At 47.0% G+C, this 59,368-nt stretch overlaps 3 protein-coding genes and 1 non-coding gene across 5 annotated transcripts; 2 read left to right on the top strand and 2 right to left on the bottom strand.

The window, feature by feature from the left end:
* Positions 1 to 4,853: 4,853 nt before the first annotated feature.
* Positions 4,854 to 9,386, bottom strand: snap29 (synaptosome associated protein 29). Its single transcript, XM_007901810.2, has 5 exons — positions 9,096 to 9,386; positions 7,879 to 8,069; positions 6,975 to 7,060; positions 5,978 to 6,076; positions 4,854 to 5,834 (listed from the first exon to the last, which is right to left on the bottom strand). Exons 1-5 carry the CDS (start codon positions 9,342 to 9,344, stop codon positions 5,677 to 5,679), a joined length of 783 nt encoding a protein of 260 aa, XP_007900001.1. The 5' UTR covers positions 9,345 to 9,386; the 3' UTR covers positions 4,854 to 5,676.
* Positions 9,387 to 9,560: 174 nt separating this feature from the next.
* Positions 9,561 to 55,024, top strand: pi4kab (phosphatidylinositol 4-kinase, catalytic, alpha b). Its single transcript, XM_007901813.2, has 55 exons — positions 9,561 to 9,674; positions 11,544 to 11,660; positions 12,504 to 12,597; positions 13,028 to 13,116; positions 13,513 to 13,585; positions 14,003 to 14,265; positions 14,841 to 14,904; positions 15,042 to 15,190; positions 15,515 to 15,580; positions 15,991 to 16,087; positions 16,569 to 16,760; positions 17,301 to 17,401; positions 17,601 to 17,730; positions 18,232 to 18,364; positions 18,680 to 18,775; positions 19,042 to 19,225; positions 19,886 to 19,989; positions 20,280 to 20,448; positions 21,338 to 21,388; positions 28,830 to 28,938; positions 29,368 to 29,504; positions 29,947 to 30,080; positions 30,344 to 30,426; positions 30,529 to 30,599; positions 30,697 to 30,821; positions 31,617 to 31,698; positions 31,783 to 31,866; positions 32,439 to 32,528; positions 32,747 to 32,866; positions 33,941 to 34,033; positions 34,646 to 34,802; positions 35,298 to 35,425; positions 36,044 to 36,202; positions 36,773 to 36,924; positions 37,403 to 37,510; positions 37,842 to 37,969; positions 39,885 to 40,043; positions 40,522 to 40,601; positions 41,210 to 41,403; positions 41,737 to 41,827; positions 45,246 to 45,413; positions 46,106 to 46,159; positions 46,436 to 46,556; positions 47,195 to 47,324; positions 47,598 to 47,668; positions 47,884 to 47,956; positions 48,401 to 48,471; positions 49,029 to 49,135; positions 50,040 to 50,144; positions 50,643 to 50,768; positions 51,005 to 51,125; positions 52,246 to 52,405; positions 53,679 to 53,768; positions 54,223 to 54,306; positions 54,617 to 55,024. The coding sequence occupies exons 1-55, from the start codon at positions 9,567 to 9,569 to the stop codon at positions 54,666 to 54,668; spliced, it is 6,297 nt and encodes a 2,098-aa protein (XP_007900004.1). The 5' UTR covers positions 9,561 to 9,566; the 3' UTR covers positions 54,669 to 55,024.
* serpind1 (serpin peptidase inhibitor, clade D (heparin cofactor), member 1) lies at positions 22,648 to 26,993 on the bottom strand. Of its 2 annotated transcripts, none has more exons than XM_007901812.2 (5): positions 26,909 to 26,988; positions 25,180 to 26,120; positions 24,033 to 24,306; positions 23,702 to 23,849; positions 22,648 to 23,121 (listed from the first exon to the last, which is right to left on the bottom strand). In XM_007901812.2, the coding sequence occupies exons 2-5, from the start codon at positions 26,054 to 26,056 to the stop codon at positions 22,930 to 22,932; spliced, it is 1,491 nt and encodes a 496-aa protein (XP_007900003.1). In that variant the 5' UTR covers positions 26,057 to 26,120; positions 26,909 to 26,988; the 3' UTR covers positions 22,648 to 22,929.
* On the top strand, positions 34,168 to 34,245 carry trnaa-ggc. The gene has a single exon. It is a non-coding gene; the product is annotated as a tRNA-Ala (tRNA).
* Positions 55,025 to 59,368: the final 4,344 nt, after the last annotated feature.

The raw sequence follows: 59,368 nt of genomic DNA, 5'->3' as shown, positions 1-59,368 counted from the left end.
TCCCCCACCCACCCAACTCCCACCCAATAGCAGAGTGTGAATCCTGTAGCTCAGTGGTTCGAGCACTCGCCTCGCAAGCAAGAGACCTGGGTTTGATTCCCGGGCGGGTCAGGGCAAAACCTTAGGCAAGTTTCCTTACTCCACACACGCCTCTGTTTACCAGCAGTAAGTAGGAACCCAGTTGTTAGTCGATTGGTGGATCACTTTCTGGGGATAATAATCCTCGATTGCCGCGTTTCACCCATAAAATACACAGTCAATTCACTTTACAGTATATCCTGTGAAGGGTTTGGAGACGTTTCAGTGACGTGCTAAGGCTCTGTGTCAAATGCCAGGATTATTATCATTATCATTACTATATTCTGTTAAGTGTGACTCAGAGGAGCTGGGAATGACAGCCAATGAACCATGTTGTCATGTTATTGGCAATGATGCAGTGTGTCTGACAAACCCAGAGCTGTTTCCTGCTCATCTCAATGAAACACGTTGTGGCCCAACACAACAGCTGGAGCCAGCTGTTCTCGCTGAGCACAAAGAGAGCTTCTTGTTCATTATGTGACCGGTCCATTGTGCCTGACTTACAGTGTAACCCACCAGCCCCAGTCCTTGTGTGTGTGTGTGTGTGTGCGTTTGCATACGTGAGTCTGCGAGAAAGAATGGGTGTGTGTATGTGTGCACATGCTTGGGACTGTGTGTTTGCGCATGCAAGTGTATGAGAAAGGGTATGTGTGCACATACACAGGTCTACATGTATGTATGCACATGTGCACAAGCGTGTGTATGTGCCAATATTCAAGAGAGTGCGCACGTTATGTTTTTTAGGGGGGAAGGATTATTACCCCTGAAAAGCAATTCACCAATCGACTAACAACTGAGTTCCTACATATGTTGGTGTATTTTGTGTGTGAACTGTTTCTGGGTGTGTGTAGCAAACTGGGGGAGTGAGCGATAACTTTTTGCTGGGGTGGGGGGAGGGAGGTGGGTGGGGAGCGGGAGGCGGATGGGGGTGTGCGAGGACGGGAGGGGGCTTTTCTCAGCCGTGACACTGACTTGCATCCACATCAAAGGGTCAGCATTCCACACACACCCTCCCCTCGGCCTTGTAAAACGAATGGCTTTAATGTGAGCGAGCTGTTAAACAATATAAGTGGCGCGTGTGTGTTTGGCATGCATCTGTGTTGTGTTTGTGTTTGCTAATCTGTTTGCTGGTATGTTGCGTGTCTGCATGTGTGTCGTGTGTCTTTTGTTTGCATTTGCACGTGTATTTGTTGAGTGTGCGACTGTTTTATGTGTGTGTGGCGTGTGTGGATCTGTTGTGTGTGCTTGTGTGCCTCTGTGAGCGTATGCAAGCAGGAGTGTTTGTATGCATGTCTATGTTTGTTCTATACGTGTGCGTGTGAATGTGTCCTCAAATCAGTGTATGTCTGAATTGCACGGGAGCCAGTTTGCAGTCAGCAATGTCCTACGAACAAGCCACGAGTGAGCGACCAATTTTGTATCTGAGGGATTGTCGGCCAGGTCACCAGGAGAGAGAAACTCCCTTCTCTTTTCGAATAGTGCCATGGCTTTCTGTTGAATATTTCCCCCTGTCCGAACTGGCCATGTTTTATTCCTCGCTTTCTCTAATCTATCCTCCTCTGGCAGCAGTTAGGAGCGCTCTGGGACGCTACCCTGCCCGAGGGACGCTATGTAAAAGCAAGTTGTTGTTGTAGGAATGCTGGAAAATGCTTTAAAAAGTTAAATGGCAATTAAGAAAGAGCCAATGAAACAGAAGCAGGAAGTATCAGAGGATCCTGGGAGCAGGCTGTGGGGTGTTGTGATTAGAGGAGAATAAAGGATTTATTTAATATAAACAGAATTGTGGATTGAGAATGGTTACGTGGCGTCAGAAGTAAAACGGAAACTGGATTGGAACAGACACGATTGAACACTGATGAGAAAGAGTTTGGGAGCAACAGAAATGGATGTTGCACCAAGGTATGTGCTGACGCCGAGACTGTTGAAGTTTGAAGGCAGAATAAGACACAATCGGCCAATGGTTTGAGTGAGATTTTCAAAATATTCGCGATAGTCTCAAATTTGGATGCAAATGCTGCAAATCTATTTGCTATATCGCTGTTTAAACCACTTGGCTGCCAACATTCCTGATACCGGCAGCGAAAAAGGTTACACTTCCCGGCATCTGCAAAAAATCTTTTAAAAACTTTTAAAAAGTACACAAAAAGAGCGCTTACTTTTCAAATACTTTACATCAGGGGGTTTGAATTATAAAAACTGTGTCTGACCAGCAGTGTGTTGTACTTGGGTGCTTTTTAAAGCTACGTTGTTAAGCTGTCAAGTGGCACTGATCTTCCTCCCGGAATTGAAACCGATCTTTGCCATTTCGACTCTTAGGCAATTAGTCGAAACTCTTTCATGTTAATGCAACAGAATGTGAGAGGTGGACATGTAACTTTTAAGTCATTTTGACTAACAATCGGGTTCCTACTTACTGCAAGGTAAACAGAGGTGTGTGGAGTAACAATACTTGCCTCGCCAGACTCAAGAACATCTACGAACAGAGTCTTTTGCTCTCTCTCTGTGTTTGTGGGGCTCTCAAAGGAGTTTTGTCAAGGTCTTGTCTTGCTGCGATTCAAAAACGCAGCCGTTTTTGTTTCAGCACAGATTCCCAGACACACACAGTAGCTTTTCAACAGCCCCGAACAAACCCTCCAGGGTATCCGACTCTGTGACCTCGCAACCACTAACCCTGACCCTAACTCCAGCAGGTTAATGGGGCAATAGGCAGGTGTAATGAGTTTTCCCGAATTCCCTTTGAAGATTCGGAAACAAAATTTGCTGCGATGACAAGACGGAATTTACTGGAAAGCGGAATCTTAAGGACAGATTTTTAAAAAATGTGTGTTTTTTTTTAAGAAAAAACCTCTGGAGGCAAGATGCCTACAATAAAAGCAGACGTTCCTTTTCCTCCAGTCACGGTCGATTCCTGTCGTTAAAATTGTCCGTCAGAGCTTATCCTTCATTTTGAGGGAGTAACTTCAAAATATGTGGAGTCCTGTATCACAATGGTTAGAGCACTTGCCTCGCAAGTGAGAGGGTCCGGGTTTGATTCCCGGGCTGGGCAAAACCTTAGGCAAGTTTCCTTACTTGACTTGAGCAGAGAGCCCAGAGTGAGCTACGTCCGGAGTGAGGCGAGGCCAGAGTGAGAAGGAATTGGGTGAGAGTGGGAATTAGGTGTAAGGTTGTAGTATATCTTCTAAACGACAATAATACAGGGATAAATAGAGTGAGAGGAATGACCTGGCAGGTGATGTGTGAGGAATGTGGTATGTGGGAGTTGATGGAGGGCATCCTGAGCCCGGGCGCCTTCATCTGCAGCAAATGTCTGCAACTGAGGAAGTTCCAGCTTAGAATAGCTGAGCTGGAGTCTCAGGTGGAGACACTGCGCAGCATTAAGAGATGGGGAGAGCTTCCGGGACAGTTTCATCCTGAAGCCACACACTCCCACGAGTCCCAGGGAACATTCCGTTGCCAGCCACGGACAGGACTGGGTGACGGTCAGATAGGCGTATAAGGGGACCCAAAAGAGAGGGGCAGAGGAACCCCAGGCTTTAACCTTGTCCAACAAGTATGAAAGTGCCACACAAAAGGCTATTGCACAAGGTTAAGACCCACAGGATTAATGGGAACATATTAGCATGGATTGAAGAGTGGCTAACGGGTAGAAAACAGAGAGTAGGGATAAACGGGTCAATCTCGAATTGGCAGGATGTGACTAGTGGAGTGCCACAAGAATCAATGCTTGGGCCTCAGCTATTAACAATTTACATCAATGATCCAGACAAGGACATTGAATGTAACGTATCTAAATTTGTGGATGGCACTAAACTCGGTGGGAGAGTAAGCTCTGAGGATGATGCAAAAAGATTGCAACGGGATAGATAGGCTCGGGGAGTGGGCGAGTAGGTGGCAGATGGAATTTAATATGGGAAGTGTGAAGTTATTCACCTGGGTAGAAAAAATAGAAAAACAGATTATTTTCTAGAGGGGGAGAGATTAGATAGTGTTAGTGTCCAGAGGGATTTGGGTGTCCTCGGACACCAGTCTCAAAAAGTTAGTTTGCAGGTGCAGCAGCAACTAAGAAGGTGAATGGCATGTTAGCGTTCATGGCAAAAGGTTTAGAGTGCAAGAGTAGGGAAGTCTTGCTGCAACTGTGCAGGGCCTTGGTGAGACCGCACTGAGAGCGTTGTGTGCAGTTTTGGTCCTTATTTAAAAAAGGACATACTTCCCCTGGAGGGCGTGCAGCGTAGATTCACTCGGTTAGTTCCTGGGATAAGGGGACTGACCTATGAGGATAGGCTGAATAAACTGGGGCTGTATTCTCTAGAGTACAGAAGAATTAGGGGAGATCTTATTGAAACATATAAGATTCTTAAAGGGCTGATAGACACTGAGGGTCTGTTTCCCCTGGAATTCACTACCCCAGAAGGCTGTAGATGTTCAGTCCTTGAACATCTTCAAGGCTGAGACTGATAGATTTTTAAAAAAAGAGGTTAGGGGATATGGGGATAGGGCAGGTAATTAGAGTTAGGTCTGAAGATCAGCCATGATCTTATCGAATGACGAGGCAGGTTCGAGGGGCCGAGTGGCCTACTCCTAATTCTTATGTTTTTACTCCAGAATACACTACAGGACTCCAGAATTCCACACAGCGGAGTATATACATAATACCCAAGTATTATTATTACTAATTAAGGGGGGATAATTCAAAGCAGCCTGCAATTGTTTAAACAACATATAAAAGGTCCATTTGCTCCACACCTGGATGTGTCTGATATGCATAACTATCCAAGGCGTCTGCAGTCAGTGTTTATTGGTGCTGGATTTATATATTAATTTCCATTTAAAAAAACACAGCTAGCTATCAAGTCACATTTGTTCGGTTCTTACACATTGAAGCCCCACAAGTTAGATCACATGACAGACTGGTCAGCATGACAGCCACTAAAATAGATGCACTGAATCAAAAACAGGCAATACCTCAAAGCTAAGACGTCTATACTGACATCAATACATTTCAGCACATTCACATCTGCTCTCCAATGAGGAATATTATTATTGGAGTTTGACATTACAACATCATTCATAAGAAATTGGTCTATTTTGGGTCCCTTTCAATCTACTTGCAGTGTTGCTTGGGAAAGAAATGGGATATATTCCCATGTTTTCAAAGGGCATAAATCAGACTGAGAAAGGGAACTTTTTCTCTCTGTGTTATATTAATTTTCTTTTTCATTAAGGAGTATTTTGATGTTACAGTAAACCTCACATAAGTCACATCAGTTGGGATAATACATTTAATATGACTTATGCAAAGTTGAATAGAATATAAACCCTTGAGCAGATATACAACTTAGGCAATTATACGATTTATACCTATCAGACGTGTGAGTTTTACTGTATACAAATCTGAATGAAATACAAGGCAGCTGGCACACTAAAGATGTAAGGGAACACATTCAGAAAAAGGTTTTGTGTTAAGAGAACGATTCAGCGAGTGTGCATTTGCTTGAGAGAATCCTGCCCGTGTTGACTTCCGCTGAGAAACTTTAACTTCTGAGACGAAGGTAGATTATCACAGGAAGAAGTCCCTTTATTGTTAAGGCGTGGCACTTTTTATAGTTTCCGGATCATCCTATCGGTGGCTGTGATCTTTGAGCTCATGTTGTCTGTGTTGGAGGTTAAATGGTTAATTGTCTCATCTTGTTCCTCGATCTCCGACTGCAGGCCCAAGGCCAGGCCTTTCAATCGGCCCAGACCAGAGGACATCTCATCTGCAAGCAGAGGGGGGGGGGGGGAGAAAAAGGCAAGTGGAACATTAATAAATAATAACACTTATCACGCACTGACGCTATGCTGGGATTACACGTGCAAAGTAAAGTCTGTTATGTACCAAGTAAACATGAACGCAGCTTACCTAGATTTTCATCTATTTTCTTGTGGTAAGTGCGGAGGTGCTGGTTCTTAGGGTACGTGTTGGTATCTGCAGGGGAGGCACTGCTACTCGCTCCAAAGCCTAAATCGAGAGAGATGAAAAACACATATCTAGCTCACATTCAGATAATTTTAATAATAATCCTTGCATTTAATACAGAGCCTTATCACATCTTTGAGGTCTCAAAACGCTTCACAGCATATACTGTAGAAGTGAATTGACTATAGATTTTGCAGGCCAAACGCACTAGCCAATTGTGCATGTCGGTGTCCCACAAACCGTTGTAGATTGAGTGACCAAATTATTATTTTATTTTGAAGGGATCAAACCTGGGTTCTCTCGCTTGCGAGACAGGTGCTCTAACCAATACGTTACAAGACTCCACACATTTTACAAGGTAAATGTCAAACATTCTACTGCTAAATACTGTCATAATAACCGAGTTAGTAACTGATCTCATCTGTCGGGCTCCCAGCTGATCCACTCCTTGTATACAGTAGGCAACTATCATCATCGTGTAGATTGGCATCACATTGGCAGTGTGCATCGCCACCTAACGTTGTAAATCCAAACTACACACTATAATAATCCTGGCATTTGATACAGTGCCTTATCCTGTCGTTGCTACGTCTCAAAGCGCTTCACTGGATATACAGTAGTGACTGTATTTCGTGAGTGAAATACTAAAGAGAAGAAAAAACATACTGCCAACAAAACAATCTAAAGCTTTATTATTAACCCTGTGCTGTCTAGTGTTACACACAGGACCACGTTCTTCTCTACATCACAAATAACCAGCTCATATAGTGTTTATGATGGTCTTATGTAATAATAATAATCCTTGCATTTGATACAGTGCTTTATCACGTCTTTGAGATGTTGGGATGTGGGCTGCACATATTCATTCTTTATTGCTTGTCGTTGCTTTATATAGCAACCCCCACACAGGGTAGCGTCTCATTATTAAGGAAACGAGTACCTGAAGTGTCTAGATTCTGCAGGTTGGGGTGCCTAGCCTGGTAGTTTGCTTCCTGCTCTTTGCTTACGTCCAAAGCTTGTGACAACCTATCAAGAAGGACAGAAACACAACACTTACAAACAATGCAAATTTAATAATATGATTATAGTTACACTAACTTATAATTATTGTTAATACAAATTTATATTTACAAAGCATCTTTACAAAGTTGAGGGAACATCTTAAAGTGCTCGCCACTGTTAATTTATTATTATCATCATCATTGTATTATTAAATGAAGAGGCTTTTTAATAGGTCCCAAAAAGCAATTTGAGACAAATGGCCAATTAACCAGAATGATTGTTGACCAGGACTGATTATCTACAATAATAATAATCCTTGCAACGAAAACAGAAGTGGTTGGGAACACTCAGCAGGTCAGGCAGCATCTATAGAGAAAGGAAAGTAAGTCAATGTTTCAGGTTCATGACCCTTTGTCAGAAATGGGGCATGTTGGAAGGGAGAGGCTTTTAAGGACTGACAGAGAAGGGGGAGGCATGCCCCAGTTTTCAGTCTTCACAGTGTTCCCAGTGACTTCTGTTTTTGTTTCAGATTTCCAGCATCTGCAGAATTTTGCATTTTGTTTATACAGAATAATCCTTGCATTTGATATAGCGCCTTATTACGTAATTGACACTTCTCGAAGCGCTTCACAGAATATACTGTAGTGAATTGAATTGACTGTATATTTTATGGGTGAAACGCAGTAGCCAATTGCGCACAGCAGTGTCACATAAACAGTCATGCATTGAGTGTACATACAAAAATCAGGGTCCTCACTAACCACTACTCTACAGGACTCCACACTCTCCCTCTCTGTGTGTGACAGGAAAGCATTCACTTCCCTTTCAGTGGCTGTACTCACTTGCTATTGGGTTTATAATCCGGGGTAGGAGATGGCGTGGGCTCCTCCTTCTTGAACTGGAAGTAGTTTTTAATGCCCCCGAAGATGCTCTTGATACTGTTGATGTGCTTTTGGCTGGTTTTCAGCTGATTGTCCATTCTATCAATCATCGTCTCTGTTCGCTTCAGTGCTTCCCCTTGTCGCATTAGTTCCTGTGTAGAAAATAAAGCTAGAATTTTTATTGGAATATACATGACAGCAAAACATGGCTCTGCCACGTAACCCGTGGAAAGACTAAAGTCTTCAATGCATGTTGTTGCTGTCTCTCTTTTTCAAGTCAGATCTGAAAATGACGTTCTCCCAGGCTAGTCGGTAAATAGAAAATCTCCAGTCCACCAAGAACAATCCCTCCATTCCATCCTTCAGTCCTTTCACTTCCCTCCCCACCTTGCCTGTTTCAAGGCACGGCTCAAGACCCTCCTTTCGACCCCGCCTTCGGTCACCCTCCTGATCCCAACCTTCCAACGTGAAAGGTGCTGTGCAAATGTCATCGGTTGTTGTTGTTGATAACAGTGAAACTCTCGTGCGCTCATGTGAAAACCCAACACGAGCAGAAAGCACCCGATTAACTCTTCGTTTGCACGAGACGTTAAACCCAGATCCCGAACAGGCAGACATTAAAGATCCCTTGTGGTGAACCGAAAAGAGGAGGGGGTCTATCTCTCCCGGTGTCCGGGCTCACAAACTACCCGATTAAAATCGGTGGCTCATTTCATGGCTGTTTATGGGATGTCACCGCTCGCAAATCGACTGTGGTGTTCACCCTCAAAACACACAGTCACTACGTTTTACAGTCAGTCCTGTCGAGCGGGAGGTTTGGATTAGATGTCGGCGCTGGGAATAAACCCCACCCTCAAAAACAAGCTGCCCTTCCCCCCCCCCCCCCCCCCGCCTCTCGCACCCCAAGAGGCTCCCCCCCACCTCACACACACAACCTCACCCCAAATCAGTCTCCCCCAAAACCCTCCCCACACACCCCCCTCACACCCCCCCCACACACACACACCCCCCCCCCCACACACACCCCCCCCCACACCCCCCCACACACCCTCCCCCACCACCCCCCACACACCCTCTCCCCCCCCCCCACACACCTCCCCCCACCACACACACACCCTCTCCCCCCCACACCCCTCCCCCCCCCACACCCCCTCTCCCCCCCGGGGCCGGGGACCCACCTCCGCGGTCTCGGTGCCGACTTTCTCGGACTCGTATATCAAGGCGACGCTCCTGTCGCTGCTCTGCACCGTGCGCTCCGCCCGCCTCAGCACCTCCTGCTGCAGGTAGCGCTGCCGGCCCGGGGCGCCAGGCTCCGGCTCCTCCTCCACCCCGTCCCCAGGCTCTCCCCGCCGCCAGGCCGCGCTCTCAGCCGCCGCCTCCTCCTCCACCTCGGCGAAGGGGTTGTAGTTGTTGGGGTAGGCGGCCATGTTGGGCTCCGGAGGGGGTCGTCCCCTCAGTCAGCTGACTCTCACGCACGGCGTCATCGCGTGACGTCGGCGTCACCGCGTCACGCCGGCGTCAGCCTCCGCCCCCGTCACGTGCCGCTCGCCCGCCCCCCCCGGGACTGCTGATTGGCTGCCTGGTGCTGGCTGCTGATTGGCCCGTGGGGGGCGCCGGCCGCTGATTGGCTGGACGGCTGCTGGTCCAAGATGGCGGACGTGGCGGCTCGGGGAGGCGGCGGCGGCGGCTTCTACCTGAGCACCGTGCTGAGCCTGGCCCGCTCCCTGGCCGCCCAGACACCCGCCTCTATTCACAAGGTCAGGCCTCTGTCCCTCCCTCCTCCCTCCCTCCCCGCCGCCCACAGGCCCGCACTGGGCAGCCAGGGGTTAACCTCCCGGGGGAGGGGCGCGAGGCCGGGCCGGATGCGGCCCGCGGGCAGCTGAGGGTCACCTGCCTCTCACCTCAGTCTCATCCTCCTCCCCTCAGCCCGTCTCCTCCCCCCCCCCCATCCTCTCCCCCCCATCCTCTCTCTCCCCCCCATCCTCTCTCTCCCCCATCCTCTCCCCCCCCATCCTCTCTCCCCCATCCTCTCTCCCCCCATCCTCTCCCCCCCATCCTCTCTCTCCCCCATCCTCTCTCTCCCCATCCTCTCCCCCCATCCTCTCTCTCCCCCCCATCCTCTCCCCCCATCCTCTCTCCCCCATCCTCTCTCTCCCCATCCTCTCTCCCCCCCATCCTCTCTCCCCCCCATCCTCTCTCCCCCCATCCTCTCTCTCCCCCATCCTCTCTCCCCCCCATCCTCTCTCCCCCCCATCCTCTCCCCCCCCATCCTCTCTCCCCCCATCCTCTCTCTCCCCCATCCTCTCTCCCCCCATCCTCTCTCCCCCCCATCCTCTCTCTCCCCCATCCTCTCTCTCCCCCATCCTCTCCCCCCCATCCTCTCTCTCCCCCCATCCTCTCTCTCCCCCATCCTCTCTCCCCCATCCTCTCCCCCCATCCTCTCTCCCCCCATCCTCTCTCCCCCATCCTCTCTCCCCCCATCCTCTCTCCCCCCATCCTCTCTCCCCCCCATCCTCTCTCCCCCATCCTCTCTCCCCCCATCCTCTCTCCCCCCATCCTCTCTCCCCCCCATCCTCTCCCCCCCATCCTCTCTCCCCCCATCCTCTCTCTCCCCCCATCCTCTCTCCCCCCCATCCTCTCTCTCCCCCCCATCCTCTCTCCCCCCCCATCCTCTCTCCCCCCCCATCCTCTCTCTCCCCCATTCTCTCTCTCCCCCATCCTCTCTCCCCCCCATCCTCTCTCTCCCCCCCATCCTCTCTCCCCCCCATCTTCTCTCTCCCCCCCATCCTCTCTCTCCCCCCATCCTCTCTCCCCCCCATCTTCTCTCTCCCCCCATCCTCTCCCCCCCCCATCCTCTCGCCCCCCATCCTCTCTTTCCCTCATCCTCTCTCTCCCTCATCCTCTCTCCCCCCATCCTCTCCCCCATCCTCTCTCTCCCTCATCCTCTCTCCCCCCATCCTCTCCCCCATCCTCTCTCTCCCTCATCCTCTCTCCCCCCCATCCTCTCTCCCCCCTATCCTCTCTCTCCCCTATCCTCTCTCTCCCTCATCCTCTCTCTCCCCCATCCTCTCCCCCATCCTCTCTCCCCCCTATCCTCTCTCTCCCCTATCCTCTCTCCCCCCCATCCTCTCTCCCCCCTATCCTCTCTCTCCCCTATCCTCTCTCTCCCTCATCCTCTCTCCCCCCCATCCTCTCTCTCCCCCATCCTCTCCTCACCCTCTCTTACCCTCCGTTGATCCTCTCTAACCCCCTCATGCTCTCTCATTCCCTCCCCCTCCCTCCTCACGGGCCCTCTCCCCCTGTCTCCCCCCTTGGCCTTCCTCGCACCGCGCCCGAGGAACGCAAGTGGCTTTCAAGCACAAAGTGGAATTAGATGAGATTGTTGTGAGTTTCTGAAAGGCAGCAGATGTTTGTCAGTGACTCTTATTCTTAAAAGGATGTGACAGCAGCGGCAGGTGACGGTGCCGTCCTGCAGGAGGTGTCTTTCAAAAGACATTTGGTGAAGGTTCCTCTGAAGACCATCAGGATAGTTGCTGGGTTACACATTCGGAATTGCAAAGGAAGTAAAATTGTATTTGAATTGTACTCTTCATGCAGACAAATTTTCGTCATTTCCTTCCTTACAGGTAGAAAAGTTGTTATGTATGTGCCCTGTGGATTTTCATGGCATTTTCCAGCTGGATGAAAGGCGCAGGAACGCTGTTATTGCTTTGGGCATTTTCTTGGTGGAGTCAGACCTTCAGGTATGACGATCTACAGCCTATATCGACTCCTCTCTTCTGACATTCACCTGTTTCTATCCACCAAATAGTTTTGCAACTGTTTAATATAAGTTCTTCACAGTTGAAAAACACAAAATTAGTTTTCCTTATTAAATGTTCTAAAAATGAAATCCTTGTTTGATATAGCGCTTTATCACATTGTTGAGAAATCTTAAAGAGCTTCACAGAATATATTGTAAATGGATGTGAATGGATTGACTGTTTATTTTGTGGACGGAACATGTTCATTTTTATAATAATGAGTAAATTATTTCCTATTAATTTTGCACCTGTCTGTGTATATATGTGTGTATAATAATAATAATCCTTACATTTGATATTGCGCCTTATTACGTCTTCCAGACGTCTAAAAGCGTTTCACAGAATTTACTGCAAAGTGAGTTGACTATATTTTGTGGGTGAAACGTGTATATACATAAAAAATAATCTTACATTTGGGAAAGCGCCTTTTACATCAGGTGGATGTCTCAAAGCGTTTCACAGGAGATATTGTATGCAAATCTATATATAATATATCTGCTATATATCTACCTGTGTTATGTATGGTAGTGGAACTAAAAACTAACTTATATGTTTATATAATATGCAAAAATAACATTGAAAAATATGAAATTGGACTAATGTTTTTAATGGATTTCTGACTGTCTATAGGACTCACTAACCTTAGCATATTAAAATAGATCCGGGACATGTAGTTACATTTTCAAAGAAAAATACAACACAATTTCCCTGCGACTAGAAAGAAATTACTCTAGCCTTCTTCATTTCCTGCTTTAACTGTGAGCCTCTCTTTTCCATCCCCAGCACAAAGACACATTGGTCCCTTATCTCCTGAGGCTCTTGAAAGGATTGCCAAAAGTCCAATGGATCGAAGACAGCTGTGGCAAGAAATGTCGTGGTACGTGCTCTCACCATCCGGTTCCTCTTATAATCACCAGCCCAGTTTGGTAATATCAAGTGTAAAGTGGAGTGATTGTGTATTTTGTGGGCGAAACGTGGCATCCAATTGCACACAGCAGTGTCCCACAAATAGTCATGGATTGAGTGATCAAATTATTTTTATAACCTGGTTGTTAGTCGATTTGCCGGGTTCTACTGCTAGGTAAACAGGTGTATGGAGTAACGAAACTCGTCCCGTACGGGAATCGAACCAGGACGTGCGAGGCGAGTGCTCTAACCACTACACTACAGGACTCCATTTAACCAGAAATCCTGCGAAGCATGATCAGATTCCTCCTGCCGTGAAAGATGCTGTATCAATTGCAAGGTTTATGGTAGTTATTATCATTGTGACTATTGACTGTCGTTGCTTTGTTTTGCTCTGGCAGAAAAGCTTCCTGTGGCTGAAAACTTCAGTTTCTCTCTGGTGACGTTGCTGTTTGACGTGGCGTTGAAGGACACCACGCTGCGGGTTCAGGTAACTCTGTCGTGTCGCGACCTGCGAAGAACAAAAGCCTTTCACCGTGCGAGTTGTGCGATCATTGCAGCCTTTTAGCCCAGCAGGTTGTACGATACCTTGCTTTGTGTGATAGAGGACAAACCAGTCAGTTAGATCACCATGTTCACATTGGGTGTGAATAACAGTGGACCATGCGTGTGGATAAACGCGTGCGTGAGGAAGGGTACATGTAATAGAGGTACACGGTACGTGTGAATAATGTTCTGCCTTTCTGTTCTGGCCTCTGTAGCTGTTGTGGGGGCGAACAACAGGTTTCACGGTGAATCTGTGCAGCGCTGCAGCGTTTACATTTTAATGGAGAACATCGAACATTGTCTTTAAAGCTGAAATATCTATCTTTGAATGGCTTCACAGATCCTGGTGACTATATTGGAAGTGATGGAGGTGCTGTTGGGGATATGTCTGGCACCTCAGACTCAGGATAAAGGTAGTTCTCTACTGCTCTGACTAACACCAGAGCTACAAGAATTGCATCACTTAAATACGTTTGAGCGACAGAGAGCAAATTTACATTTTATGGCACTTTATCACGTTAACTTCACAAAGCAACGGTATAATACAACCAGAACTGTTGAGAATGCACTTGGTAGAATTCCACAGCACAACAACCACTTGCGCTCTTCACGCGGGGCAGTATTGCGGATTATTTGACAGTGACGGAGCCTAATGCCGAGACGGGGGAGGGAGAAGGCCGGTTGAAGGTCCTCAGTCGTGATCTAAAAGAGGGGAAGGAGGAGGGGGCGAGGTGGTGGGATTGGGGGGGGAGAGAGTTCCAAAGCTTGGGGCGTAGTGACGTTAACAAGCTTAACACTGCACCAATACCCATGTTATGTATTGTTTGCAGAATACCTGTGCAGATACATAGTGCCGAGCTTGATCGGCACCAGCAGAGCTTTCGGCCGCTACAGCAATGCGGACGAATCCCTTCTCTCTAAGCTCTTCCCGAAGATGTCGCCACAGTCGCCCCGAGCTCCAGAGGAGATGGAGGGAATCCGCCGGCGTTCCTTCAACGATTTCCGCTCCATCCTGCCCAGCTCCCTGCTGGCCGTCTGCCAGTCCAGCGACAGCCTGCGGCGCAAAACCAGCAGCATCTCCAACGTCTCCCAGGTCCGTCCTCTTCGACCCTCTTCGACAGCGCCTTCTGTCACCCTCCTACCCCCACCCTCCCTGCCCTCCATCCCCTCCTGATCCCCAGCTCAGGTGCGGCAGGACGTCCTCCTGACACGTAAGGCGTTGCGTCAGTGTCATTTGTTGTTTTTGTCCCAGAACAGAGGCCGGGGTGTGGCTGCTGAGCCAGGCTGGCACAGTAACGGGAGGATGTCTCTCCCAGTGTCCAGGTTACATTAAAACTAAAAGCTCATTCACTTTGTGTGGGACATCGCTGTGTGTGAATCGGATGCTGCGTTCCTCCGTTCAGCGGGCTCTGGCCTGCTCCATGTCTCTCTCACGACCTACCATCGGTGGCCGGGCTTTCAGCCTCTCTGCCCCCACACTCTGGAACTCCATCCCGCTTTGGGATGTCCTCCCGACGTGAAAGGCGCGCTATAAATGTCATTTTGTTATTGTTGGGAAGCGCTTTGGGACATTTCAGCATGTTGAGGTGCTGTGTCAAACACAAGGACGAATGTCCTGAGCTCCACAGTTTGCAGTCCTGACATATTGTTATTCGCTTAACATTCCAGGCAAGTCCCGAGCGCTCTGTACTTCCTTCCTCCCCCGGAGCAGCCACGTTGCAGTATTTTGAAGGTGAGCCCGAGACTGCACAGTCACTACACTTTACAATATATCCTGTGAAGCACTTTGAGACGTCTCAACGACGTGCTAAGGCACTGTATCAAACGCAGGGGTTATTATTATTGATTGTGTTGTGATTCTTGCTGTAGGTGCGTACTTGCCTGATGGCAGTGCTCTGGATCCCCAGTATTACTTCTGCAACATTAGCTCCAGCTTCTCCGTGTCCCCTCTGTTCACCGGCTGCAGCAAGAAGGAGTTTGATATCCCCATGGACAGCCTCCGACAGCTACTGCACATGGTAGGAACTGATTCATTCTCTGGGAAACAGGGAGACAAACAGCAGAAAATCTTGTTTATCTCGCGTTTCGCCCACAAAATACACTGTCAATTCACTTTACAGTATATTCTGTGAAGCGCTTTGAGGCGCCTCGATGCCATGATAAGTTGCTATGTCAAATGCAAGGATTATTATTATTATTAAAATGCAAATACCTGTAGCGTCTGTACACTGAACGTTTTACAGTCACATTATTTTTCCTGTGACTGTGTGAGCCTTCCTGTGGAGTTCTGCTATTTTGCTTGAATCTTTTCATGGCTGAAGAGATCTTTCATCCGCCCTCAGGTCAAACGGATTGTGCCAGAGCCGGTTCTGAAAGCCTTGGATGAGGCCTTGCTGGAGGTTATAGAGGTAAGGAATTGGGGTGTTGATTAATTGTTTACAATTGTCAGGGTCAAAGCCACTGCAACACATGACACGAGGACATTCCTGCACTTTGTACGATTTAACAGCAGAGTGAGTTTTTGTGTCTTTTTTGATGTGCCACGTTTCACCCACAAAAAAAATACAGCCACTCCACTTTATAATATATTCTATGAAGCGCTTTGAGATGTCTCAGCGACATGATAAGGCGCTACAGTAAAACTCGTATAAATCGTATAATCACCTAAATTGTATATCTGCCCATGCAATAATTTCCTAATTATTAATAAGTTTCACACAATTCACTTTGCATCAGTCATATTAAATGTTTAGTCCCAACTGATACGACTTATGTAAGGATGTAAATGTAAGGATAATTATTATTATTATATTTTCAGACCAGCCCAGGGTTGGACCTGTATTACCAAAATTTCAGTGATCCTCTCTACGTGGTGGTGTTCAAAATGCTGAGGGACACTTTGTACTACATGAAAGGTAAGCTTCACCCGGAGCTGTATCCGGCAGCAATTTCATCTGAGCTGGCAATAAGGGGACGAGGAAAGCTCTTTGTATCATCGTACCATTCTCCCACAAAATACACAGTTAATCCACTTTACAGTATATTCTGTGAAGCGCTTTGAGATGTCTCGATGACGTGATAAGGCGCCGTATCAAATATAAGGATTATTATTCTTATTTACTCCCCGTGTGCGCTGCGCTCATCTGAGCAATGAATGGGGCTACCATTACGCAACGAGGCTTCGTGAAATCACCGGGGAGTATCAGATTCACAGTCACTACACGTTAAATCTCGTGGAACACACTCCTGGCCCGAAAGCCGCTCGCTTCACGGCCATTTGCGGGGATGTTGCTGTGTAAATCCTTGACTCTCCAGCGCCTTGGAATGCCTCTCTTACGTGAAAGGCGCTATACAAAGGTAACTGCCTGCGATTTAAACTCCCTCGTGCGCTCGCAGACCTGCAGTCCGGCTTCGTGAAGGAGGTGCACGACTTTGTACTGGAGCAGTTCAGCAGCAGCCAGTCTGAACTGCAGAAGATCTTACACGACATGGACCATTTCCAGAACGAGTTCAACCCTCTAAAGCTCCGCTGCCAAGCCAACGCTGCCTGTGTGGACCTGATGGTGTGGGCAGTGAAGGATGAGCAAGGTACACAACTTTTGGCTGGTCTGAGAAGTCGTGTGGCACCGACACAAATGGTCTTCTCTGCCGTAAATCCCTATGGCTCCGGCCTCCTGCTGGTCCCTGGCGTCCTCTGTTCCACTATCAGTGACCACACTTTCAGCCACTAGGCCCCGAAACTCTGGAACTGTCTCCTCTATTCCCCGCCTTGCCCCCTCTTTCCCCATCTTCAGGTCACGCCTAAAGACCTTCCTCTTCAACCGTGCCTACGGTCACCTCCCATCGGCTCAGCGTCGTGCTCCACCACTGTCTTAAGCGCTCTGGGACGCTCCCCTGTGTGAGGGAGCGCTGTGTAAACCAACTTCTTTTAGTTAATTAATCTCAACGAGGTGATGGGGCACAATATCAAATGCAAGGATTAATTTTATTATATAATTGCAGCTACAGCACATTCTGTGTAGACGGTGACTGAAATAATTTGAGATGTTACAAACGAGCAGTGAGGGTCAGTTAGTCTGCAAAGCGGGTGAATTCAGATGTTCTGACTGTCATATTATTCCTTTGAAGGCGCGGAGAATCTGTGTTCAAAGCTTTCGGAAAAGCTGCAGTCTAAGACATCCAGTAAAATCATTTTGTCCCACATGCCCTTGCTGATTTGCTGTTTGCAGGTAGGTCATGTTCGTTGCCTGTTTTCAAATTCAGTTCACTGTGTACGTCCTGTTCAATTGGCTGCCGCGTTTTGCCCATAAATTATACAGTCAATCCACCTTACAGTGTATCCTGCGAAGCGCTTTGAGACGTCTCAAAGACGTGATAAGGCGCTGTATCAAATGCGAGTATTATTATATTGTTATTGTGCTTGCTCAGGGTCTGGGGCGATTGTGTGAACGGTTTCCGGTTACGGTTCATTTGGTGACTGCGTCACTGAGAGATTTCCTGGTGGTGCCTTCCCCAGTGCTGGTCAAGCTGTACAAATACCACAGTCAATTCACTTCAGGTAAACACATGCTAACTCCTGCTTCAGCTGCAATCTCTCTTGCAAATTTATAAAATGTACAGTGATCCCTTTATAACTCAGCAGGCTCCAGCCTGCTCCATGTCTCCCTCCCGCCTTGCCTGTCCCACCATCGACGGTCAGGCTCTCTTCCCCCACCCTTTAGAACTCCATCCCACAGTCCCTCGCCTCCTTCAATGCCCTTCTCAAGACCTTCCTCTTCGAACGTGCCTTCGGTCACTCTCCTACTCCTACCCTCCCCGCCCTCCACCCCTCCTGATCCCAACCCCCAGCTCGGGTCCAAATCCCTGACTGTCCAGCACCTTGGCACGTCCTCCCAACGTGAAAGGCGCTGTGTAAATGTCATGTGTTGTTATTAGCGCCGTGTAAATAAAATCCTATTTAAAAACCTCCAACACCATTTGGCAAAAGAACCAGAGAGGAGATGAGGAGAATTGTTTTTTAAGGCACAGCATGTAATTATTCACTTTTCTTCTGTTAAAGGAGGTGGGAGTGACATTAAAATCAGTATAACTAACGAGCATTCAGAAGCTACAGTGAATATGCTGTTATCTAAGAAAAAGCAGCAGTCTATGTACGAGCAACTCCGAGACATTGCTATAGATAACATCTGCAGGTAAGCTGTTGTGGACTGTTTATTTGCACGACTGTTTCTGGGACACTGCTGTGCGCAATTGGCTGCTGCGTTGCACCCACAAAATATACAGTCAATTCACTTCACAGTATATTTGAGACGTCTCAAAGACGTGATAAGGCGCTGTATCAAATGTAAGGATTATTATTATTATGCAATGGCACTGAACCTTCTTGCTCGGATGAGGCTTGAATGCTGTCTGTGAGAGGGGTCTGCAACACTTTCTAGACTGTTGAGGTTATCTGTACGTTCGTTGCCCTTTGTGACACTAATGGCGTTGGTATTTTTGTTAACTAGGTGTCTAAAGGCAGGGTCAGCCGCAGACCCAGTGATCGTGGAAGCATTCTTAGCCAGCTTATCCAATCGACTCTACATCTCCCAAGAGAACGATAAGTGAGTAAGACAAAGTGCTGGTGTAACGAGCTGGTTACGGTCAGAACCGTGAGACGTGCCTCTTTCCTTTGTATCTTCCTTGCAATCTGGAAATGCTTGTGATTGCCTACCGTCTCCAGATTTAATCGACTGAACCTCCTTGCGTGGCGTTTGAGTCAGGAAGCCTTGTGTGAAAGCCTGGACGCTGTGTGTAGGTATAGTGACGTCTCCGTGGATGCACTTCTTCCGTTTGGAACTGAAACTCGTTTTGTCTTTCTCTCGCTCAGAGAGGCCCACCTGATCCCCGACCACACCATCCGTTCCCTGGGCCACATCGCCGTGGCACTGAGGGACACCCCGAAGGTGATGGAACCCATTCTTCAAATCCTGCAGCAGAAGTTCTGCCAGCCCCCCTCACAGCTCGATGTCCTGATCATCGATCAGCTGGGCTGCATGGTCATCACGGGAAACGTAAGGAGAAGCAATGATTTCCGCGGTAGTTTACATAACATAGTTTACATAGGAATTAAGTCGTCGGCGAGGCAGGTATAAAGTAAGGATCCTTTGTGGAGTCCTGTAGCGTAGTGGTTAAGGCGCTCACCTAGAATGCGAGAGGATTCGAGTTTGATTCCCAGGTGGGGCGAAGTCATTCAATCCACGACTGTTTGTGGGACACTGCTGTGTGTAATTTCATCCACAAAATACACAGTCAATCTATCTTACAGTATATTTCTGTGTAAAGCTTTGAGACGACTTAACGGTGTAATAAGGCGCTGTATCAAGTATTTGATATGATTATTATCACCAGCCACTCCTGATACTGAGACAAAAAACCCAGAACCACATCTTTTCCTCACCCGGTCGACTGCCCCATTCAACAACAACACTTGTACAGCGCCTTTCATGTCATTCAGCCAAAAGGGCCACACCTCTGCCATTGATGCCCTAATAGCCAGAGAGAGTCCTGTGGAGCCTAATGCTTCTGCACTGTCTTAAAGTGCTTTCTACATGCTGATGTGCAAACTTACGAGCTGCGGCAAAGGGAGGAGGGGTGAATTTAGTGAATGTTCCTCCCGAGAGACACATACTCGTGTTTCTGTCTCGCTCTGACCCCTTTTTATTATTTTTCAGCAATATATTTACCAGGAAGTGTGGAATCTCTTCCAACAAATCAGTGTGAAGGCGAGTTCCATCGTGTACTCGGCAACTAAAGACCACAAAGATCAGGGCTACAGGTGAGGTCTCTAACCTGTGCTGACACAGCGCCCTTCATGGGGGGATTAGCGTCTCGGAGCACTTCTTTATTTAAAATCTTTGTTAAAAAAAAATGAAAACGGCTTTGAAACATCTCAAAGACATTCTGAAGCTTTTAAACATATTTTAAAATTTTAAAGCTGATTTAAAAATATATTTGAGACGTCTCAATGACGCGATAAGGCGCTGTATCACATGCAAGGATTATTATTATTATTATTAGGGCAGTGGGTGGGTGAGTTTGACATGGCTGTGCTTGTCTGTGTTCCAGGCACTGTTCCCTGGCTGTCATCAATGCTCTGGCTAACATAGCCGCTAACCTGCAGGGGGAGCAGGTGGTGGATGAGCTGCTTGTCAATCTGCTGGAGCTTTTTGTCCAGTTGGGTTTGGAAGGAAAACGAGCGAGCGAGAGAGCCAGCGAGAAAGGTCCTGCCCTGAAGGTAAGCAGGAAGCCTCCCTCCCCTCAGCCCAATCCCTTTGATGGAGGAGCAAAGCTAAAGCTCACACATCCTGCCGTTTAGGCCAAGGGTCAAAACTAAATCTGACATGAGCGCACTCTTCTCTTTCAACAGGGCAAGAAATAACCTTTTATTCAAAGTTTAAACTTCGATCCCCAGGTTAATGAGTAAAGAAGTTTCATGGAACAAAGTTCATCCACGGTGTTGTGTCAATTTTTGTTAAATTTCAGGGCTTCGATTGCCGGAAAAGTCCAGGGAATGTTCTGTCTCTCAGGGCCAGGTGTTTTTTTGTTGTTCACTATGTCACTGTGATGCTGAAATAGAGACTAGTGTGGCTGTGTACAGTCACCCAGTGTCAGGAACCACTTCATTACATTAACATGAAACCCAGAGAGAAAGCAAGAGTGAGGGAAAAAAAAGGCATCTTTAATAAATTGTTTTAAGTTTTCACCCTCACTTTCCCTGCATTCACATCCTTAAGTTTTCCCCTCTAGCCTATCTATCCTACCTTTTGAAACGACTGAAGACGGAGGGTTTTGAAAATGGAAGAAGAGACGGGGAGAGGGAAGTGTGAGAGAGAGGGGTGTGTGAGAAAGTGAGTGGGAGATTATTAAAGCAATTCAGGGAAGAGTGATTTGTTGGAGAGTGGGGGCAGTGAGAGCGAGTGCGAGTGTGTGTGAGTGACTGGGGGGAGCATAAGTGTGAGAGTAAGGGGGGAGAGAAAGTGCGGGGGTCTGCAGATAAGAGTTAACTACTGGTGGCGACTGATCCCTTCACCCATTCCGGCCACCTGAACCGTGACAGGGTGTTCAGAGTAAAGAGCGTTCTTACATAAAATGTCACCATTGATATTAAAATTATTTTCTTTCAGGCTTCAAGCAGTGCAGGCAATTTAGGAGTTCTTATTCCAGTCATTGCTGTGGTAAGTATTTTTTTAATGACTCATCTGAGTTCTTCCGAGCTTTTGTTTTTGGTCAGCCGGATGTCTGACATGTGCGGAAACCCGTCACCGTTGCTTATGAGTCTCCTAACCAAGCTGAGAATTCCTGGCATCCCACCTACACATGGAAATCCCAGAGATAGATTATAGGAATGGAATGAGCTCTCTCTCTCTCTCTCCCCCGGAGATACACACCTGTTTATCTAATTCTGGAAAGTATTTATGGGCAGATTGGCAAGAGCCCTGAGCGTGTGTTGGGGGTAACTGCTGGAATCTAACCAGCTAAATCATATAGGGTGTGATTGATAGCACTGTCCGACAAGATTTCCTGCTGCTTCTCCAGCGAGGACCACCCTACCCATTAGGGCTTTGGTTTGCGGGGTTAACAGGAGCTGAGTGAGATGACTCCCTGCCCCCAGTGACTGGTCTGCCCTTCCAGGTCCTGCCGATGAGCTGGGCTGTCAGCAGTAGCTGTTGCATTAATCTATCGTCAACCTGTCATTCTGCCTGTTTGTAGTATGTTGTGACTTAATGGTTAGATATTTTAGGAAGAAAGTAAATATTTGATTCTACAACGTAACTGATTAACAAGAGTTGCCATGCTTTATATGTTTTGCCTGTCATTGACCTATTGTGGATAAAAGGTGCAGATGAATCAAACTCGCTACCATGTTTAATCGGGTCAAAACATGTCCCACAAGGAGAGAGGGATTTGATCTCAGGGAATGTATTCCTGGGCAAGGTGAACATGCGGTTCAGATTTAATGACTTTACACAAGAGTGATCAATATGTAGCCAGGGAGGTGGTCAAAGCAAATTGATGTCAGTGGATTCAAGAAGGAATTCAATAGCTAATTGGCGAAGCAATTGATTATTAATAATAATAATAATAGACCTTGTATTTGGTGTAGCGCCTTATCTTTTGAGATGTCTCAATGATGTGATCAGGTGCTCTATCAAATGTAAGTATTATTATCATCATTAAGTCAGAAGGGCGTCTCAAAGCGCTTCACAGGATTTACTGTGAAATGGAGTGACTGTGTATTCGTAGGCAAACCATTTGAGAGGTGAGAGAAAATGGGAGCAAGATGAGAGAGAAATAGAGAAGTGTTGCATTTTTTTTGTTAACCGACTAGAAGGCTAGACTAGTGATCTCTCCCATGTACGTGTCAGTGAAATCTAACCAGTGCGAGCGAAGCAAACTCACAGCCTTAAAAAATGATGACCATTTTACAAAGTGATGGTATAGTATTTGGCAGTCTTTATTCGTGGCTTTTTGTATTACATTGGCCCTGCCTGGAATGCAAGCCGATCTTAACTCTGAAATTATATCACGCTGGGAGGGTGGGGACTGTGACTTGCTCATTTGCTCCTTTGCCTTTTTTATTGTCTTCAAACTGGAACACAGGTTTAATATTTGGCTTAAAACTTATTGATAACTATACTTGAGAGTACGGTGAAGTAGAGTACAAGTGTTAGTGTTTTTTATACAATGCAATTTGCTGCACACACACAATCAGTGGTTAGCTGCTCTCAGGGTTCATCACACGACCCATAAAGAGCAAGCATTCTGTGCGATGTTCGTAGATGAGGAATAGGAAAGGTCTGTTGACCACAAAGTCGTTCTGTATGGAAAGGGGCATGAAGCTGGCCTTTGTCAACGAAGCTGCTGTCGTCCCTTCCTCGTTCACTGTGATCGATCCTTGGTGTTTGAGCTGAAAGAGTTAAAACTTGATGCTAGATAAATACTTTTGGGATTACTGCGCACTTTAGCGCATCGGGAGGATGGCGTGAAGGACGTCACAGGATTTTGCTGTGGTGTAGTGACTGTGTGTTTTGCAGGCGAATGTGGCAGCCAATTTGTGCTGAAGAAGTAATAATAACTTCCAAGATCCTCTCACTCGTGTTCAAATCCATTTTCACTCCCTAGCACCTCCCGACCTCTCCGACCTCCTCACTCCTCAATCCACCACCCGGCGCCTCCGCTGGACTGGCCCCGGCTCCTGCTCGTCCCTCACACCCTCCGCTCCACCACCAGAGGTCGCGCTTTCAGCCACTACGCCCCCAAACTCTGGAATGCTCCCCCTCAATGCCTCCCCATTGCCCCCCCCTCCCCTTTTTTCAAGTCCCGTCTGAAAACCTTCCTCTTCAACTGTGCTTATGGCCACCTCATCTCTCTCCCTCCCCCCCACTGTGAAGCGCTCTGTGACGCTACCCTGTGTGAAGGGAACTGTATAAGTGCAAGTTGTTGTCATAATAATCTTGGCATCTGATGTAGCATTAAATGAGTCTCACCAGGTTAATGATGAGATCCTCCTGGGTTGAAATCCTACTGAAGTCAGCTCCTGCTTGGAAAGGTAACGTCAATCCCATCCCTTTCAGGTAGGGCATCAGGTCGTACTGTTTTGCCAGGCTGAATTTGGGGAACACGACCTCTCTGGATCTGAAAGAAGGAAAACCATTGGCTTCAGGAACAACAACAACAACAACAAATGACGTTTACACAGGCAGTCAGGGATTTGGACTCGAGCAGGGGGTTGGGATCAGAAGGGATGGAGAGCAAGGAGGGTCGGGGGGGGTGGAGGGAAGAACGAGGAGCAGGCCTGGAGCCCGCCGTGGACGGTACCTGTTGGTCATTTTGCTCTGCCACTTCACCACCACCTCAGCCACCAGCCGTTTCTCCAGGCTCTTCATGCCAGAGAGCTTGTGAGGCAACACGACAAGCATGCTGCTGTTACCCACATAGGGCAGCTGCAGGATATCACACTCCAGCTCAGGATCCACGGCCGTCAGGAAGTTCCCCTTGGTGTGCATCATGGGCACTTTCACAGTCACCTTCTCACTCACCCGGAACACACGACGATACGTCTTTTCCACGGGAAATTTGTTTTCCCAGGTCCCTGTTGAACGACACCAGTTATCTGAGAGAGGTGTTTAAGCGCTGCAAGCTGCTCCCCGCGTGAAGCACACTGTACAAATGTTGTACCGATTGTGGCCCCCAGGAGCCTCGCAAGTTAGCAGCACCTTCCACCATCTTTCCAGTGCCTAGTGTAGGTGAAAACGTCCCAAAGCGCTTCCCAGGATGTAGTGTAAAGTGGAGTGACTGTGTTTTAACCAGGGTCTTCACACCCGAATTTGTTGAAAAAGGGAGTGCAGTTTGAATTTAGGTTTGCGCAATTCACAGTCAAAATGGAGTCCTGTGGTTTAGCGGTTAGAGCCCTCGCCTCGCAAGCGAGAGGACTCGAGTTCAATTCGGAGGCAGGGCGAAATGTTAAACAAGTTTCTTTCCTCCACGCACACACGTTTCTGTTTAACAGCAGTAAGTAGGAACCTGGTTGTTAGTCAATTGGCGGATCACTTTCCGGGCATAATAATCACTTTTTTAAAAAAATTATAATTTTGGTCAGTCAATCCACGACTGTTTGTGGGGACGCTGCTGTGCCCAATTGGCTGCCGCGTTTTGCTCACAAATATACAGTGAATTCACTTTACAGTATATTCTGTGAAGCGGTTTGAGATGTCTCGAAGACGTGATAAGGAGCTATATCAAATGCAAAGATTATTATTAAGGTGCAACTCTGACTTTCCTGCGCTTTGGGACATCCTCCCGACGTCGTCGTTGTTCTTTAGTGAATTAGAGTTAAAGTGAATTGTTAATGCACGATTGACAAAGCACATTTGTTCCACTGAACTGCACTGAAAATACATTGATCGAGGTGTTGCATATATAAAGGAAAGTGTGAGCCCTCTGAGCTCGTGGTCGAATGAATTACCTTTGAAGTAAAGGCAGTTCAGAATCATGAGGAGAGTGCGTGGGTCGATTGCCTGGATGGAGTCTCTGATCATCCCTTTGGTGAGTTTGAGTATCCGCTGGTTCAGTTTGGTGACCAAACCAGGGTCCGAGAAGTTGGACAGTTGTGCCTCAGCAAAATAATAGGTCTTCATGTTCTCGGTAAAGTTGCCCAGGAGGTTTGTGTCCTGCCGTACGAACAGCCCGTTGACCGAGTGCAGGGTGTAGCCGAACTTGTGCCGAAATAGCCGGTGCGTGAGACGGCGGAAGAGGTTGTGCACGGTTATCACGTCGTACTTGGTGCTGGCGTTCACAAATGCTCCGAAGCCCAGGGTGTGGAACAACTGCTGATGGGTGTGGCTCCCGGCCCCCAGCGAGATCATGGCCAAGGTGGTCGAGATGCCCACAGGAGCCAGCAGGATGTTGTCGTACTGATTGCTGCTATTACTGAGCCTCCTGTAAAGGTCAAACGCGAAGTCCGTGTTGACTGTGTTCAGGCGCTGGATTCGGGTCTTGCCGTGGAACAGCCCGAGCAGACGGGCCCTTTTGGTGGCGGGATCAGCCCGCTCAGCGACCGGGTCAAATTCCAGCTCGTCTTCGATCTCATCGATTTCGTCGATGTAGTCGTCGTCATCGTGATCCTCACCCAAGATCTGGTCCCAGTCCAGATAGTCTTCCTCTTCCTCCGAGATTAGATTGCGGGTTACGCTGCTGTCCAGGAACAAGTAGTCGCCAGACTCCAGTATCGTGTCTGGTTCATCCGTCACTCGCAAGTCAAAATGGCTGGCTAGGCTCTTAATGCCACACAACGTGGGCAATGGGACCAGGTGCAAACTCAGCAGCAGCAGCAAAGATCTCATGCTGCCAGGTGTTCAGTTGGAGCTAATACGTTGAAATATGATGCTGAAGGTCAAGTTGCATTGCCTGCAAAGGGGGAGAGTTTGTAAAGTAAGAGGTTAATCGTGAAAGCTGCCTCCTATGTTTCACTCACAAAACACACCGTCAAAGTCCCTCGACTTTATACATTACAATCAAGCGCTCCGAGACACATCCCCGCCTGAGGATTGCTATATACATGTTTGTAATTTACCAACAACAACTTGCATTTACACAGCACCCCTCACACAGGGGAGCGTCCCAGAGTGCTTGACTGTGGCAGAGCATGACGGCAAGCCAGGGGTAGTGGGGAGGTGACCGTGGGCACGGTCAAAGAGAAAGGTCTTCAGGCGTGACCTGAAGATGGGGAAGGAGGGGGCAAGGCAGAGGGTTCCAGAGTTTGGGGACGTAGTGGCTGAAAGTGCGGCCACCGATGGTGGAACGGAGGGCACGAGGGATAATTAGGGATCTTTACCAAACGTGTGAAGGAATAAGAGACCCAAGGAACGTGCTCAAGGCAACAAAAAATATCTGCAGTACATACTTGATTTGACTTGGTGGCGGAATGTAACTGGAATTTCACACTTTAAATTTGAATCATTTTCATACTCTTCACAAGTAATAATAACAAATGTGATCATCAAACCACGGCTGTTTGAGGGACCCTGCAGTGCTGAGTTTTGCCCACAATATACCGTCGCTAAACTTTACATTATATTCTGTGAAGCACTATGAGACGTCTCAACAACGTGATAAGGCGCTGTATCAAATGCAAGGATTATTATGATTACGCTTCTCAGTGGAACAATTTGTTAACCTTTTCATTCTTAAATTACCTGAAATAAATGATTGAGGTGATCTTACCTGCTGGCTCTGTGAGGAAGAGCTATGAGCTCTGGCTAATCTCAAACTGTTGAGTTTAGGAGGCTATGTTAACTACGCATTTAAAGATCTGCCCTCATGTCACTGAACATTGACCCGTGTGAGGCAAACAAAGCTAAACCAAACACTTTGCTTTGTATGTCACCATTGGCTCAAGCTCAACAGATCAATCTCTTTACCAATGGCTTCACTCCTGAGTGTCTAATGAACCTGGCTACTAGTTAAGTATGATCCTCGCCTGCTCTTTACATATTGTCTTAAACTGAAGCTCCAGTGCAGTGCGGGGGGGAAAGTGCTGCATTGTCGGAGACACCGTCCTTTGAATGAGACCTTAAACCGATCCCTCCATCTGCCTGTTCAGGTGGAGGTTGAGATACTGCAGTGCTATTCGAAAAGAGAACCCAAAGCTTTGCTACCAACCCCCACCCCACCCCCCTCCCACCCCCTTACACCGCTTTGGGACGTCCTCCCAACGTGAAAGGCGCTGCACAAATGTAATTGTTGTTGTTTGCGTTTTACGATTCTTGAAACCATGTTCTGAAAAAATATCTAGAACATGGACTTGAATCACCTCTTTACTGTAAGGCGTAAAACTGTGTCAAATCACATTCCTCTCCCTCAGAGCTTCTGTTCAGCAGATGCTCACAGCTGTGTGTTACATGGTATAAAGCCAGGATTATTCAAAGACCACACACCTTGAGTTTAATTACTCCCTGCACTATAATAGTCTTTTGTTTTAGGGCAGTTAAAATTTAAAGTAGCCGAAACTGGCATTTGTCTAATTTGTATACAGTATATCCTGTGAAGCGCGCTTGAGATGTCTTCCAACAGCAACAACAGCAATAACAAATGACATTTACACGGCGCCTTTTACATCAAGAAGACATCCCAAGGCTCTGGACAGTCAAGGATTTGGACCTGAACCGGGGGTTGGAATCAAAGGGGTGGAGGGCAAGGAGGGTGGAGGTAGGAGGGTGACAGAAGGCATGAAAGGCTTTGTATCAAACGTAAGGATTATTTTAACTTGCAGAACACAGACTTTTATATGCATATAATTGCACGTAAAAGTTTTATTAAAATGTTTTTCTTCAATATCTAAACCTTACACAGTTAAGTGCTTATCAGTGTTCCATTTCAAGGCTGTGGGTTATCAGATTTTTTTTGTGTGTGTGGCCTTGTTTTTTGTGTGTATAAGCAGTTTAAAATTGACCACCGACCAGTGTCTGTTTGCGTTCTGCAGAACCATCGACTGGGGTCTGGAGAGCACTCACAGTGAGCGCTTACATGGCCTGCACTGCTACATACACTTCATACTGAGGAGAGAATATTAATCGTGTTGAAGGTTATTTCTGACTTTGCCTGTAAATACCTAGCCTGTTAGGCCAGCTATGTTCCCAAAGTGTGTGTAGGCGGGCAGGCCTGATAAATCAAGTTCTAAGCAAAATGCAATCAGACAAGATATGTGTTGTTGATCAGCAGGGATGACTGACAAGGGGTGTGACTGCCCATTCCCACCAAACCCCCTTTATATTTAATAAGCCTTTCATGTCAGGAGGACGTCCCAAAGTCCTTCACAGGATTTACTGTAAAGTGCGGCGTCTGTGTGTTTTGTGAGCGAATGTCGCAGCCAATTTGCACACAGCGACGTTTCACTGAACAGCCGTGACGTTTGGGGGATTGCGCCAAAAAGCCATCATTTGGGGGAATGTTGGCCAGGACACTGGGGAGAGAGAAACTGCCTTCATTTCCAAATAGCGGCTCCTAAATAGGGTGTGTCCCTCCAGGTAGAGAGCTAGAGTGAGAGTGTGCGCATTCCAGATACAGGGACATCAGGTGGTTCAGGACATAACTAGCCATGATCCATGTGTTTTCCAGTTGACCAGGCGCTTGCCACCAATCAAGGATGCTAAGCCCAGGCTTCAGAAGCTGTTCCGGGATTTCTGGCTGTACTCTGTGGTCATGGGCTTTGCTGTGGAGGGCTCAGGTATGAAGAGAATCCAGCACTAGTACATACAGTCCTTTACACACACACACACACACACATATATGTATATTACTATCCAGAAGTTTTTCATTTTTACAATGAGGTGATATAGAGGAATCACACAGGCTCATTGGCAATACCACAGCTTTCTGCTGCTTGTCCCTCGTGCCTCCAGTTTCACTATCAGCCATTACGCCCCCAAACTCTGGAACTCTCTCCCTCAATCCCTCTGCCTTGCCCCCACCCTCCTTATCTTCAGGTTGCACCTGAAGACCTTCCTCTTGGACCGTGCCTCCCCCTGGCTCGGTGTCGTGCTCCGCCACTGTCAAGCGCTCTGGGATGCTGCCAAGTTCTTGTTTTTCAAGTGTAACTGAAGCGTGCATTAATAGATTTTTTTCTCTCTCACTCTCTCTCTCCCACCCTGGACAGGGCTGTGGCCCGAGGAGTGGTACGAGGGTGTGTGTGAGATCGCCACCAAGTCGCCGTTGCTGACCTTCCCGGGAGGAGAGCCCTTGCGCTCCGAGCTGCAGTACAACTCTGCCCTCAAGAATGATACTGTTTCCCCGGTAAGCACATCGATTTCAACACTGGAGTAAAGCTCCCAAACAAAATCTTTTTCTATAAGGCCAAGTGTGTCACTCCTTTGGGGTTCAGAGATAGAAACAGGAGGAGGCCATTCAGCCCCTCGAGCCTGTTCTGCCATTCTATTAGCTCATGGCTGATCTGTACCTCAATTCCAGTTACCCGCCTTTGCCCCATTTCCCTTGTTACCCTGAACTAACAAACATCTATCCACCTCAGTCTTGAAAGTGTGAATGGAAGCCATAATCCACAGCCTTTTGAGGGAGGGGGGGGACAGAGTTCCAGATTTAGAGATGTCGCTCAGCGTGAAGGGTGCTGTATAACCACACGAGGACCAAAGTGGAAATTATTATAATAATAATATATTAGTAATATATTATTCAATTTTCTTCAATGGACTTCTTTATGATTCAAACTTGCTCGCAGGCTGAACTGAACGAATTGAGAAGCACCATCATCAACCTGCTTGAACCTCCACCCGAGGTCTCGGCTCTCATTAACAAACTGGATTTTGCCATGTCAACATACCTGCTCTCCATGTACCGCCTGGAGTATATGAGGTGCGAGCAGCTTGAGCTTGATTACATTATTAATAATAATAATCTGTACATTTGATATCTATCGCGCCTTGTCATGTCGTTGAGACGTCCGAAAGCCCTTCACAGTATATATTGTAAAGTGGATTGACTGTTGAACCCGGGTCCTCTTGCGAGCCGAGTGCTCCGACCACCACACAACAGGAATGCGCGCAGCAATCTGAGTCCATTGGTATGGCTGGGAGTGCTGCACGTTACAGTTTAATCTCTCCCACGTTTCCTCGCAGGGTGTCTCGTTCTACAGACCAGGATCGCTTCCAGGTCATGTTCCGTTACCTGGAGGATAAAGCTATTCAGAAAGACAAAGCAGGCAAGTAGTCTGAGACGTCTTCCTGACTTGAAAGGCACTATTCACAAGTGATTTTTTGTTGTTAGTGTTAGTTTTTAAAAACTTGGATCCCTTTTGGCACAGGTATGATGCAGTGTGTGGTTGCAGTGGCTGATAAAGTATTCGAGGTTTTCCTGGCGGTGATGGCAGACAAGGTTTGTACAGCGGGCTTTGCGTTCTTGGCTGAAGGGTTTCTCGAGGCGTCTGTTTTTATAGAGCAACGGACAAATCGTTGTGGTTTTCTCCTGCCAGCCCAAGACCAAGGAGAATGAGGAAGAGCTGGAGAAACACGCACAGTTCCTGCTGGTCAATTTCAACCACATCCACAAGAGGATCCGGAGGGTTGCTGACAAGTTTCTGTCCGGCCTGGTGGATAGGTAACTCATCGAATCTTACAGCTCAGAAGGAAGCCATTCGGCCCATCGCTCCTCTTTGAAACAGCTTAAAAAAAAACAATTGAAACTTGGGAAATGTCCCAAAATGTGCCCCAAACTTTTCTTTCAACAACGTGAATGCTACACTTTGCTCTTGCACCAAACGCACGCTTGTCATTGTTGCTTGCATCTTCCGCATCTCTCAAAGTAAAATGATCCCAACTTAAAAGACTGTACAACAACAACAACAACAAGATTCCATTTATAAAGCGCCTTTCACGTCAGGAGGACGTCCCAAGGCGCTGCACAGTTGGGTCATGACCCGAGCAGCGGGGAAATGGTCAGGGTGAGGGGAGGGAAGGGAGGGAGCAAGGAGGGGGGAAATGGTCAGGGTGAGGGGAGAGAAGGGAGGGAGCGAGGAGAGGGAAGAGAGTCGAGAGGGGAGCTGAAGGCTCGGTCAAAGAGAAGAGGATTAGTTAAGCTGGATACATCCCTCCAGGGAGAGGGAGAGAGAGAGTGCATTCCATTCCAACAATCTATCTCTGGGATTTCTATGTGTAGGGGGGATGCAGGGAATTCTCAGCTTGGTTTGGAGACTCTTAAGCAACGGTGACGGATTTCCGCACATGTCCCAGCTAATCAAAAACAAAATGGAAAGGCTCTGTGTATATATACGTGTGCAATTGGTTGTTGTTGTGAAATCCCCTGCGCTATCATATTTGAGGTTTTGGGACGTCCTTCTGATGCAAAAGGCACTATGCAAATGTAATTTGTTGCTGTTGTTGTCTTGAATTGCAGATTCCCCCATCTGTTGTGGAGTGGCACAGTCCTGAAGACGATGCTGGACATCCTTCAGACCCTGTCCCTGTCGCTCTGTGCAGTGAGTATCACAGAGATCAGCTGAGACATTGAGGCTCGTCGGTGCCCATCGAGACAGTGACATTCAATGTATTGTTGATTGCAGGACATCCACAAAGATCAGCCCTATTACGGCATACAAGACACACCTTACAGGATCACCGTACCTGACACCTATGAAGGCAGAGAGGTAATGACTTTTGAAACGCTTTGGAAACATTAAAATTCATTGTGTTTGTTTTTAAAAAAAAAGATTTTTTTATCAGGGTCCAAAATCCCTGCTTTCACTATTATATTAATACTAATATCAGGAAACTCGCCTGAGGTTTTGCCCCGGGCAGGAATCGAACCCCGGTCCTCTCGCTCGCGAGGTGAGCGCTCTAACCACTATGCTGCGGAACTCAATTTTGCAGTCCCAAAGCCTATCTGGGATTGTGAGCTCAGTTGGGGAGTGTTAACCACAGGTCCCAGTTCTGTGTGTTTGTGCGACACTGTTTTTGCCGCCAGAGGGCCTGAGGAACAGTTAACAGTCATCCTCCCGACATGAAAGGTGCTGCGCAAAATGCAAGGATTATTGTTATTATTTTTAAAAAAGCTTCAGTTTTATTTAGTCTTGTGGAGTCCTGTTGGATCTCGACGACATGATGAGGCTCTATATCTAATGCAAGGACTATTATAATCCTGGTTATTATTATTATTGTTATCCGCAAGAACAAATCGAGACGTTTAAACCACCGACACTTGAATCTTTTCTGCCCTCAGAGCATCGTCCGAGACTTTGCTGCTCGCTGCGGTGGGATCCTTCAGGAGGCGATGAAATGGGCTCCGTCTGTGACCAAATCCCACCTTCAGGTAAAGCTCTACCCCACTCTTCGTTGAACCCCCCCCCCACCACCCACCCACCCGCCCGAGCCCGGTGTATGGCTCCCTCTTCTGGGCAAAAGGAGGAAGTGTCTTTGTTTGCTGTAAGACGGAGGGGGAATGCAAATGCAAGTTGTTGTTTAATTGTTTTTAAAGAAGGTTTGTGAATTCTGTCTGTGCAAATGCTTTGCGAATCCTCTGTGTTTCAGGAATACTTGAACAAGCACCAGAACTGGGTGTCTGGTCTCTCTCAGCACACTGGTGTGGCTATGGCGACTGAAAGTATCCTGAGCTTCGCAGGGTATAACAGACACAACACAACCCTGGGGGTAGGTATCGTGAGGGTACCAGGCTCGTTAACACTGGTTTGTGTAACTCTCATCCCTACTGTTTGCCGACAGAACTCTTCCCAATGCTGAGTTCACTCATGAAGTTAATATTCTCGGCTGTGAAGCCCGTACAAAATAATGATCAATAAACAGTAATAACAATAAGCCGGTCGCACAATCCACGACTGTTTATGGGAACGCTGCTGTGCGCAATTGGCTGCCGCGTTTCGCCCATAAAACATACAGTCACTCCACTTTACAGTGTATTCTGTGAAGCGCTTTGAGACGTCTCAACCATGTGATAAGGCACTAAATTAAATGCAATGATTATTATTAATTTAATGTATCCCTCCACGTGTTTCTGAATGATAGTTGAATGTGTTCAGTGTTTAGCTGTTGACGAGCTCATGGTAAAATGGAACAGTTGATCATGGTCAGCTAAGACCCAGACAGTGTTGTTATATGAAAATCATTGAGTGAGCTGTTTCACACTTGGGGCTTGTAACTTTCGAATAGTTTGCACTAATCTCCTAATCCCATCTGTCTGACTGTGGATTGTAATGTAGCCCAGTCTAACACTGTTGGTCGCTGTTGGTTGTCTATGCAGTTTAACTCCTTAGAGGTGACTTGACAGCTTTTGATTTGCTGCAGCAAAATTGGAATAATAATCTTTACATTTGCTTTTTTGATGCAGCTAACGCCTTATCGCGTCTTTGAGATGTCTCAAAGAGCTTCACAGTGTCTACTGTGTAGTGAATTGACTGTATTTTGCGGACTGTGTATTTACTTAGTTACAAAATTGTGTTTTGAGAATGTCGTTTCACCCACAAAATATCCAGTCAGTTCGCTTTACCGTGTCAAGCACTCTGGGACACTACCCTGTGTGAGGGGCACTGTATAAATGCAAGTTGTTGTTGTAAAGTATGTTCAAAAACCTCAGCACAATGTATCAGAGGAGCCTTTTAATTATTAGTAATGTAGCTCAGACATGACCATTTATTTTTTAATCTCTTTAGACAAGCTTCCCGTCTGCCGGTGTTTCACACCTTGATCCCTGTTTTAATAAACCCGCAGGTCACTCAGCTGACAGAAAGGCCGGCTTGTGTGAAGAAGGATTACTCCAACTTCATGTCTTCTCTTAATCTACGCAACCGTGCAGCGGGAGAGGTAACTCCGTCTAACTTCAGTCTCCTGTCAGAGCGGCAGAGAGATCAACTTCATCTCTTATTTCAGGGAAATCCTTTCCATTCTTTTGACTGTTATTGTATTCTTGTCATTGTAAAGTCCCGTAGTCTCGTAGGAGCCCTGTAGCTCAGTGGTTAGAGCACTCGCCTGGCAAGCGAGAGGACCTGGGTTCGATTCCCAGCCGGTCAGGGCCAAACCTTGGGCAAGTTTCCTTACTCCACACACATGCGCCTGATAATAATCCCTCAAGAAATCCCCGACTGTTTGTGGGACACTGCTATGCGCAATTGGCTGCCGCGTTTCGCCCACAAAATAAACACTCACTACACTTTACAGTATATTCTGCCAAGGCACTTTGAGGCATTTCGAAGGCGTGATAAGGCGCTGTATCAAATGCAAAGATTATTATATTATTACCATCTGTTAGTCACAGGCTACAATAATGCGATGTTGATAGTAATTAATTCTGTATAATTAGTCTAGTATCGCGGTGGAAAGCTTTGGTAGATCCAAAGTTGCTTAGTTCTTCCAAGCCATACTACATGTTTCCTGTTGTTCCCCCCTCTCTCTCTCTCTCTCTCTCTCCCCCTACAGATCGCGGGGATGATTCAGTACTCGGAGGCCACCAGTCGTCAGTCCGACCTGAACCAAGTCATGATCACAAAGCTGAATGATTCGCTGGAGACAGGGAAGAGTGAGGCCTACACACAGGCCATGTTCAACCTGACTGCCTTGCTGATCAGCAGCAAGGGTAAGGCAGTGCCAGTTAAGCTCGTTACAGAGTAAAAGCGTTCCACTTTAACACATAAAAGCGGAGTCCTGTAGGGTAGTGGTTAGAGCGTTCGCCTCGCAAGCGAGAGGGTCCGGGTTTGATTCCCGGCCGGGCAGGGAGAAACCTTAGGCAAGTTTCCTTACACCACACGCCTCTGTTTTATCTAGCAATTAGTAGGAACATGGTGGTTAGTCGCTTTCCGGGGGTAATAATCCCTTCAAAAAATAATAATAATATCCTCATTCAATCCACGACTGTTTGTGGGGACGCTGCTGTGCATAATTGGCTGCCGCGTTTCGCCCACAAAACACACAGTCACTCCACTTTACAGTGTATCCTGTGAAGCGCTTTGAGACGTCACAACGACATGATGAGTCGCCGTATGAATTGCCAGTATTATTATTCTGTCCGGATTGGATGCTGATGACGAGGGTTCCCAATTGATCCCTTCTGTTCCTTCCTATGTCACTGCAGACTGTGATCCCCAGCTCCTTCACCACCTGTGCTGGGGTCCCTTACACATGTTCACAGACCTGGGCATGGAGACTGCGGTGGCCTGCTGGGAGTGGCTGCTGGCTGCCAAGAACGGCATTGAGGTGCCAGTAAGTGACTTTCTCCCACATACTGCAATTTACAGTAAATTCTCTGAAGCACTTTGGGATGTTTGAACGGTTCATTGAATCCACGACTGTTTGTGGGACACTGCTGTGCGCAATTGGCTGCCGCGTTTCACCCACAAAATACACAGTCATTACACTTTACAGTATTTCCCGACATGATGAGGCGCTATATCAAATGCAAGGGTTATTGTTTGATTACCCGTTGTTCAGGTGCTTTGGAAAATAAGCTTTTAGCAGTGAATTGAAAGAGAGAGAAAGCCCTGAAAGTTTGAACGTGTTCATGGACATCCTTTCTGAGACTGTGGATAGACCCAGTCATTCAATTTGTGGCTATTTGTGAGAAATTGCTGTGCGCAGATTGGCTGTCACAGTGAGGATGTTAGAGTCTCAGAGCATTTAACAGTGGCGGATCTTGATGTCAGCCGGGGTGGGGTTGGGGTGGTCGGGGGGGATGTGAGTGTGAGCATAGACACGGTCAGGGAGGAAAGTCTTCTGCGATCTGAAGACAAACAGAGAGCGGGCGAGCGAGGTGGAGGTGAAGGGAACGAGGCAAGGTAAAGGCACCTGTTAATCATGTCACCTGTCCTGTTTCCCGTGTAGTTCATGCGAGAAATGGTTGGTGCCTGGCAGATGACGGTGGAGCAGAAAAGCGGTCTTTTCAGCGAGGATGAGAGAGAAGCAGATCCTCTGTCAGCGTCTGAGGAGAGCCAGCCCAAGCCCTGCGCCCCCAACGTCACGCCCCATCACATCTGGATCGAGGTAGGTCACAGCCGACACTCGCCGCTCCATGTTCAGCAAGCACAGGAGCAGCGTTTAACAGTGGCGGAACCTGAGGCTGAGCCAGGGAGAGTGGGGGGGATGGGGGGAGTGACCACACACACGGTCAAGGAGGTGAGTCTTCAGGTGCGATTTGAAGACGGACAAAGAGGGTGTGAGGCAGAGGGACTGAGGCAGAGAAAACCTCGCGCGGTTGTATCTGTTGGGACCATATATTTAATATGACTCATGCAAAGTATGAGTTATGTCGAACTTGAATGGAGTGTAAACTCCTTAACGGGACTTGGGCAGATGTACGACTTGGGTGATTATACTGTACCTTCTGTCCCCTCAGTGGTACGTATTAGATGATCCGTATTTGCTGAAATTTAGTGTCTTAAAGTTTGCGTTTGAGGCTGCTCATGGTTGAACTCAACCTGTTGGTAATCAATCACTCACTGACCATTCTGCTTGTCAGTCAGCAATTTGGAGTAGTACAAGTGCTTGTGCACGATTATATCCACGACACTGAGAAGTGTTTCCTTCTCACTGCCTCGCTCTGTTTCTCTGCAGTTCCTGATGCAGAGGTTTGAGATTGCCAAGTACTGCAGCGCAGACCAGGTGGAGATCTTTGGCAGCCTGCTCCAGCGATCTCTGTCACTCAACGTGGGCCGACCAAAGGGCTATCTGAACCGGCACGTGGCTGCCATCGGCCCACGATTCAAGTACGTGTGGTGTGGCTGCTCTCGAATCGGCTTCAAAATGGTCTGCGTTTCAACACAGTTTATAGCAGAGGAGCAATTGGAAAAAGAGAAGGGAGTTTTGCTCTCTCTCTCTCTCTCTCTCTCCCGGTGTCCTGGCCAACAATCCCCCCACTTGAAATCGCTCATTCACTTTGCGGTTGTTGGCAGGATGTCGCTGTGCGCAAATTGGCTTCCGCGTTCATCTATAAAATACACAATCGCTCCACTTTACAGTAATTCCTGTGAAGCTCCTTCAGGCATCTCGACAACGTAATAGGGTGCTATATTGAGCGGAAGGATTGTTATTAAGATTATTATTATGTAAGTGCAGCAGTACTCTGCCTTGATGCAAGTATTTTTAAAAACACACACAGCCTGGTAAACGGCAAGGCTTTACAGTGAAGTTGCAAATCGGTTACGTTTACCATAATGATTAATCTGTGCCTCTCTATGACTCCAGGCTGTTAATGCTGGGCCTTGCCATGCTACACGCTGATGTCATTGCCGATGCCACCATTCGGAACATGCTGAGAGAGAAGGTCTATTCAACCGCCTTCGACTATTTTAGGTAATAATTGTTTCACTAGGACTGGAGTCCTGTCGTGCAGTGGTTACAGCGCCTGCCTGGTAAGCCAGAGGACCCAGGTTTGATTCCCAGGCAGGTGGAATCCTTAGGCAAGTTTCCTTACTCCACACACACACACACACACAAACACACACAGGCCTCTGTTTACCAGCAGTGAGTAGGAACCTGGCTGATCACTTCCTTGGGCTTATAATCCCTTTTAAATTTTCTTTTAAAAAACGTGGTCACTCGACCCCCGACTGTTTGTGGGACGCTGCTGTGCTCAATTGGTTACCGCGTTTCATCCGCTCCATGTTTACCATTTGGGTTTCAGTGTGGCCCCCAAATACCCCACGCAAGAGGAGAAGACGCTGCGGGAAGATATCAGCATTATGATCAAGTTCTGGACAGCTATGTTCTCGGACAAGAAATACCTAACTGCAAACCAGCTTGTTCCACCAGGTGAGAATAACCAACCATTGTGTCCTTAGCCTCAGTGAATTAATCAACGACTTTAGCTGTGTGTTGATTTCCGAATGTGGAACACGAAGGGAAGGGGGTACATCTGATAATAGATTCCATTCGGATTTAGACACTTATCCAGGCGAGATCTGAGAGAAAGGAGAGACACGAAGGTGATCATCAGGTTATAAGTCGCAAGGAGATATCAGAAGGACAGGGAGATGGAGCATAGGAGAAAGAAGACCAAGGTCCATCCAGTTCACCATCCACCATCCTGGCAGTTGCTTGACATGTCGTGTCCCAAGCTGTATACTGTTTCCCCAGATATTATTTCCCAGCAGAAATCTAGCTCATTCGTTCTTGAACAAACATCACTTTTTGCTTCCATCGTCTGTCTGTTTCCCCGGGAAGCCTGTTCCATGTGTTTGCTGCTTGTTCACTGAAGTAGTGTTTCCACAGCTTTGATCTGAATTTTACCCCCTTCGATTGCAGCCGTGTCCTCTGGTTCTATTGTTCAGTACAAGATGAAATAGCTTATTGAGGTCTATGTTATCTAGACCCTTCATCTCCCCTCTCAACACCATCTGTCATCATTGATACACTATATACTATTTACTTTAGCAGTGATTAATGTCTTAAAGTACGTAAAGTTAGAACTTTCATTTTGTACGTTCCTTTCGAACCGCAACTAGAATGTGGATTGGCCAGAGAGCTGAAGAGGGATCAGAAGTTCTGTGAGGAGGTATTTTAGCTGAGCTGTAAGGAGGAGAGGAAAGACTGAGCAAACAGACAAAAAAACAGGATTCAGACACGCAGAATGGTCGGTGGAATCTAAAAGAGGCAATTCAAGGAGAGACACTGAAGGAAAGAGAAGAAATCAGGGAAGGAAGAAGCACGGGCAATCAGCGAGAGAGAGAGAGACCCAGACAGACAGACAGACAGAGTAATAATAATAGTAATAATCCTTGCATTTGATATAGCGCTTTTCACGTCGGGAGGACGTCCCAAAGCGCTTCACAGAACACACTGTAAAGTGAACTGACTGTATATTTGTGGACGAACGCGGCAGCCAATTGCGCACAGCAATGTCCCACAAACAGTCGTGGATTGAAAATGACCAATTTATTATTGTTTTTGGTTTTGGAGGGATTATTATTAGGCTCTGTGTGGAGTAAGGAAACTTGCCCAAGGTTTCGCCCTCTGCCTGGAATTGAACTCAGGTCTCTCACTTGCAAAGCGAGTGCTCTAACCACTGAGCTACAGGACTCCACAAAGGCTTTAATCACCTCTGCTTGTCAGCTGACAATGTATCTGACTTACATCTTAACATCTTCTGCTGTAAGTTCAGCAACTTCTAGATTTGGTTCCCCCTATAATAATAATAATAATAGAGCAGGGAGTTTCTCTCTCCTGATGTCCTGACCAACAATCCCCTGTAAATTGATCACTCGCTTCATGGCTGTTTGTGGGAACGCACTGTGTCCAAATTGGCTGGCACGTTCGCCTACAAAATACATAGTCACTACACTTGATAGTAAAATTCTCTGTAGTGATTTATAACGACCTCAAAACCGATTTGCTGTGGGGAATTGAAGCTCAGTTTTCCCTTCTGTGGAATACACAGTGAATCTTGTCATATTGGAGACTACATCAAATACCGGGATTATTACTATTACATTATTATTTTACCATCGGGAAGCCAATAACAGGAGATTATTTTATAAAGCAGTATTGTAACTAGCCAGTGCTCAGCCATTATACATATTGCTTCTGCCGTGTGTGTGTTTTTGAAATAAATAAATAGACCTTTTTGTAAAAAGACAATGTGTGTTAGTGTTACTGTGGCAGAGAGAGAGGGAGAGAGAGAGAACGGTTCTGGGTATAAAGTGTCTGCGTTTAAACACCTATTCTTCAGACAATCAGGACCCGTCTGTCAACAGTCTGTCTGTTATGGCTGTGACCGATTCACGCAACAATCTCGACGTAGCCGTGGGATCCCGACAGCAGCCCGCCCAGGGCTGGATCAACACCTACCCCCTGTCTAGCGGCATGTCAACCATATCCAAAAAATCAGGTGATCTTCATACCAGTAACCGTCATCATTCCAGTTCACTCACACCCTTTACTACACGTGACGTCTTGCATGCTTACTCGAAAAGGAAAACCGTGCAGGGCTACGGGAGGGATAGTGCCAGGGAGTGGGACGAGTCGGGTAGCTCTTTCGAAGAGCCGGCACAGGCACGATGGGCCGAATGGCCTCCTTCTGTGCTGTAAGATTGTATTGATTGTATGATGCCATGCTGTAGGTGTTTGGCAATCAGTGTGGTTTGGGTTGTGTGGGTTGTGTGTTGTGGTCTGCATGCTCTGTGGTTCTCTGTTGGGCGCTGTTTATTTGCAGTTGGGGGACGATCATTGGCGTTCACCTAAGGCGGGGTAGTCCAGCTGTCGGCCCGTGTCTGTGAACTGTCCGTCGTGTGTGACTGTGGCTGTCAGACAATGACAGGCCCGGGCAAAAAAAAACATAATAATAACTTGGATTTGTTTCTCCTCAGGGTTATCCAAGAAAACCAACAAAGGCACTCAACTGCACAAGTACTACATGAAACGGAGAACACTCCTCTTGTCTTTAATGGTGAGCGGGTTTAGTTGGCGAGAGCCTTTAGTTCGAGACTCCCTGTGCGTTGGATGAAGTAGCGGAGTAGTGGTCAGAGCGCTCGCCTTGCAAACGAGAGGACCCGGGCGGGCAAAGCCTTAGGCAGGTTTCCTTACTCCACGCACCTCAGTTTACCAGCAGTAAGTAGTAACCCGCTTGTTAGTCGATTAGCAGATCACTTTTCCGGGGGGAAAATTCCCTCCCCCACCCCCCCACAAAAATGTGGTCACTTAATCCACGGCCCACAAAACATACAGTCAATCCACTTCCCAGTGTGTTCTGTGAAGCTTTTTGAGACGTCTTAACGACATGATAAGGCGCTATATCAAATTCAAGGATTGTTATTAGCTTTTAGGGGACTAGTTGGTAGCTCTTTCAAAGAGCCAGCACAGCCACGATGGGCCGAATGGCCTCCTTCTGTGCTGTACGATTCTGTGAAATGCAAGTCACTGTTGTACATTTCTGTATAGAAAGTAGGAACTGGAGTATGGTAATGTATGGTAAACTCAATAATAACCAGTGAAAACAGTCTCTAAACGTGGTGGTGTGTTTTATCCAGAATGATTGCTTTTGCTGTCGATGTCTAGGCCAGCGAGATAGAACACCTGACCACCTGGTACAACCCTCTGTCATCCCCTGAGATGGCAATGGATCAGACCGGGGAGGTGAACGTCACAAACTGGCGCTCCAAATACATGACGCTGAGCGAGAAGCAATGGAAGGACAACGTCAACCTGGCCTGGAGTATCTCCCCTTATCTGGCCATCCAGCTGCCCATCAGGTGAGCCGCTGTCAGGGGAGCTTTTATAATAATAATCCTGATAGTGCAGCTTAATAATAACCCTCGCCCCACAAAACACACAGTCACTGCACTTCACAGTATATTCTGTGACTGACGTCTCGAAGACGTGATAAGGCGCTGTATCAAATGCCAGGATTATTATTATTTGTATTTGCTATAGCGCCTTATCATGCTGTTGATATGCCGCCAAGCACCTCACAGAGTTTAAAGGGTAAAAAGTACAGAGGGTTTGACTAGAAGCTGCCAGGTGGACGGGGTATTGATTGTGGCTGCAGGGCTGGCTTTAGCCGAGCTGTTATATCTCTCCCACAGGTTCAAGAACACTGAAGCCATCGGGGCTGAGGTGACTCGTTTAGTGAGGCTGGACCCTGGGGCAGTCAGTGATGTGCCTGAAGCCATTAGGGTAAGAATGTGCTCCCTGTCAATCCCCTTCTCCCTCAAGTTTTCTCTTGAATCTATTGATGCTTTTTGCTTCGACCACAGCTTCCAGCAGCGAGTTCCACGTTCTCCCCATCCTCTGCGTGACCATATTCATCCTAAACTCCTAGCTTATATTTGCACACCTCTGTTTACCCAATAGTGAGTAGGAACCCTCGTGTTAGTCAATTGGAGGATCGATTTCCGGGGGTAATAATCACGTCAAAAAAAAAACAATAATTTAGTCACAATCCACGTCTGTTTGTGGGACACTGCTCTGCGCAATTGGCTGAGTTTCGCCCACAAAATATATAGTCAATCCACTGTACAGTATATCCTGTAAAGCGCTTTGAAACGTCTCGAAGACGTGATAAGGCGCTGTATCAAATCAAGGATTATTATTATTATTCTCTTGTAAAGAGAGCTTTATTGTTTTTCGGGCCTGTTCGTACCTTTCTATAATTAACAATGACATTAAGTTGTGGTGTGAGAATGCTAATTACACTTCTGAGCTGAATGGATGTGATCAAATACTTTACAGCTGAATAATTAATGGCGTAAAATATTTGTGAGTGGAATGTAAGTACTCCAGGCCTGCCCACTGATGGTGTGGGAGGGACGGGAAATTTGATCTCCATGCTGTAGCCAGAGGAGAAGGAGAGGTGTGAGAGAGTGTGTGTGTGCGCGCGGTTGTGAGAGAGAGAGAGATCCTAATAACAGAGAGGAAGAAAATGACAGAGTCTAAGCTGGCTGTCAAATGAAAGTATCCCCCGCTTGGTCTCTCCCCCCCCCCCCCCAACAGGCAGTGGGAGTTTAAGCTGTTTTAGTCTGGGTTCACTGAGCTACCTGGCTCAGTCGCTGGCTCTCTCGTCTCTTGAGTCGGAAGCCTTTACATCAGTGACTAACGTCCTGGCCAACAATCTTCGAGCTAACTTGGATCGTTCACTGATGGTGGTTTGCGAGATCAATTGTACTTGAATTGGCTGCTACAGTTGCCAGCAGTTATAGTCCCTACTCTCGGCAATAATTACCTGTGAAGTGCTTTGATGCATCTCGAGGCTATTGGCGCTGTATCAAAAACAAGGATGAATCATATTGCACAGTGCTATTCCACTGTCCTGCAATAATATAATCAATTTGATATAGCGCCTTATCACATTGTTGAGACATCTCAAAGAGTTTCACAGGATATACTGTGAGGTGTGGTGACTGTATGTTTTGTGGGTGAAGGGTAGCAGCAATGGTAATCTTTCCTTCAGTAAATCCAAGTTTAACAGCGTCATTAATCCCCATCAATTTGAAGTTCCGACGGGAACAAATTCTACCTTTTATTTTTAGTAACATAGAATTTGCCAAACTCGTGTGTCGCTCACTCTGTTTGTAATAACCAAAATGGCAGATGTATTACGGACTCAATAAATTGCTGTCAGACCGGCAAAGGGATCCTTATTTATCCCCATTTGTAGCTGAGCTGTCAGTGAGTGAGGCAAGTACAAGCTAGTGTAAAATGCCCAGAGCTGAGCTAGGAAACATTAATACAAAGTTAACCTCTTCAATTCAGTGAAAGGGCTTCACAGGATTTACTGTAAAGCCAAATCACCAAACTCCGTCCCCACCATCCCACCGGCCCTCGCCAGGCTCCACTGGCTCCCCATCACCGAACAGATCGATTTCAAGATCCTCACACTCGTCTACAAATCCCTTCACCCTCTAGCACCTCCCTCTCTACCTCTCCGACCCCCTGACTACCCAACCCACTACCCATTGCCTCCGCTCGACTGGCTCTGGCCTCCTGCTTGTCCTTTGTGCCCTTCGTTCTGCCATTGGCAGCCATGCTTTCAGCCTCTACTCCCAGAAACTCTGGAACTTTCTCCCTCTATCCCTCCGCCTTGCCCCATTCTTCCCCATCTTTAGGTCACGCCTGGCCCTCCTCTTCAACCTGCCTACGGTCACCTCCTCCCCCCCCACCCCCCAACCATCAAGCGCTCTGGGACGCTGTCCTGCGTGAGGGGGCACCAGATGACATTTGTATAGCGCCTTTCACATCAGGAGGACGTCCCCAGGGGCTGAAATGCAAGTTGTTATTGTTGTGGCGAGTGTGTGTTTTGTAGCCAATTCGCACACAGAGTTGTCGCACTGTGTGTGTGGTGATGATCAGTGAAGTGAGTGAGAGACAGAAAGCAGGGCCTCTCAAGTGCTCCAGATCATCCCTTGGTCTCCGTTACCCGAGTCCTGTCTCTGACAATAACGTCAGATCACGCGGCAAATCCGCCCAGGTTATTTCCAAGTGATTTACTGCTATTTGTGGTGCTCATAAAGGAACCCTCAACGCTCTCTGTTACCCCTGAGATTGCAGCCAATCTCTATGGTGCGCTCGATCCATTGGACCACATTAACCTGGCTGTGCATGCGCACATTCCTCTGAGAAAACTAAGGTAAATAGGAAAATAATCTGTGTTAGAAACGCAGCAGCCAACTCATTGCGGACAGCAGTGACCCACAAACTCTTGTCTTAACCTTTTTTTTTCCTTCTGCTCATTTTAATATCAGAGAGTTGCACAAACTCTATAGTTTTATTAATAATAATACTGATGATACTTGCATTTGATATATATATTTCAGCAGCAAAATATAGTCAATTCAACAACAACAAAATTTGCATTTATAGACTCCCTCGTGCAGGGCAGCGCTTGAATTGACTTTACAGTATATTCTGTGAAGCGCTTTGAGACGGCTCGAAGTCATGCGGCGCTGTATCGGATGCGAGGATTATTATTATGATGATGCTCTCAGCGATGCACAGTGTGCAGGTAGCTGGGAACATCTTCACAATGCAGCCAAACCTACCAGTCTAAAATTCAATTAGTCTTTTGGACGCTGATTGCTCTTCAGCCTTGACACCGATGTCGTGAATAAATAAACCTCTCAACGATATCCTGAGCGGCTCACGCAGGGAGTTGGCTGTGCGACGCACATCATAAGATGTTGCAGAGTCTGAACCTTCCCCCACACCCCACCCCCTCAGCTGACAACCTACGTGTCACAATATATGCAGGAGATGAATTCATAGTTATTATTCAATCAGAAATAATGATTTGGTCACTCGATCCACGAGTGGTGTGAGCGTGCGCCTGCGTGTGTGCGATCGTGTGTGTGCGCAATCGTGCGTGTGCGCGATCGTGCTTGTGCGCGATCGTGCGTGTGTGCGATCGTGCTCGCGTGTGTGTGCGTGCGTGAGCATGAGTGAGCTTGTGTGCGTGCGCGCGCGCCTGTGTTTGAGTGAGCTTGTGTGTGTGATCGTGCGCGCACCTGTGTGTGAGTGAGCTTGTGTGCGCGGGTGTGTGTGTGCGTGTGCATGGGTGTGTGTGAGTCTGTGTTAATTTCCCCTCTTGTTTCTCACTCAGTATTTGGTGACTTGGCACACAATCGATGCTGATGCCCCAGAGCTGAGCCACATCCTGTGCTGGGAGCCCACAGACCCCCCCACAGCCCTCTCCTACTTCTCCAGCCTGTACCCGCCTCACCCGCTGACAGCTCAGTACGCGGTCAAAGTGCTGCGTTCCTTCCCTCCGGTAAGCGGCTGTTTGTGGGGATCACTGAACGGGTTGGATTCTCTGCGACTCCGGGAATACGTTCCAGCTTCAAGATAAACTGACGAGGGACGTCCTTCCGACGTGAAAGGCGCTGCTATACAACTGTAGTCTTGTTGCTTTCCCGTTGTTGTTGAGGAGCGGCACAAAACAACAACAAATTACCCATCACGTCGGGAGGACATCCCAAAGCTCTAGGCGGTCAAGGATGTGCACCCGAGATGGGGGCTTGGATCAGGAGGGGTGGAGGGCAAGGGAGGGGTGTTAGGAACAAAGTTAACGTGTTGTAAACGGAGGCATGTTAGTGAAGGCAACTTCACCTGATTTATACCGAACTTTTCACGTAGCTCAGTGAGCTTTACGAAGATGATTATGGGGAAGGCAGAGGGAGGTGACCAGAGATGCGGTGGAAGAAATCAGTTTTAAGGTGGAACTTAAAGACTGATTGAGAAAGGCTGAGGTGGAGAGGTAGAGGGAGGGAGATCCAGAGGTTAGGGCGAGCATCTGATGGCTCGGCTACTGATGGGGGCACAGAGAGAGTCAGGGACACGCAGCAAGCCCTAGTTAGCCAAGCGGGGGTGGGGAGCAGAGGAACAGAGGACGGGAAGATTTATATGAACACATTAAACGTTCAAGGTGGAAGCTGTGACTTTGCTCTGTTTTTTTGTGAACAGGATGCAATTCTATTCTACATCCCGCAAATCGTTCAAGCTCTCAGATATGACAAGGTAAGGAACCCGTTCTTCTTTGGGACCTAATAATGATATTAATTATAATAGGAATCCTTGAATTTGATATAGTGCCTTTTCACGTCATTGAGATTCGCTTCACAGAATATACTGTTGCGTTTCGCCCACAAAATATCACAGTCATGACCACTTTGCAGTATATCCTGTGAAAGGCTTTGAGCCGTCTTGACGACGTGATAAAGCTCTATATCAAATGCAAGGATTATTATTATTATTGTAACTATTAAAGCCAAGCTGTCTGTATCCGCTGTACAGATGGGATACGTGAGAGAGTATATCTTGTGGGCAGCTGCCAAGTCCCAGCTATTAGGGCACCAGTTCATCTGGAATATGAAAACCAATATATTCACTGATGAAGAAGCTCACCATAAGGACCGTGAGTATATTTCATGGTATTTGTACGTTGTGAATGTTGAGGGACCCAAATCCTCGTTAGAGAGAGTGAAGACAGAATAACAACCGGACATTGTTAGGTGATGTGCTGTTTGCAGATGACGGGAATAATAATCCTCACGTTTGATACAGCGCCATTCGACAACAACAACAAATTACATTTATACAACATCTTCCTCGTCAGGAAGGCCATCTCAAAACACTTTACAGGACTTAGCGTAAAGTGCAGTGTGTGTGTGTGTATTTGTAGGAGAAACGTAAGTGCTTTACAGAGCGCCTTTCATGTAAGAATGCTTATTTTTACATGAAAACCTCTCTGTAAATCCAGTGATGGGCATTAAAGCCAAGTCCTTTCTGCCTGACTGGGATTCACGGCAGTGTTTGAGTGTTTGGGCTGTCAAACTATCATCCTCATCATTTAGCTTTAAGAAAACTTCCAACAGCTCATCTTAACTGCAGCTCAAGTGAAACTTGAACCTTCAATTCAAATCCGCAATGTCTGTCCGGTCTTTTAATGATAACCATAATGATTTTGTCTTGAAATATGATGTTATTTTATCGCATTTTAAAAAGATCGTCGTTTGGTAAAAATGAGCCTTGTGTATTCTGCTCTGTCGACAGCTGACATTGGTGAGTTGTTGGAACAACTTGTAGAAGAGATCACCGGCTCACTGTCTGGTCCGGCCAAGGACTTTTACCAGCGGGAGTTTGACTTCTTTAACAAGATCACAAATGTGTCTGCAATCATCAAGTAAGACTTAACCTCGTTCTCATCTTTAAATGTCTCAATCTTATTGTCAGGCTCTGAAATCACTAGGTTCACAAAATGGGTTTGGATGAAGACCCTTCGTCCATGAAAGGTGCTGTGTAAATATACATTTGTATTGAATTGTATCGTTGAGAAGGCACTTGAGGTTGGCTGGAAATGGTGCTAGTGGCATCTGATAATAATAATAATAATAATAATAATAATTGCATTTGATATACAATGTGAATCTGATGCAGGTTATGTTTGTTCGCTCAGGCCGACACCCAAGGGCGAGGAAAGGAAGCGAGCCTGTCTGAAGGCTTTATCTGAGATCAAAGTGCAGCCGGGTAAGTAAGCAAGAAGGTTCCTTTAATTCCCACCCTTCTCAATGGCAATGTGTGTAAGCCATAAATATTGTATTTCCTAACCGTGCCGCTATTGTTGTTCACCTGCGAAATACACTTTGCACTCAATCCTGTGAAGCGCTTTGAGATGTCCTCCAGAGATAAAAGTCTGGCCAGGGTGAAACCTTAGGCAAGTTTCCTTGTGCTTGTGGTTTCAGGCTGTTACCTCCCCAGCAATCCAGAGGCTGTCGTCTATGACATCGACTACAAGTCAGGAACTCCCATGCAAAGGTTTGTTCTGTTAACCTTTTGTATAACATTGTGTTTCAGATCGCAAATGTCATTCTGTGGAGAAAACGAAATGGCCGTCAGTCCCACTTCCGGGTATTCGGGTCGGTGCTGATATCACTTCCTGTGTCCCTCGCGGGAAGCGTACCACTTTTCTCTTAACCTAATGTCCATAAATAAACTTACACTCATTATAACTCCTACCAACTCAAGACTGTGATCCACGTATTGTAACATATTCCAGTGTCAGCTGATTTATTCCTCATGCAATAAAGTCATTTCCCCTTTTTCTACCCTTTCCATTACTATGCTTTGTGAAGCTGGACGGATAACTAAAGGTTATTGACCATGCAGCGGTCGATAAACAGCGCAGTGTTCCACTGTAAATTCAGGGATCTAAGAATGTGCTTTTTTATTTAATCTGTTAAAATTTTGTTTCACACACAGCGCTGCTAAAGCTCCCTATTTGGCTAAGTTTAAAGTGAAATGGTGTGGAGTGAGCGAGCTGGAGAAGGAAGGTCAGTATTCTGGCTGCTTTAATACATGTGTATTTGACTGTTTTGTCTGTGTGTGTGTGTGTCTATCTGTGTCTGTGTGTGTGTGTGTGTGTGTGGGGCTATCTGTGTGTGTGTGTGTGTGTGTGTGTGTCCTGGCTGACATTCCCCCAGATAAACAAAAATCGTTTTGTTGCTGTTTGTGGGGACGTTGCTGTGTAAACTGGCTGCCGTATTTCACCCACAAAATATGGTCGATACTGCGTAATCCGTGAAGCGCTTTGAGACGTCTCAATGATGTGATAAAGCTCTGTATCAAATGCAAGGATTATTATTATTATTATTACCTTGAAAGCATTTCATTCTTAACAGTAATCCTTGCATTCGATACGGCACCTCATCACGTCGTCGAGAAGTCTCAAAGCGCTTCACAGGATATACCGTTAAGTGGAGTGACTGTGTGTTTTGTGGGCGAAACTCGGCATCCAGCGGCGGTGTATGAGTCTTGTGTAGGAAAGCAGCCATTTTGGTTTTATGTGGGTCTAGCCGTGTACAGCTGGTGATTTCCGTGTGATTGCCAGGTCTCCGGCTCTCGGATGCCTCGGCTGAACAGGGCAGCGAGAGAGACGGCAGCGACGATACATCTTGGCAAGCGGCGATTTTTAAAGTTGGTGACGACTGCAGGCAGGTATGTGGCACTCTCACTGCCCTGCCTCCAGCGTGTGGCTCTGTTTAACACCGCTGTGGTCATGTTATACTGAGCGCTGCAGATCTGACACCCCTCTGTTTGATCTCGCGGAGTCCCCGTAGCTCAGTGTTTAAGGCGCTCGCCTCGCAAGCTGCAGGACCCGGGTTCAATTCCTGGATGGGTCAGGGTGAAACCATAGGCAAGTTTCCTTACTACACACACACACGCGCGCGCCTCTGTTTGCCTAGCAGTAAGGAGGAACCCGGTTGTTAGTGGATTGGTGGATCGCTTTCCCTCAAAAAAAATTTGGTCGCTTATTCACAGCTGTTTGTGGGGCGCTGCTGTACGCAAGTTGCTGCCGCGTTTCACCCACAAAATACACAGTCACTCCACGTCACAATATGTTCGTGATGAGGCGCTATATCAAATGCAAGGTGTATTATAAGTACCGGGGGCGGGGGGGCAACTGCACAGCCATCTTTAGGAACAGGAAGGCTTATTATTTAGAATGCCCTCTGTGTGGGTAGAATCCTTACCCTCTTCATGAATGCCCATCAGAGGACTGCTGTATTGTTCCAGGCAGAGAGAGTGTGAGCGAGGGAAGTGTAATGAGTCTGTACACCAACAGGCACTGTTGCTTTATAGCCTAACCCTCCTCTCTCTCTCTCTGTCTTCTCTCTCTTTCTCTCTCTCTCTCTGCACTTCAATCTTAATTCGATTTGTTACAAAAAATTGGACGGAGGGATTTAATTACTGTACAAACTCGAGCCGTTCATTGTAATAAGAGTTGGCGCACATTTTAACTGAACCACTTATAAGATCTTTGCTGGGTGAAAAGAATTGAATTTGTATTGATGCTTTTAACTCCCTATTTCTCTCTCTCTCTCTCTCTCCCCACACACAGGACATGCTGGCTTTACAGATCATTGGTCTGTTCAAGAACATTTTTCAGCTCGTGGGTTTAGACCTGTTTGTATTTCCCTACAGGGTTGTGGCTACAGCACCAGGGGTGAGTCTCATGCATTGATTCCCCAACTATTGGATAGAGTGATGCCATTTGTAATGTGCAGTGCACATGGTATAATGTATCATCTTCAAATCCCTTCACACCCTGGTACCTCCCTACCTCTCCGACCTGCTTACTCCCCAACCCACTACCCGCTGCCTCTGCTTGGTTGGCTCCAGCCTCCTGCTTGGCCCTCGTGCCTTCCATTTCGCCATCACACAGTCCAGGCTGATGCTTCAGTGCAATGCTGGGTGAAGCGCTATATTGTCAGAGGTGCCGTCCCCTGGATGAGACGTTAAACCCTCTGTTCAGGTGGGAGTTAAGGATCCCATGGCGCCATTGGAAAGGAGAGAAGGGAGTTTCTCTCCCTCTCTATTGGTGTCTTGGCCAACAAGCCCCATCCTCCGACTATTGCTTGAGGAAACCATGTGGACTGTAGATGTCGACATGTTGTTGTAACTTAGCTGAAGGCGATATTGAGCGGAGTGTTTGGTGTTGCAGTGCGGGGTGATCGAGTGTATCCCCGACTGTAAGTCACGCGATCAGCTGGGACGACAGACAGACTTTGGGATGTACGATTACTTCAGGAACCAGTATGGAGACGAGTCAACTCAGGTATTCCAGAAGGTGAGATGTTATTGCTTGACTTTGCTTTGGCTGGCTGGCTGGCTGGCTGGCTGGATGGATGGTTGGATGGTTGGATGGGGTGGTGGGTGGTGAGGTTGAATTTTTCACAAATTTTACACAAAAACACTAAATCTGCAGCTAGGTCGAGGGTTGTTGGGAATAGTTCTCAAATTTATTCCAGAAATTTTATTCCAGATTTAATTAACGACTGTTTCTCTCCCTCTCTTGCTTTAAAGGCCCGCTATAATTTTATCCGCAGCATGGCTGCCTACAGCCTCATTCTCTTCCTACTGCAGATCAAAGACCGACACAACGGGAATATCATGCTGGATCGGAAAGGTCACCTCATCCACATAGGTCAGTGCTCGCCCTCCTCAGCCACTGCCATTCAGAGGAGAAGCTCTGTTTCCATCAGTGCTCAGTCCTCACTCCCTGCTCAGTGCTGCACAAGCTGGAGAACTTTACAAATATAATAAAAATAATAATAATAATCCTTGCATTTTATACAGTGCCTTATCACATCGTTGAGATGTCTTCAAGTCCTTCACGGAATCTACTGTAAAGTGAATTAACTGTGTATTTTGTGGGCAAAATTGTTAATGTTATTATAAGGTATGGCTCAATGAAACATAATGATTTCCTTTATACATACACTCCCTCACCCACTGTGTGACATTCCCCGCCAGCCCTTCTCCTGACCTCCCTAGTGAAACTACCAACTTGTTACCAACAAAACCCATATTAAGAGCAGCTTTTGTGTTACATACTATAATATAATATATATATATATATATTACATGTTACATACTAACTGCAAGACAATGCCCGGTAGGAACTACAAACTAACTCCCTAAACCTATGTAACTCAGACTCTACAAGACACCGGAGCCTCACAAACCTTTTCTCTGTGTCAGTTTCAACCTTGGAAACAATGCCATGTTCTAATCCACTGCAAGGTCTGTTAGCTCAAACCCTTATTACTTATTGACAGCAGACATAGAATCCTGTAGTGTAGTGGTTAGAGCACTCGCCTCGCAAGTAAGAGGACCCAGGTTTGATTCCCGGTGAGGAGAAACATTAGGCAAGTTTCGTTACTCCAGACACGCCTCTGTTTACCGAGCAGTAAGTAGGGTCCTGGTTGTTGGTCGATTGGCAGATCATTTTCTGGGGGTAATGTGGGGATAATAATAAAAAGAAATGTGGTCACTCAATCCACGACTGTTTGTGTGGGACTCTGCTGTGCGCAATTGGCTGCCGTGTTTTGCCCACAAAATACACAGTCAATTCACTTTACAGTGTATCCTGTGAAGCGCTTTGAGACGTCAGTGTTAAAAGGCACTGTATCAAATGTAAGGATTATTATTATATAGAAAATTGCATGTGATCTTATGCGCTGCTATCTATATGACGACACGTGTGTCCGTGTTGGATGAGGCAGTGACTGGTGACTGACGTGTGACCCACGCGTGTGCTGCAGATTTCGGCTTCATGTTTGAGAGCTCGCCGGGAGGTAACCTGGGCTGGGAGCCTGACATCAAACTCACCGACGAGATGGTTATGATCATGGGCGGCAAGATGGAGGCCACACCCTTCAAGTGGTTCATGGAGATGTGTGTCAGGGGCTACCTCGCCATCAGGTCAGACATCTCCACTAACAGCAACGTTTACTTTCACTTACACCAACACCTTCAGGCCCCTTTTTGTGTGGTCAGCCGGGTGTCTGACACACACAGAAGCCCATCACCGTTGCTTAACAGTCTCCAAACCAAACTGAGAATTCCAGGCCTCCCACCTACGCCTGGAAATCCCAAAGATAGATTGTTGGAACGGAATGCGCTCTCTCTCTCTCTCTCTCTCTCTCTCTCTCTCCCTGGAGGGAGGCATCCTGCTTACCTAATTCCAAAGAGTATTAGGCACAGGTTAGCAAGAGCCAAAGCTTGGGGGGAGCCCAGAGTGTGCGTTGGGGTAACTGCTGGAGTCTAACCAGCTACTTTCTCCCAGTGTCCTGGCCAACAAGTCTCCAGTTAAATTGGTCGCCTCATTTAATGGCTGTTTGTGGGTCCTTTCTGCGTGCAAATTTACTGCCATGTTTGCTGACAAATACAGTCACTACACTTGACAGCGATTCCCTGTGAGAGGCTTTGAGTTGTTGCGATGTGATAAATCGCAGGAACAATGTCCAGTTCTTTCCTGCTGCCTCTGTGTTTAAGATAACTCGAAGGATGCCAGCATTGCCCTTGGGAACACTTGTCCAAAGAACATGATCAGAGGGTTTGTTAGATAACACGGCTAATCCATCAGGACTCCTCTCCCATTCCCCTTGGCTCGCTCCAAAGTCCATTGGTTTGTATTCGTAGGGGCTGACCTGACAGATATTCTCTGAAATATTTGCTTTCGGTTCTTATCTTAATTACAGAAGTAGTGTGAGCCAACAGGATGACTCACTAATGCAGTGAAGTGTGTGACAGGTAAACCCCGGCTAGCCGGAGGGGTGGGGCGAGGGGGGTTATGACCCAAGCCCCCACCTCCACACCCCACGCCAGGACTTGAACTTACACAGTCTAGGCTGATGCCCCAGTGCAGTGTTGGGGGGAGCCAGTAATGTGGGAGGTGCCATCCTTCGGATGAAACATTAAACTTAAACTTTGTCACTGTCTGAGGAGACGTCGCTGTGCGCAAATGAGCTGCCTACAAACACAGTCACTGCACTTCACGGTGTATCCTGCGAAGCGCTTTGGGACGTCTCCTGACATGAAAGACACCGTATCAAATGCAAGCCTTGCTGTTGCTCGCTCCCATTAAAAAAAAATCGGAAGGAAAGCTGTGAACTCGTGCCAAAGAACCTTTCAGTTAATTAGCTCGGCTTTTAGTTAGGCGTCTGTTTGACTTGGGACAATTTTTTCACCGCAGACCTTATATGGATGCTGTTGTTTCTCTGGTCACTCTCATGCTGGACACCGGGCTGCCTTGTTTCCGTGGACAGACCATCAAACTGCTCAAGTAAGGCCAAACACAGGTGCTTTGCAATCTAATAGTTTCCTCACTCCACACACCTCTGTTTACCAGCAGTAAGTCGGAACCCGGTTATTAGTCGATTGTCAGATCGCTTTCCGAAGGTAATAATCCCTTTAAAAAAACTTTGATCACTCAATCCACGTTTGTTTGTGGGACACTGCTGTGTGCAATTGGCTGCCGCGTTTCACCCACAAAATACCAATTCACTTACAGTATATTCTGTGAAGCGCTTTGAGACGTCTCAACGATGAGATAAGGCGCCGTATCAAATGGAACGATTATTATTATTACTGTGAGGTTAAATTCCTGCATTAAATCTAATGATCGTTGATTTAAAAGTGATGTAATCCTAAACACAAACGGCCAGACATTGTGATGATTCTCTCTATCTCTCTCTCTCCCCCTATTTTGTTTTTTTAATCCCTCTTTTTTGCTTCAGACAAAGATTCAACCCGAACGTGAGTGAGAGAGAGGCAGCGAACTTCATCATCAAAGTCATTCAGAACTGCTTCTTAAGCAACAGGTATGTGACTCGTATCCTAATTATATTTATTGACTGACCCCTTCCCCCCCCCCTTATATATGTAATAATCATTAGCTGTCTCTCTCTTTCCCCCGCAGAATATACTGTAAAGCAAACAAATTTTGTGGGCAAAAGCTGGCCATTGTGAGCGCTGTCTGGCCAAGCTTTCCCACTGCTTGTCCAGCTAGGACCACCCTCCCCGTTATGGCTTTGGCTGCAGGGGTAACAGGAACTGAGGGGAGGGAGGGAGGGAGGGGACTGGCAGGTGAAATGTGGGTGAAACATTTTAACCTTTTCATGCCTTTTTCAGGAGTAAGACGTACGACATGATTCAGTATTACCAGAACCAGATACCCTACTGAACAACCCAGTCTCCTGACGGACCACACTTCCCTCCCAGTACTGTATAATAGCACTTTCCACGTTCTCAGTCTGTTCCAGCTGTGTTTTTAACTCGTATCTTATTTTTTCTGGCCGTCACAACAATCACTTGTTTAGAGAAGAGATTCAATCATTCTATTTATAATTCTAGATCGGATCAAATCATCGCAGCAGCATCGAATTGCACTATATCTGTCTGTCTGTCTTGTTATGCTGTTCTGATGGTGAGATACATATCAAACTCGCCGCCCGTGGAGATATTTTTCTGTAGTGAGTGTAAATGTGTCAGCAGATCTGGTAAATCTATTATGTAAATAAAGTAGTCCCTTCAATGCGACGCACACAGCACTTTGTTTTTTTTACAGGTTGTGCTTAAGAAAGATAAATTGGATTTGCATTGCACATCGCAGAATCCACTGTAAATTATTATAATAATAATAAATTATTATAATCCTCGCATTTGACATAGTCACGTCGTTGAGACGTCTCAAAGCGCTTCACAAAATACACAGTCAATTCACTTTACAGTGCATTCTGTCAAGCGCTTTGAGATGTCTCAACAGCGTAATAAGGCACTATATCAAATTCAATGAAAACCACAGAGCTCTTGCAGAGAGAAGCAGGGAGGAAATCTCTCGACTCTGTGTCAGTAGCCAAGCAGTAGAGACCTGGTCCTTTCTGTTTGCTGAAAAGCTCTCAGCTCAGTTTACCGAGGGGAAGAGGAGAGGTAATTACTCTACATGTCGTTCTAATGAGGCACGTTCCCCCTGTGATGTGCTTCCAATTCAGGGACCCGTTGTGGTGTAATGAGCCGTCCTTGGCCCAGGTATAGGTGTCAGCCGCCTGAACAAGCATAATACATTATAATAATCTTTACGTTTGATATAGGCCTTGTCAAATCTCGAAAAGTTGCTTCACGGAATTTACTCTGGAACGAGGTGACTGCATTTGTAGGCAAACACGGCAGCGCAATTGCTCCCAGCGAAGAACTGCTTTCTCTTTTCGAATAGTGTCACAGGATGTTTGACGTCCACCTGAACAGGGCACAGACGGGGAGTGAGGTTTAACATCTCATCTGAAGGATGGTGTCTCTGACTAATGCTGCACTCCCCCTCCCAGCGCTGTATTGGAGCCTCAGCTTAGACTGAGTTCAAGTCCCGACGTGAAGTTTGAACCCACAACCTTCTGACTCAGAGGCAGGAGAGCGCGAGCGACTGAGCCAGGCTGACACACTTGGCCCAATGTAATGCGTATTTGCTTTTGTTCCTGTCCTGAGCACACAGGACAGGGCGAGGCAGAGACACCACATACACAGTTGACACACAAGCAGCGAGCAAGAAAAACATTGCTGGTGTTTTTCCACGGATTATTAGATAAAACGCCAATTTAATTGTTTTGGTATCGAGGGCATTTTATCAGAAGCTCCAATAAAAATATATTCACTCCGTCACTGTGACTGGGAATATCATAAGGGTCCTTTCTACTGAAGGTTTGAGTGGATAATTGGTAGTGGAGGTATTAAAGGAGTGTGGCAAAAGGGTGAGGCATTGTTAAGTGTTCCTTTAATGGATAGAAAAGTACTATCAGCAATTAACAATAAAGATTTCATGAGCCAAAAAATGGTTGAGTTTAACCCATAAGCAAGTGTTGGTTGGGTTATATCTGCACAATAACAACTTGTATTTACACAGCACCCTTCACACAGGGCAGTGCCGCCGGGCGCTTAACAGTCATGTTTCACCCACAAAATATACAGACACTCCACTTCACAGTATAGTCTATGAAGTGCTTTGAGACGTCCCAACAATGTGATAAGGCGCTAATCAAAGGCAAGGATCGTTAGATTACATTAGCCGAGAGCCCAGAGTGAGCTACGTCCGGAGTGAGGCGAGGCCAGAGTGTGAGGGAATTTGTTGAGAATGGGAATTGCTGCTGTGAGTGTCGGGAGAACTGCTATCGTGAGTACATAACCCAATTTGTTGTTGTTATTATTCAAGACTTGTAGTAGTTGTTGTAGTTGTTTTAAGTCTTGTGTTAGTTAAAATTGCTGATACCATTGGTGCATTGGTCTTGGGGGTAACTTTACAGGGAGCAGCTGTAGCCAATTAGGCCTCGACAACAACAAGTAACTTATTGATTAACTTAACTTGTTGATTAATCACTTGATTAGGTGTTAATTCCAAATCACTGCTGAGCAAATCAGAAAGGGGTTGCACCCAGAAAGTATAAATAGGAGATAGCTGCGAGAGCGCAGAGTGAGCTACGCCCGGAGTGAGGCGAGGCCAGAGTGTGAGGGAATTTGTTGAGAATGGGAATTGCTGCTGTGAGTGTCGGGAGAACTGCTATCGTGAGTACATAACCCAATTTGTTGTTGTTATTATTCAAGTCTTGTAGTAGTTGTTGTAGTTGTGTTAAGTCTTGTGTTAGTCAAAATTGCTGATACCATTGGTACATTGGTCTTGTGGGGTAACTTTATAGGGAGCGAGTGAGGCGAGGCCAGAGTGTGAAGGAATTTGGTGAGAGTGGGAATTAGGTGCAGAGGGGAAGTGGGGGCAGGCTATATATCTTTGTATCTAAATAAAGATTGTGAAGATGGTGTGGCAGGTAAACTGCGAGGTCTGTCACATGTGGGAGTCGACGGAGGGCGCCTTAAGTCCGGGCGACTTCATCTGCCACAAGTGTCTGGAAATCAGGGAACTTCAGCTGAGAGTAGCTGAGCTGGAAGCCCAGGTGCAAACACTGCGCTCCATCAGGGACAGTGAGAGGTTCCTGGACAGTATGGTGGAGGAGACCCTCACTCCCCTAGGACTCAGTGATAGCAGCCCATCACTGTATAGGAACCATGAGAGAGGGGTACTGGAGCCATCGGGAGGTCAGAGTTCAGGAACAGGACCACTCCCAGAGGAGCCCAACACACAGCCACATGCTAAAAGTGATTGGGTGACAGTGCGACGGGGAAAGAAGAGGGCTTGTGCAAGGCAGAGCAGCCCCAACAGAGTACCCGTCTCAAATCAGTACTCAGCATTAGCAATTGAGAGCGTTGAAACCTCCCGTGAGGAAAGCAGCGAACATTCTGTCCAACAGGATAGGGGCCATGGATCACACGGGCAACACTGTTCTGATGGGGGATTCAACAGCACGAGACGCTGACAGGATCTTCTGTCATAAGAATCGTGAGGCGAGGATGGTTTGCTGCCTTCCTGGTGCGAGGGAGGTGGACTTTACCCAGTGTGGACAAGATTCTTCAGGGGGAAGGAGAATGTCCAGAAGTCGTGGTCCATGTGGGGACTCACGATATTGGGAAGAAGAGGGCTGAGATACTCCAGGGCGAGTATCAAAAGTTGGGGAACAAACTCAAGGCCAGAACCTCCAAGGTGGCAATCTCTGGGTTACTCCCGGTGCCTCAGCCAACGGGGCACCATAATGAAAGGATCAGGCGTATGAACGACTGGCTGGAAAAATGGTCCAGAAAAGAAGGTTTCCATTTTGTGGACAATTGGGACCACTACTGGGGTACAGGAATGGGGAACCTTAGCTATGAGGACAGGCTGGAAAAGTTAGGACTTTTCCCGTTAGCGCAGAGAAGGTTACGCGGGAACCTGATAGAGGTCTTCAAGATCATGAAAGGTTTCGACAGGCGAGATAGGGAAAGCTGTTTCCGCTGGTCGGTGTGTCTGTGACCCGCGGTCACAGTCTTTAAGATATCTACCAAAAGAAGCAGAGAGGAGGTTAGAAGAAATGTTTTCACTCAGCGAGTTGTTAGAATTTGGAATGATCCGCCTGAAAGGGCAGTGAAGTCCAATTCGATAACAGCTGTTAAGAGAGAACTGGACAGGTATCGGGGGAAGACGGGTTTGCAGCGTTGTGGGGAGAAAGCTGGTGAGTGGGGTTAATAAAAGTCAGTTGCTCTGTCAAAGAGCGGCACAGACTCGATGGGCCGAATGGCCTCCTTCTGTGCCGTACCATTCTATGATTCTACGATTATTTGTGAGATGGACCGAATACCAGCGAGCGAGTGAACGAGGTTTGGGAAACGCATTTGAACAACTTGGCTGAAAATCTGCCAGAACCTGTTTGTGATACAGAGCGCACAGCCTCCGGGCAGCCTCTGGCTTCTACACAGAGGCTGCGCTGCCGAGACTGCGAGCTTCAGGTGGTTGAGAAATCACATCCCGCGCTTGATTACAGCCGATAGGTGAGTAGTGTGTGGGGGGAGTGTGGGGGGGAGAACACACGTGGCTCTCTTATCTATTTATGACTTCGCTAACAAAGCTCCTAATCAGATTTCTTCGTTCCTCAACACCCAGTGGGTGAGCTTGTGAAACACACCTTGGGTTTGGGAGGCGTTAAAACATGACGGAAGGGGATTTTGTTCAGGTGGGAATTGGAGTGGCTGCCAATGGGCCACACTGTGTGTGTGTGGGGGTGGGGGGGGAGGCAGGTGAGAGGGAGGGGGTTCCTGTTGGGACGTGTTGAGGAGCTTTAAGCTCTCTGGGACCCCTACCCTGGGTTAGGGCCGCTATGTAAATGCTGTTGTTCCATTGGGAAATGTTGAGAGGTTCAATTGAGTCGTGGGGGGGGGAGAGGGGGAGGTATTCAATCCGCCAACATGAATAATAATAATCCTTGCATTTGATACAGTGCCTTATCCCACCGTTTAGATGTCTCAAAGCGCTTCGCG

The sequence above is a fragment of the Callorhinchus milii genome, unplaced genomic scaffold (genome assembly GCF_018977255.1).
Source record: "Callorhinchus milii isolate IMCB2004 unplaced genomic scaffold, IMCB_Cmil_1.0 Scaffold8, whole genome shotgun sequence".
In the NCBI taxonomy this organism is placed as follows: domain Eukaryota; kingdom Metazoa; phylum Chordata; class Chondrichthyes; order Chimaeriformes; family Callorhinchidae; genus Callorhinchus; species Callorhinchus milii.
This window is presented reverse-complemented; position numbering and strand designations above follow the sequence as displayed.

Excerpts from the sequence above, each read along its gene's own strand:
- snap29 (XM_007901810.2), bottom strand. The coding sequence starts at position 9,344 with ATGGCCGCCTACCCCAACAACTACAACCCCTTCGCCGAGGTGGAGGAG. Across the intron at positions 8,070-9,095 it reads TCGGCACCGAGACCGCGGAG|GAACTAATGCGACAAGGGGA; the intron begins GTGGGTCCCCGG and ends TTTTCTACACAG. Across the intron at positions 6,077-6,974 it reads GCAGAATCTAGACACTTCAG|GCTTTGGAGCGAGTAGCAGT; the intron begins GTACTCGTTTCC and ends CTCTCGATTTAG.
- pi4kab (XM_007901813.2), top strand. The coding sequence starts at position 9,567 with ATGGCGGACGTGGCGGCTCGGGGAGGCGGCGGCGGCGGCTTCTACCTG. Across the intron at positions 20,449-21,337 it reads AGAAAGGTCCTGCCCTGAAG|GCTTCAAGCAGTGCAGGCAA; the intron begins GTAAGCAGGAAG and ends ATTTTCTTTCAG. Across the intron at positions 31,699-31,782 it reads TGTCCCTGTCGCTCTGTGCA|GACATCCACAAAGATCAGCC; the intron begins GTGAGTATCACA and ends TGTTGATTGCAG.
- serpind1 (XM_007901812.2), bottom strand. The coding sequence starts at position 26,056 with ATGAGATCTTTGCTGCTGCTGCTGAGTTTGCACCTGGTCCCATTGCCC. Across the intron at positions 23,850-24,032 it reads CAGAGCAAAATGACCAACAG|ATCCAGAGAGGTCGTGTTCC; the intron begins GTACCGTCCACG and ends TCCTTCTTTCAG. Across the intron at positions 23,122-23,701 it reads AGGATCTCATCATTAACCTG|CTCAAACACCAAGGATCGAT; the intron begins GTGAGACTCATT and ends TAACTCTTTCAG.